Raw genomic sequence first — 71,714 nt, 5'->3', positions numbered from 1 at the left:
GGGAATGGTTAAGTAAACCAAATGGTTCAACTTATGGATATAAAAGGTGATCTGGATCTTTGTAGTGCAGTCAGCAATCCTTTCTGTGACTTGATAATCAAAACCAGAGCTTGTATGTACACTTTGTACTGCTCAGCAGAATGAAAAAGTTTAGTTAATCTGAGCTGGGATGTGAAGGTGGGTCTGGGCCTATCCCAACTACTTAAATTTTACTTTGTTTCCCCTCTCTTTCTAGGAAACATAAAACATCAGCATTCATGTGTTTGCTGTTCTACTAGTTATTTCTGATTAAGGATCAGCTATGCTCTCCCTTGAAGCTGTGCTTTTTGTGCTGATCAGATTTTTTAAGTCTTCACTTGAGTAGCTTTCATTTCATAATTTGGTATGGCTTGAAATAGTGGTTTTTCAAGCTTTATTATGACCTCTGTAACTTGTATTCTTATTTATTTTGCTGTATGACTTGCAGTGAAAAGTTTGCCTTCTTCACCAGAATCGTCCTTGTCACCAGCTCCATCCACACAGACACAGCTCACAGAAGGATCACATTTCATGTGTGTATAGTTACAGACAAGTACGTTCTTCTTTTTCCCACCTTTCCTGTTCCTAATATTCAGCTAATATTCCTAATATTCAGGTATTTGTGTGCTGTTATTTTTGTGAGAAACCTCTGTAGCTGATACTCAGCAAGACAGAGTTTCCTACGGTGTTGAATATAAATTAGCCAGAAAACAAACAAATTCGTGTATCGATTTGCTTGCAAGGAGTTCATTCCCAAGGCAGCTACAAGGAGAAAGGGCTAATTGGTTTATCAGGCATGTTTTCCACAGCTGGCAGGGTAATAGCCCTTGGAATGACACGGGAGGCCTGAGCTGTTACAAAATGGAGTTAAGGCTGAGCATCACTGCACAGGTGCAAATGAGTCTTGATGCTTCAGCCGTGGCCGTGGGCAAAATGGGCAACCAGAGCTCAGACTTGGTGGTGCACAGGAGGGATGGGCTAGTGGCCTGTAGAATTTATGGCTTAAAACATAGAAGCAACAATTTTAAAACTTTTTTTTATTATTATTTATTTCCATAGACAGCTGCTATATTTCTCTATATTTATTTCTCTACACAGCTGCTCTTTCCTGACAGAGTGGGTGACTGCTCCTAGGAATCAAGTTAGGAGGCATGAGTTAGGCTGGATTTACATGTTCCTACCTGTGCTGTTTCCCACTTAATGAATGGCAATGGAAATACAAAGTGTGTGTTTGTTTAGGCAAGTGTTTAACAAAATTAGTAGGATAACAGTGTGAATGCTTCAGCACTTTACCAGCATTTAAATCAATCCACAATTCTTTGCTGTCAGGAAGTGTCTGTTTAAATAAGCTTTCTGCTGAAAGAATGAGCTTTGTTTCAATGGCAATGTTAAATGCCATAGCTGATGTAACTTAAGAAAGCTTTAAAATCAATAACAATTTAAAATTGAGATATTTTCAGTCATTTAGCATGAAGAGATCTGAAAATGCATTTTTTTAAAATTTACTGTCCCGGTCTCAATTGCCAAAGTCTAATTTTAGCAAAATTAGACTTACTAGTCATCACAGAGACCTTTCTAATATTAACTAAGGGCAAGAAACTATTTATACTCCTTAAAAAAAGAAAAAATAAAAAGGAAAATTATTAAAGTATTTTCTCCTTTTGAGAAAGTGGAAAATGCCACCTTCACATTCAGTCCTGACACTGCTCCTGCCTTCCTGATGGGTGTGGTGTTCCATGATTAGATTTAGCTTGAATTTTTGTACTTTTATTCAAAATGTTTATTACGGAACTATTTAAAAAAATGAGTTAGACTTTCCTTGTGGAAATACTGATTTGCTTTTCAGGTCCAGTGTATAAATACACATTTATGGTGCATCTGCTTTTGAAATAGGACAAACATTCCCTCATCAGCTGGGTTTTGGGTCAGTAATGAAAGTGAAACTGCAGTGCTGGATTCTGTCTGTCTGTCAGGAACAGGGGAGCAACCAGAAATCTATCACCAATTGCATTAAGCTGCTTTCAGCTCAGATCAGCAAATTCATTTTCTTTAGGGTTTATGCTAAATAAAATAGAAATGAATAGGAAAAGGCTTGGCTCCCCCTTGGTGAGGTGTATCCCCACAGCCAGTTCTGCAGGTGAAGCATTTCTGTGTCCAGGACAATTCTACCCTCCAAAGCCTCTAAAGAGGCTTTAATTGCTTATGACAGAATGGTCCATCTGGAATGGCACTTGTCAGTCTGATTCCCTGCTTGCACATGCCTCATGTGCTGGAAAAAGGATTCCAGAACTTCAAACACATTTGTTGTGGCTGTTCAGTGTTTGGATTGAGTTGGGGAAAGCTCTTAACTATGTGCATATACATTCCACATTGCTGCATTTGATGCCTCTCTTGGTTGTTTCCTTGGAGTTCCAAAACAAATTTGTGTCATGAGCTGGACTTAGCATACAAGAGGAGATGGATGGAGCACAATGCTTGCCTGCAATATTTATTGCCCTTTACCTTCTGGGGCTGTGGTTCCAATATTCCAGTGCTTTGCTGAGAGATTTTTGACACATCTTTTAACATACAGGAATTCAGCATCCCTCATTTTCAAAAAGTCTTATGTGGCAAAGGGAAATTCCAAACTGTAGGATCAGCCCTGGTCACATGCAGCCAAATTTTTCAGGCAGCATCTGGAAAATGCATAGTAGATTTCAGGGAATGAAGAGGTAATACCTATATTTGGCTTTTACAGTCAATTAGAAAAATGATACTCTTGGCACAATGCCAGGGGAATTTGCCATAGGAAATTGGTGTCACAGGATATTGTAGGGCTAAGGAGAAACCCCTTTACACAAGGCTCCTTTCTTGTCACAGCCCTTACTTTGCAGAGACAAATCTCTGTGTGTACCACTAACTAGATTTTAAGCATTGCATTTGCACTGAGTTATGGGGGGGGATAATGAAATTTTATACAGCACCTGGATTCCAAGCTCAGGAACATTTTTACTGATGAACTGTTAAAAGCTAGTTATAGAAGTCCTTGCAGCAATTACCAAAATACAGCAAGCTCTGGGTGGAGCACTTGAACTACTCCCCAGTACAGTGTAGCAACTCAGTAACTCTGCCTCCCTCTTCAAAATGTGCCTGGCATTTCTAAGACTAGTTAGGATCTTTGCTGTTATTACTGGTTTTAGGTGAAGAGCATTTGGAGGTGACCACGTGTAACAAGATAAAACCCTCAGAGCAAACAGGTTTTCATTCAAAGTGGTGTAAATTCGAAAAAAAAAAAAATCTTGGTTTTGCTTCTGTCTGTCAAAATATCTTGACAGCAGTATTATTCATCAGGAAAACAGATTTTGGAAACAACTGATTTCTAAAATATTTTATTATGTTCTACACCTAACATTGCTAGGATGAGATCAGGAATTCCTTGCTGTACTTAATCCCCTGAGTTCTTTAGACAATATTCTGTTGCTAAAATAGAGTAACTTAATCTGTGTCTGTCTTTCAGCACCAACGGCTTCTGTTGAAACAATTCATGCCTGAGATGTATGGACCTGACCTATGAAAATATGAGAAGATATTGTACAGTATATTTTAAATCTATGAAATTCATAGTTCTGATGCTTTTGGCCACAGAGCATCGTTTTATCACTTCCTGGAAAATGTTTATTCCAAGAGAGCTTTAAATGGCCCACACGTACACTCAACAACCTTCAGATTGTTCTCCTGATACCAGCTTGCTGCTACGATTTCTGTGCACATAAAACAAAGGCTCTTCTTTAATGTGCACCCTACAGTCAGAACTTTATTTGCTGTTCTTCAGAATTTAATGCTCTTTTAATGATGGATCATATAAGTTTACTTTTTTTGCTTCTTTTAGATGCATAACTCGGTTAATTTTACATATCACCACTAAACCTTGTTTTACACTTTTTAAACATTACAATTTATTGTTTTAACAATTTATTTGTAAAATTTTTATATATATATATACATATAGATATATTTAAAATGTGCCATTTTTATTATTGCTTAGTAAAAGATGTCCTGTTTCTGCTGTAATGATTTCTTGGTCAGGTTGCAATGTCAGCAGTTACTGCCACACTTCTGTCAACATAGACATTAATGTTAGTGGTTACTTTTTCTTGACTAAAATGGAGTGTAGGTATTTTGAGGTACTGGGCTTTTCCTTCATGGGGTTAGGGTGTGTACAGCAATAAGCAGGTTTTCAATCCAGTACTTAGTTTGTGTACAAATGTAATTATGTTCATTGTGTATATATTATACAATGAGCACATACAATGTAAGTATAAGAAGCCACTTATTATTGTTCAAATACGAATGTTCATATCCCATTTCTTTTATATCATATTAAATAAATGTTGATGTTCTTAAGGACTTGTATGGTTAGTATTTCTTCCAGCAAACAGATGTCACACTGTGTTCCACCTTTTGATGTGGGGAATGCAATTCCTATCCCATTGGCAACATCACCTGTCAACCAGAGTAGCAGTGACAGACTCTTAAGAGATCCCAGTCTTCCTCTTCGGGAGAGAATTAAGGCTGCAACACAGAACAAAACAGACAACGTGAGACTGAGATGCAAGAAATACAGGTTCAGCTCCTGGCTCTCCCAGAGTTGTGTTGTGATACTGGAATAATCACTTAGTCATTCTGCACCTCCGTTCCCTGCCTGTTTACACGGGAGGTAATAGCCTGTCTTAGTGGGGTGTGGTGAGCAGTAATTCAATATTTGCAAACGCTGATTGCCAGGTTCAGTGGGGTTAAGGAGAGATGTGTGATGATTCCTGGAGGCTTTGGCATCTGCATAGAAACTGAAAGAAAACCTGAAATGATCTGTCGAGTGTTGTCACACTACAGATGTTACCAGCTTCGCTGTTCCATCTCACACAGCTGCCTGAATTTGCCTGAGACAAAAGAGGTTTAGAAAATAATTAAGAGAAACAAAAATATTTTGGGGAAAGCTTTTGAATCTAGAATGTAAAGCTAAGGAATCTTTTGCAGGTTCAGGCAACTGCTGTGTGCTTCAGTGCATGTGTGTGCCATAAGTGGTAAGGCAAGTTTCACAGGAAGGCAGCTGCCAGCTCCTGTTGGGCTTTTTTTACCTTACAAATCATATCCTGATCGAGTTAATATTGCTGTTCTAGAAACTATATAATTCATGGTGCTCTTCCATAGAGAAGTGCCTGATACTGTCACACAGTGTGAAATTACTTTACCATTGCCCCTCTCCCCAAGTAGAAGTTTGTGTTTGTCGGATTCTTTTGGCACTCCCAGCTCTGCCAGCAGTTCTCTTCTTCCTGGTGCTCTTTGCCACAAAGATACAGAGTATCTTGTCTGGCTACCTGTTCTCACTTTTTCTCTGAAAAGTAAAAAAATAGGGATCAGAATTCAGCAGCAGAGCCTGGAGGGGTCACAGTGAAAGAGGTGGCTGAAGAAAAGATGAATGATGATGCAGGCAGACAGCATGGAGCTGAAAAGTTATCAAATTGCCCTCTATTTTTGGAACAGCAGCCCCAAATTAGTGCATCCTTCCATCCAAAAGAGCAAAGAGGAATGTGATTTTATTGCTCAACCAACCAAGGCTTAAGTTCAGTGGCATCACTGGAACACCTGAGGCAAAGCAAATAGGACACACCCTGTTCTCTCCCTAACCCTTCTAGAGAGAGCTCTTTGCTGACAAGTTTTGCAATCTCTTTCTGCCCTTGCTGCAGAGAAAAGAATTGCAACCAATAAAGGAAAGAATGACTAAGTGATTTTTGGACATTTATAGATGTTGTCTATGTCTAAAGCAGTTGTTGGTTTGGAATATCTGCAAGGAAAGGGCAGTTCATAATGGAGCTGGGCAAGGGGGGGGAGAATGAGCAAGTTTTGCTGATAGAACTGTTGGCAAAGACAGCAAAGGTGAATGATGCAGGAATGTAATAATGATCATAGACTATAATTTCACTTCCTGTGGGCACTTGCTGCAAATACTTGGAGTTTCATTGGGTGCTCTATTTTTCTGTCTTATGGGAAAAAAATAATAAATGTATGGCTTTGTGTTATCACAGAGCATCTACTCTCTTACCTCATCAGAATAACTCATCCCAGTGATCGTACTCCTGAGATATAGAAATATCAGAATACTGATATGGTCAGCCTTCAAACATCTATTTTAAGTTTGTATCTAGGATATTTTTATATTTCTGACTGATTGCTTTATTGGCTATTGCACTGACACTTGTATATATGGAACGTGCTTTTTTTTCAAAAGCGAGGGTCCTTAGGAATAATGCAACACATTCTCTACAGATGTTCATGCTTTTCAGAACCAATTACATCTATTTTTGTCTTTTGTTCACCATTTGCATTGTTCCAAGGCTACTAGAGAATGTGATTCTTTTAAATCCCTTAATAAAGTGACATTACTCAAAAAGTTATAGTTGGTGTCTTGGCAGTTTTTGTATGTTGTGGGCTGGCTCAGAGGGAGAGACCTCACCAGGCAGCTGAAACCCAAACCTTGTTTATGTTATCACTGAGGTGGAAAAAGTAATCTTGAGTTAACATTTCCTCAGAAGTATGCATCATAAAATGACTCCAATGAGGTTCTATTTTCAGGAAATAAAAAACTAAAATAAAGATGCACATTTCAATCTAAATCACATTAATTGGACAGTCTGTGACAGAATTCTTATCCACCCTATTGGATCCACAAGATGTACAGGAGTGCATACATGAAAAACATTAATGAATTACACTGTCAGTAATAGATTTATTAAATTCTCTAGGACTTAGACTAGTGGCTTAAGTTGTACCCAGGGTGAGCTAAGCAGCAGAGTAGAAGACTTTTAATCAGTGGGGCAGTTGGATAAGTCTTACCTCCAACTTTTCATTGTATTTTAAAGATGAGATGGAGGGGTTTTATTTTCCCCTGTTCTAATAACCATAAGTAGTACTCACTCAGATTTCAGAAATGGCTCATCACATCTTTTCTACACAATACTATTTTGTCCCTGTGATCCTGGATTGTGCTATAATTATTTTCTGAAGTTATTCTAGGGTAGTTTAATCTTATTTCAGTTGGAATCCTAAGTTAAAATGTTATTTACTGTCCTTTAGAAAGTTGACATTTAAACGGCCGATAAACAAATTGCCTGTACCTGGCATTAATAATATATCTGAAACAACTTAATCTAACTTCTTTAGGGATGCACATGGAGATAAGAAAGCAACATCTGGCCTTCATTTCTTCTAAAGAACATTATATATTCTTGCTGGTATATCCTAGGAGCTGTCTGGCTTGTCCATATGGGAACACTGAAGAAGCTGCTACAAAAATAAAATTGAATATGCTGGTGGCTGCAAACAAATGCCTGACCCAAAATGACGGCTAAAAGCAGCTGCTTTCTGAACTTGACATGGACAACTTGTTACCCAGCTGTTCCAGATGTGTCAGCATTCAAATGTTACTTGTGGAATGAAGATTCTGGTTGGGTTTTTGTTTTGTTGTTGTGTTTCTTCTTTCTGTGGTATGCCAAGGAAAATGTTTTTAAGGTCTGTCTAAATATTATCTGGCTGCTGTGGTGAAACTGCAAGCAACTGTTAATTGCAGCTCTGGGGATGTGACATCAGCAGAGAGGTTGTTAATTGCCTCATGTGGCAGGCTGGCTAGGGATGTGTTTAAAAACACTTATTTAGGCTGGATTGGGTTCTGTTTGGGATAAAAGTAAAACTATAAGCAAACGGTGCTGTTTTCAGTGGGCTGCTGTAGAAGTATATCTGGACAAAACCAGATGTGGGATCATTAACTTCTTTATTACTGAAACCAAAAGGAAAATAAGGAATTAATTTTTTATTTTTGTCAAATTCTATCCAGATCCCTGCTCTATGAAACGGGAATACTTCAAAGTATTTCAGACTAAAAATGGAAACACCCTCTTGCTCTTTTGAAGGTTAAATGAGTACTGTTCAAAAAAAAATAAAAATGCAGACTCTGCATGTTTAACTTTATATGTAGAGCAAGGAAGATTTACTTACAGCCTTGTGGTTTGGTCAGTGAAAACTTTCAGGAAAATACCTCATCCTCATCAGTTGTTGTCTGTGTCACAGTGAAGTGACTGGTGCTGTACTGGACTCTGCATCTTTAAATCCATTACAGCCCAATGTGTAAAATCTTCTGCGTTCCTTATGTGGAGCAAAACTGCCTTATCCATCCCCCAGCTGTCTGTCCCTACATGAGCAGCTGAATCTGGGCAGTTTCTTGCTTGGAGTGGCAAAAATCTGCAGGTGCTTTTCATCCTGAACGATTGAGTCAAAGCATACCATGAGAGATGCCCAACATTTCCAAATAACTTGCATGTGAATCTCCTTTATTTTCAGCAATGGATTCTGTTTAGGGGGGGAAAAAAAACCTATGTAATAGTCACCTTACTAGAAATAAAATAATTAGTAAGTACAAACAAGTACATAGGAATTTATTTGAGAAAATTGTTGTTAATTGACAGTAAATTCAAAGCAATTGGGGGGAAAAAAGACTTCAGAATTCAGCAACTCAACTAATAAATCACCTCTTTACAATACGAATTTCTGGTGAGTCTTGACACTGATTACACATGTAGTTGAGTGCTTCATACTGTGCAACTTTCTTCTTGGAAAATTCCCAAGTCAGCAAGAACATGGAGACTGCTTCAGATGTTTTAGCTTTAAAGAGAAGGAATTTTTTTTTTTTTTTGTATGCTTATTGTCTTGGTTTGAAAAGACAGGTGTTTGTTCAGGAAGCCAGGAGCCTCTCTTGAAATGGGAAATGTAAACTCCCTCTTTCTGAATTACTACAATTTTGAAATTAAGGGGCACTTAGGTAGAGATACGGGATTAGGAATAACAGTTCTTTAATAGTATGTATAAATAAAAACACCCTACAACTTAATAGGAAAACTAAAATAGAATGCAGCAGCACAAAACCACTGACAGAGTCAGAGTACAACCTGACACCCTGTCAGTCAGGGTGTTGATTACTGCCAAAATAAATGGTGGCTGCAGTCCTCCTGAAGTGACAGATGTGGCTCCGTTGAAGAGGTGATCCTGCAGCAGGGTGTAGTTCTCCTCTGAAGGTCCAGTGGTGTAGATGGGTCCTGTCTTCCTCTGGGAATCCAGTGGAAAAGGCTGCTGTGCTGTTCCAAAGCTCAGATTATATCCATGTAGAAAAGCTTGGCTCCTCCCCCTGGGTGCAGCATCTCCCAATGGGATGATGGAATTTTATCAGTCATGCAGTGAGACTCAATGGCCCATTAACAGAAGATATCTTCCTGGAGGGAGGATGGGTGGTGGGAGAGATAAAGAACACTGCCCCACCTGGTTTTAACAGCTGGTAATAGAATACATCCTTTTGGTTACATCTTGCACTGCAACCTAAGACACTCACCCACCAGCCTAGGAAACAGCTGTTAATGGTGGTTGGTTTTACTCCTTTTATACACTGAAATGGTCGTGTCTAGACAGAGGGGGAAAAAAGACAGCTGAACTCTATGAGGAGCATTCCTGATGCTATTTTGTGCTTGGGTTTTGGCTACCTGGAGGATGTCTCAGAGAATTTGCACATGCAAGAGCTGGTACTGCAAGGAAGCCAGCTTGTAGGAGTCAGGTCTAGCTGAAGGTGTCATTTTGTGAGCAAGGAAATTGCCTGGAAACCAAAATCACCTTTGAATAACATTCCTGGCTTTTTTCTTAGCTTGTGTTAACAGACCCATAATATTCTGTAACTACTGCCTCTAGTATATTGTGTCTACAAATAATAAATATTTTTAATAAAGACAAAGTGCCTGGATAATGTGTGAAATCCTGACCACTATTTACAAGGTAGCAAGTACAAATTAACCAACCAGCCTCAGCCATTTAGGTTGCCTTAGTAAAGAGGAATTGGTTAATACTCATGGACTACAACACTGGGAAAAACCACACTTGCTTATGTAAAGTGATTGGGGGGGATAACTAGCCTGACCTCACAGCTTTTTATTTTAAAACTTCTATTTCATGACCTTAAAGCTATTCCATTCTGTGTGATCAGCTAAATATAACCTAGCTAAGCTCCACTTCATTTCCATCATCCAGGTTTTAGGATGAGGGAGAACAGAGGTCATGACATTTTGATCATTTTTGCCTCATTAAAATCTCTTGGACCCCAAGGAGCACAGCTGGGTCATGTTTGTAAAAGGTGGGACTCTAAAGCCTTGCTTTGAGCCATGCCTGTTTCACACAAGTGCTCCAGACGGATTTCCATCCATCCTCCCCTGGCTGGCTGTTTCCAGGCTGCAGCACTGCAGTTATTTCACCTGTGAACACAATCCCTAACTTTTACAACACTTTCAGGCAGTGAATCATAGGCGGTATGTGAAGTCTAAGATCTCTACAGCTGATGGCTCCAAAGCGTTAAGAGGATGACAGGATAGGGGAGTGAATCCTAGTTAAAGCTTTAGCACTGCAGACTCTCCGGGCAATTCCCAAGCCCTTGGGCGCTGTAACTGCATCTTTGAACGCAGCAAACCGGATTTCTGCTCACTTGAACGGATGTCCTCCTCCAACAACTGCTGGAGGAGCTGTAGATTTGAAGGATGGATTCGTGTTTTGGAAAACACGCTGGATTCGTGTTTTGGAAAGCTCTGCTGGCCATCGGTATCCCTGCAAGAGGAGGCTTTCCCTCCCCCAGCCCCGCAGCCCTCCCTTTCTCCCGCAGCTGGCACGGGCTCGCTGGCTTGGGCTGGAATAACACTGTTATTACCTGGTGGCCTTGATGCAGGAGCAGCCAAGTTTCCTTCCAGTGCCTGCCCTGGGCAGATAAGCTGTGTTAGGAGGGGAAGCAGGACATGAAGGGCACGGATGTCCAAGTTCAAGTGCTCACCCAGAAGGAGCCGGGGAGAACAAAGTTAGCCCGGCTGCAGCTGCTGCTGCTGCTTTCCCACTGCAGCTTCCCTCCTTTTCCCTCTCTGCCCGGCCCTTTGTCCTCACGGCGTGGTTGCCATTGTATGGGAGTTTTAAGGGATGAAAGCGAGCGATCGCTGATGGGTGACATGATAGTGCTTTAAATGGGAATGCAGATTGCTCCCAATACCACGCGATGGAGCAACGCGGACAAAGCAAGTGGCGGCGGCACAATAGGCTTAGGATGATGGCCATGGCCAGAAGTGACTGACAAAAGGAACAAATACCAAGATGAGTTTAAAAAAAAAGTAAAAATGTCCAGGACTGTCAAAGACCCTGTGGTCTGAGAAGCTCTGTAGCCGTGCAAGCTGTCCAGATGTGGCGGGCTGCAGCTGACCTGTCATCTCAGTAATATTTAGTATCCCTTTCTCTTCCTTCTGGGAATCTGGGTGCTGAGCACGCGCAGGAAATCGGGGATTACAAACTTGTCTGAACTTTTCACTGCCAGACATTAACATGCGGATGCAGCAGCCTGTATGTAAATGATGTTATCTGAGCTGTTTTATGCATGTGTTTCCAGGATAAGAAAGGAGATTATTTCATTGTGTGAACTAATTACCTGTGAAGAAAAAATTTAGAGCCTTTTTAATGTTAATGCCAGGCTGTATTTTTATTAACCTTCCTTACTCAATGATGCAGTGTTGTGTGTTTATTGTGTATTTTCAAATGTTAAGGACTTGATCCTTTAACCTAAATGAAAGAAGTTCTTGATAGGACTTTGCATAAACAGGTTTCTTTGCAAGGTTGCAGCCACATCTCAGAGCCTTCCTTTGCCCATAAAATGGGGTTGCTTCACCAAATGGAAAAACAAAGTGACTTTTAAGTATCGTGATATTGCTGCTTAATGCTGCACAGCAACAATTAAAGATAAAAAGGGGACAATCATATTTCACTGGAACTGCGAGACAAATTACTGCAAAACAGAGAAAATGTGTTCTTGGCCTAACCTGCAGTTGCACATAACCAGGGCAGCAGAATTTGTGTTAATGCAGCAGATCTGAGCCCAGATGGGAACAGCCCTTTTTGGTTTCAGGTGGACAGATTGCATGATTTAAAAAGTTAAACACGCTCACACTGCGAACATCATGATACAGGAGAGAATTGGTGTGAAAATCTGATCTCTTGTGGTTCCTACATCTCAGATGAAATTCTGCATGTTGCTTATTAATAGTGTAATTAGATAAGGGAGGAGGGGAGTAACTTTCAAATGCTTCGTGTTTCAATATTTATATGGCTTTTAAACCAGCATTTTTTTTTTTATTTATTTTGTCATACTTTGTTAAGCATGATATAAACTGAGTTGTTGAGGTTTTGCTGTAGAACATAAGCTGGTGAGAATATGTTGCATGTAACGAAAAGGAATATGCATGCAATATGCCAAAAGGAGTTACCATAGTGCAGTGCAGGTGATGGGCTGAGATCACTTCCTGCAATATAAGAAAGTCCCAAAATCTGATTGTATTAATATGCAAAAGACCTCCAAAATATGTACTGTGATAAAAAAAGCTGAAATATGAGTGGCACATGGACATTGGTCCAGCACTTAATTTATCTTTTATTGAGGATGGTGAGGAGAATGTTTGGGGTCTTTTTTCTGTGAAGTCCCATTTTAATTTGGCTGCTTTGCTTCCTCTCTACATGAAACTTGAGGTTGAGAAACTGGGATGTGAACGTGTCTGAGGCACTTTTGTGTAAGATCAGGTCCTCAAGATAGCAGGGAGAACAGAAACCATGGCCTGAAGTGGTGCCAAAGGATTTTCCTTGGAAGAAACAAGGCAGAAGTAGGTCATCGCTCTCTACAGAGCTGATACCTTAATGCTTTCGGTGCCTGAATTGCACTTCTATAATACATCCCTCTTTGTTGTACCTCTTATGCACTAGCACAACCTCAATCAAATACCTTCCTCAATTAAGAAACCCAGTTTTATGTGAAGACATGTAATCATGGACTATAAGAGTCACCACATTTTAAATCAGCTATTTTTCCCCTTGCTGTGAAAAGTTTTCTGTATTTTCCAGGCTTTAAATAGCCAAATCCACTTTTCACCAAGATAAAACAAATGCTTAGCATTGCCAAACCCAGACAGAAATTCAACTGCAAAGATGATGGTTCTGATAAATTATCCAGTGAAATGCAATATAAAGCCAAACTGCTGCTGACACTATGCCTCTATAGCAACAGCTTGCCAAGAATATATAGTGCCCCTTTTCCTACTATAACTTCGGTATTATATGAGGTTGTTTTGGGGCACTGATCTGCCTAGCAAAACTACTGGATAGTATTTGTTTCTTGAATGCAGTTTGCATGTGTCACTAGGCAAAAGTCATCAAGTACATAATGTTCACCTTGACTGAAAAAATAAACCAGTTTTAAAAGACTGACTAGACTCAAAAGCATTGTGTCATTAAAAGTCAGGCCCATCCCTGTTGAGAACACTCCATGTGTGGGTTTAACAGCAGCTTTCACTGGAAGGCTTCAAAGACAATTACACCTCAGAGCAGTCCTGGGAAAGAGACTCTCAAGCATATCCTAACCATGCATAAATTTCTGTGTAACAAGATGCTAAAATGCTTTGCTCGCCCCTATGCAGTCAGCTGTTTGGAGAATCTGGGAGCAACTGAGCTGGGAACAGAATTCAGGGGAGGGGAATGGCTGCTTTGTCTATTACAGGACATGCAGTGTACCCATAGGGCACATCACTGGGGCATTGAGCTAATTTAGGACCTGCATATCCCAATTCTGCCATGTATTCCAGGCTTCCTGAGAGAGTGGACCTCTGAACTATTGACATCCTGACTGATGGAGGGTGAAATTCTGAATCTAGTGCAACTTAGACTCTCCTGTGCAGTAGTGGCCAAGTTCACCTCTCCTAGCAGCCATCAATAATATCAGGATATCAAGATTTGCTGTGAGTTCCTCAAAACTCCTTAGTTCCCCAGCTCTCAGGCTGAGTTTGATAGTCTGGCCCCACTGAGGTCAATTTTGCAATCAATACCAGAGACGCCAAAGTTTCAGACAAAGCCTGTAAAATCCCTCTGAGATCACATATCTCTGACCATTTAGTTTGCAATAAAGGTGGCTGTTGCAAGATTGGGTGTAAAGCACTCAATCTCAGTTTTCATTCCATCAGTGATAACCAGTGGGGGCATAACATAAGTTTCCAAATGTTCTCATTTCCCACTGCCTCAAATAAACAGCACCAGAACTCGATCAATATGTGCACAGCCAAAAATACCTTACTTTCTCTTTCCTTGTCTAAATTATGAGGATCTGACCTATGCAGCAAACGTTTTCAGTCATTTCTGTAAAATGAGACTTCACTGGGATTGGAACAGTCTCATAGTTCTCCCAAAACTGGTGCTTGTGGTGATTACAGTGAGCACAGACAGCAGGCTGCCTAACTCAGTGTGAAAGACGATGCTTTGACTTGAGCTGGAGTGGCCAGAGCTGACCAGGTAACATTCCACCCCTGTCAAGGGTATGACCCCAAGGAGCAGATCCTGCCACAGAAATCCTCAGCCTCTTGCCCCAGAGCTTCCAGGAACCCCAGAGCATACAGACACGCTGGTCCCTCACACTGAGGTTGCAGGAGTGGCAGTCATTACCTCGATGGAACTGGACTGCAGAATGTGCTGGCATTTGATTAGGGTTTTTACAGGCCACTGCTGCCTTCAGCATGGCATTTTTGTGGCAAAAGGGTGTGCAAGAAGGCTGGGTGCTGCCCTTGTTAAACCAGAGAGAGAAACAGAAAGTGTGGGGACTATTGAAGGGGAAGCAGGGGGGCAGGAGAGATCCATTTTTGCCAGATTGCAACTATACTCCAGCTTCAGAGGCCGGGAGTGGGGAAGTTTGCAGAGTAAAACCACGGAGGTTTGACAAGCAGGCATTCCCCTGGCTCTGTTGTCAGCATGCAGACAGGCAGCACAGCTCCTTTGGCACAGAATTGCTGCAGTGAGCTGATGAAGATCTTTTCAGTCCCTGGGCTTCCCAGTGCTGTCATGACAACAGCTACTTTCTCGGTCCTGCTGAAACCCCTTTTCACATTCAGTGAATGCCACGCACAGAAAAGTAGGTTGTTCTCATCAGTCTCCCTCTCTCTCTCTCTCTCAGATTTGATTGATTGAGAATAGGGAGGGGTGCTGTACTTCTACAAGCTTGGCTTATTTTCCATGAACATGATGGATCTTTCATCTTACAGGAAAGGTTTGAGGAGTTATGAATAGCAAAAGGTGTTTTAATAGCTCAGCAGACAAATACACTATCTGTAATAAACATTTGTCATTAGTGGCAAACAACAATGAAGTCATTTGAAGTACAAAACCTGCTGCTTTTGTAATTGTTAAATTAGTTTTGATTAATTGGAGTATGACTTCTCTGTTCAGCGAATGCCCTAATAATGGCAATTCATGTCTTTGGATGCAGTTCTGAACTTCTCTGAAATTCGTGTGTTTGCTTGTGCCCAAGCCTACCAAATAATAAATTCTTATTTAAGTAAACTAATTCTGTAGATCTCTAGCTTGATAAACTTCCCATGACCCGAATTTTTCTTATAACATTAGCGGAGCAGTGGGGAGAGAAGATGAATCCTCCATCTGTTAAGGTTTTGGGAAATCAGGACTTTGACACCTTCTCCAAGACAGCATGTTGCCCAAAGCTGGCTAGAGGGTGAGATAAATTCCTCTTTTAAGGATAACCTCTCTCCCGTAAGTCTCTAGCCTGCCAAGATCTGGCAATCACGGAAAAAACATAATCTCACTTGCTTGTCATTTCTAATCTCATGGGATGTAGCAGGACCCTAAATTTGTCATCTGTGCTGTTGTGGGAATTCTGAATGGAGCCATCAGTCTTTCTGGCTGCATCCAAACCTTCCTGCAGGGACTCAGGGCTCAGTCCCAGTCACACAGCTCAACTCAGCTGTTGTGGCTCCCAACCAGGACCACCTTCTCATCTTTATAAAGCAAGGCAGGAGTGGTGTCAATCTGATTTTCAACCCCACATCAGGCTGGGGCAAAGCCAGGGTATATGGTGATATTTGGGAACCCTGAAAAATATTTATTGGCTTTGCAGATTTCACAAAGCTTGTGTCTTTGTGTAACATGGGAATAATATCTCAGTTTTACAGAATCACAGAAAAGTTAAGGTTAGGAAGCACCTCAGGAGATCATAGAATCCAAGCCCCCTGCTCCAAGCAGCAACAGCTGGAACAGGCTGCTCAGGACCATTTCCAGATGTGGTTTGAATAACGTCACAAACAGTGATGCCACAACTTCTCTGGGCAATCTTTTCCACTGCTTGAAAGCAAAAAAAGTTTCTTCTTATGTTTAAATAGGATTAATTTTCTGCATCTCAGTCTGTGACCACTGACTCTTCCCCTTACCAGATATCACTAAGTCTGGCTCCATTTTCTTTACTTCCCCTTCTCAGATATTTCTACCTTGATAAGATCCCCCTGAGCCTTCACTTTTTGGGGCTGGACAGTCCCAGCTCTCTCACCCTCTCCTCATCTGACATGCTCCACTCCCTTAATTATCTTCAGGGCCCCTTGCTGGGCCCACCACAGCATGTTCTGGGAAGCTGAGAACTTTGTTTGGAAGGACATGTGTTCCTTGATCTTGGAAGGATAGGTGATTTGTTCAAGAAAAGAGAAAAAAAAAAAAGCACACAAACTTTAGATTTCTGCAAGAGGATTTTTGTTTAAATTTTACAAAATATTAATTTAAAGAAATCTAAAACCATTCCATGGAAAAACCATATTCTATTTACCACCACAAACTGAAGAAGGGGAGTTTTAAAGTAATCCTAGAACACAGAAAAGCTGTTGTAAACTTGTACTCCTTCCAAGCTGTGATTTGTATTTAATTAGCATTCAATTAATTATGTGTTTCTGTTTGGTTGTAATGGTTACACACCGGTTTTGCAACATGCAAGATCTTGATTACTTTTATGGCTGTTGAAAATAATTTCCATGTCTGCAAAAAAGCCTCTGCTCCTGACTTCACATCTATATTTTTAGGGAAAAAATGGGATTTACTGCCTAGTGTGCTTGTGCAAAATTGCCCCTCAGTTGGGATGACCTCCCCTGGTTTTACTGTGGGGTTCTGCAGCAAGTGACCTGCAGAAAATAAATGGACATACTGGTGACAGCCCTCTACATGTGCTCAGGCACACACCTTCATTTAAAGCTGGAATCCAGCTCTGTTTTGCATAAGAATGTTGAGAAAACCAATTCCCCAAATTAACAATATGTAAAGACTCTATAATCTGGAAGCAAATATTTTAATTATCTCTGGCTAAAATGAATCTAAATTACAGCATTTAAGGATGTTGATTCTTCCAAGACTGAAGAATTTTGGCTGCCTTTACTGAAAAAGAGCAAACTGTGCCAAAAAGAAAATGTACACAAGGAGATTTAGGACACTTTGGGAGGAAAAGAAAGTATTTCTGATAATTTATGTAGGTTTTTTTAGTCATGAATAAAAATATTGACAATACTGATGACAGAGAAAAGATGTTCTATTTGCTTGTGCAGTCCCACATATATTACTGTTTTACCTGCTCATATTGCATCAGTTATTTAAATCTTCTGATGTGGCATTTGAAAAACTTTCCCAACAGTTTCAAAGAGAAGCACAATGCATTTTTAGAATACACTTATGCAAGTCCCTGGAAGTCACAAAAACTGAGAGATATGGGGTGACAGGATTAATATTCAGTGATACCAGTGCAAATGTACTGCAAGTAGCTTTTGTTTCTGAACAAATTCCGAGTTCATTCTCAGTATCTATAATAACTAAGAGGATATCACAGCTGAATAGTACTTGCTTGAAATTCTGTGCTTATATTTCACATTTTGCAGCAACCTGTAGAGCACTTCAATGAACAACAATCAATATTACAAGGCCTCCTAATGCCTTGAAGTCACAGCTTATCTTTCATTTACAAGAAATTTTCAGGCTTTATTATTTTGCATTTCCCATTTTCCTTCAATATAATTTGACAACAAATTGAGCATCAATTAGTGTGCATTTTAGAGGTTTCATCTATTTGTAAGGTATCTGATTCCTATAAATTACATCAGAATATCTATGGAACATGGCCTTCCTGTCACTGTGTTTATAGATGGCTTAAAGCACAGATGCCCTCAACTCCACTGAGCTGGCAAAAATGCAAATGGAATGAATGTTAGGACGTGCTTTTGGATATCCTCCAGAATGACAGAATGGGGGTTTTCCGTTCCTGAAGTAACTCCTGGTCCTTTGTGTCACTTAGCAAATTTTAAACTTTGTTCTCTCTTCCCCATACCCAGAGTGTTATATTTGACTGAGTTGTCTGGAGCTCTCTGAAGCTTCATGACCTAACAGGAACAGAATGCCTTTTTTTTTTCCCTCCTAGTTACTACTAAAAGCAGTTCCCTGGTCTAGACCATGGCAGGAATTTCAGGGACAGCTGTGCTGGCACCAGAGAAGAGGCAGCAGATCAGCGTGACACAAAGCAGGGGCAGGGCAGAGGGGGAAGAAGGTCCCTAGCAGTATCAAGATTTCATTTTGCTGCAAAGTGTTTTTCAAAGCCAGTTACAATCCCAGACAGGGCTCAACACTCCATCCAGGGGAGAGAAGAGGGACCTTTTCCCAACATGTATTCCCTGCAGCTTTCTTCTGGTTGGCCCAACCTAAGCATGACTTGGTGTTTCTTACAGTCACGGTTTCTAAGCAGACAGTACAAAGATTAAAGGCAGCTTTAAAAAGAAAAGAGGATGGAAACTGAGTTTAAAGGGAGAATTAACTGGGTGCTGCAGGAGAGGGCGGGGTGAGAATTGCATCATGAGGCAATTTCAGCCCAGTTTGAAGGGAAGGGTGAGAACCCAGCGCCGGGTGCTCACTTAAAGCAATGAGAGATGGCAGCCTTTTCCTCCAGACCTTGAATTTGGATAGGGAAGGGTGGGGCAGAAAGAAGGGAAGGGTGCAGTTTCCAGAGGCTGCTGAGTAGGCAGAATACTGAGCAAGGTGAGTCATGAGGTGCAGGCAGCAGGAATTTCCTGCACTGCTTAAGACATGCATGGGGAGACAGGGGTTGGAGAAGGGAGCTCAGGCATCAAATGCTTGGCTTTACAGAATCTCTCCTGATATCCTAGCAAGTGTAAGACTGGATGTTATCTTTCCTGTACTTCAGGCCTATTTAATTTTTCTTCTCTCTTTATAGGCCTTTCTTGCTGTTTTGAAGGGTTTTGCTTATATACTGTGTATCATAGTACTATAATGCTGATCAAAGTTAGGGAGGAAACCTCAAGAAACCTGCCTTACACATATCTTCTGGTGATCTCACCTAAGTGTCCTTCAAGAGAACCCCATAAAACAGCAAAACTGCTGTGATTCAAGAAAAGAAGAAACTACTTCTTTGGAGTGTGCTTGTCTCTGACCCTGCTGTCAGTGTGAATGCCCTGCACCCTGGTGTTCCTGAGGTAAGAGAATAAAAATCTTCATTCCTTCTCCCTGCTCTGCTGTGTCTACAAGCTGTTTGCTCTTGAACTAATGGTCCTGCTTGGAATCTTCACCAGTGAACAGGCTTTTCCTGGTTTATCTACCGGCTTTTTAAAATTTATATTTATTATTTTGTACTTTGTTGATTCCTCAACACAAACGTCCGAGCTTTAAAGCATCGTTGTAAGGTGATCATACCAAGCTAGACTGAGCATAATAGAAACCTTTGGTGTGAATGACACAGCAACATCCACCTGCAAAGCCCAAGTGAATGATGTGTTTTTTCCCCAAAAGATTTCCTAACAGGAAACTCTTTTTTCCTAACTCCTCCTTTGAGCTTTAATCACAGCATTCAAATGTAAATGATTTAGATGCTTTTGCAAGTTGTAGAATCACCTGTTCTCCCGACAGATCTCTTTCAAGAGGTTTGAAAAGTAAAAAAACCTTGTAGGAAAAGGAAATCTAGCTTCAGTAAGCTGTGTGGGTTTGTACAGAGAAAGCTCAGTGAGCAATAATCGTTGCTACTTGCAGTTGATTAGGACTTTATTACTCAAGGGCCGAGCCTGGACGCAGAATTTTGTGCGTTTGAAAACCTGGGAGCAGGACACCAAGAGATGCTCAGAGTTTTTCTTTGAAGACTGCCTGCTGCAGTAGTGACCCCCTTGGTACGGAGCACTTGCTTAAATGCCAAGTGATTTCCATTAGGCAATAGAAACGTCCTGAGGTTTCCTTCCCTGACACTCTTTGAATACACAAATTACCTAATGAGCTGGCGTCTCTACCGCCCTACTCATCTCCCTGCTCGCTTTCAGCACCAAACACAAGGGGCCTTTGCGTGAACACACCCCGAGAAACCCAGAGAGACCTGGGGGAAAAAAAAAGACATTGATTGCCTTGAGCACACAGGGGAGCCGATCAGGACAATTTACGTTAGGGTTCATAGAGTTCTTTGTGATAACTTTCCTCCCCTTTATCTCATATTCACAGTTTTTGAAAGGTGTCTTTTACCGAAGTCCTTTGTATACTTTTGTTTTCTCATGACAGTTCTCATGAGATTCTGTCCCTTGCTACAGCACAGAACTGCAGAAGGGCATCAGTGGGTAGTAGAGACATAGGAATTATTTCAGCTACTGCCGTTTCTGGACTGAATCAAAGGGTGGCTTGTTTTTGAAACGTCACGCTTAGTGTTTGATTAGACCCGTGACTGCAACACCCACCAGGGAGCCCCACGCCTTCCTCTGCGGAGAGCAAAGCACAGCACACTGTTAGCAGAAGGAAAGGAAGAAACAGGGTGTAGAAACAGTTTGGTGTCTGTTTTGGTGGTTAGGAGACCTGCAATACACATCTTGCACAGATGAGAAACAGCATTGCAGCTGTTCTTGTCTTTTTTTTCCCCTCTGGATTTTTTTAAAGCATTCTTAGCATTTCCACTTTCTAGCTGAGGCTTCTAGAAATCTGAGGAACTATCATCACCTTTTCACTGTTGTTGGTTTCCAAAATTTGCTTATGCTCCTCTGCAGGCTAAATATGTTATTGGTTTGTTTTCAATGATTAATCCAGTGTTGAGTCCCCAACCCCCCGTTGCTGTTTCAGTGCTGTGGCTCTCTGTTTTGATGCTGCCACACCACAGCTTGTTCTCGTTGCTGCTCCCAACTACATCGGGTGATGGGCTGGGAGCCATCTCCAGCTATGCAAATGGAGTTTTTTGGAGCACCTTCTCCAGATTTCAATCCTACGCAGTTAACTCCTCCTGGAATCCAGGATCTCTGTGGACATGCCAGATATGCCTGCTGTAACTTGAGTTGGTGATGTTCTTCCTCATGTGCAGGAGGCACAATGCTTTTCTGGAATGAGTTGTGGTTCTGTGTTTTGCAGTTTAAGTTTGTTTTTAAACTTAACTATCGCGGCTTCATGATTTTTGTTTTAAATGTGGCAAGCTCTGTAAGCATTGGCTAAAGGCTGACAGATGTAAGATAATTAAAATTCACATGGAATAACATTTTATTACCTTTATTTACCTTTGATTGAATAGCTTTCAATTACCCTTCTCATTTTTCCAATAATTTGTCAAACTACCTGATTTTATCTCTGTGTTCAGATTCTACCTTTCTGTTCTACTCCAAATCCCCATTCTGTGCACTTTATAGGAAACTTTATCCCCTTTCACATGATCATTAAACGACCTTAACTTTCAAACTGTCTTCTGAAGGCCTCTATACAATTGACAGTCATCCTTGTTGGGATTTCACCTTTCCCTTTTTATACACCCAGAGGTTTAGACTGGGTATTAGGAAGAAATACTTCCCTGTGAGGGTGGTGAGGCCCTGGCACAGAGAAGCTCCCCCATCCCTGGAAGTGTCCAATGCCAGGCTGGACGGGGTTTAGAAGAACCTGCTCTGGTGGAAGGTGTCCAGGTGCCCAGGGCAGGGGTTTGGGATGAGATGATCTTTTGGGTTCCTGCCCATCCAAGCCACTCCGTGATTCTGTCATATTTCACAATCCCCTTTGGTCACACAGCTTTCCCCCGGGAGCCAGGAAGCCTCTTCCCTGCCAATGGAGGTTTAAGGCCAGTTTGTTCTGGTTTATTCTCTCACCTCGCTTCACAGCGCGGCCGCTTTTTGCACTCGTTTTTGTCAGCGGCGCCGCAGCCCTTTCCCTGTCTCCTTTCAGCCTCTGCCGAGCCGTGCTGTGGCACTCCTGCCCGGGTGGTTCCACGGCGGGAGCCGCGCCCTTCCCGAGGAGCCCCGGTTCCCCCTTCCCGCTCGCTCCGCTTTCCCACCTCGGTGCCGTGAGGGGACCCGCCGCCACCGGGGCTCTCCCGGCCCCGCCCGAGCCACCCTGCTCCCGGCAGTGCCGGCCGGCAATGGGAACGTCCGTGCCCCGCTGTGGGACACCGGTGCCGCCGGGATTTGTCCTGGAGCGAGGCGGGGAACCGGGAGCGCTTCGTTCCCGGCTCCCGGCGCGTCCCGCGGCACTCCCCGCTATCCGTGGACCGAGGGCGGGGATCCCCGGGGGATTCAAGGCGAGATCTTGGAGAATTCCAGCCGGGATCCCCGGGGAATTCAAGGTGGGATCCCCACCAGACTCAAACCGGGATACCGTCGCTGGCCCGCCACCGCCCCTTCGCGCCGGGGGCGGTGGCTGCCGCCGCTCCGCCCTCCCCGCCTAGTTTGTCCCCGGGCGCGCTCCGTAGCGCGTGCGGCGGCGGCGGCACGAGCCGGGCCCCGCCCCGCCGGTGCGGGTGCGCGAGGAGGGCGAAGGAAGAAGGGGGGGCGGCGGGAGCGCGCACCGGCCGCACGGGCCGCGCGCGCACGCCCCCGCCGTGCGCACGCCCGCGGCCGGCCCCGCGCGCGCGGCAGCGACTCGCAGGCGCCATGGCGGCCGCTCGCTGCAGCGACATGGCGGAGCCCCAGCGGCGCCTTCCCGGGCAGGCGGCGCCCGCCGAGGAGGAGGAGGAGGCGGAGGTGGCGGCGGCGGAGGTGGCGGCCGCCGGTGGGGCTGGATCCTCCTCGTCGTCGCCGCCGCCGCCGCCTTCGTCCTCGGCCGCGGCGGAGCCGGAGCCGCTGCTGCTGCTGAACGGCGAGGCGGAGAGCATGTCGGAGCCGAGCCCGGAGAGCGCCAGCCAGGCCGGGGACGGGGAGGACGAGGACGAGGAGGAGGAAGAGGAGGAGGAGGAGGGCGGTGAGGAGGAGGAGAGCAGCCTGGTGGGCAGCAGCAGCAGCAGCACGAGCAGCGGCTGCTGCAGCGACGAGACCCGCTCGCCGAGCCCCGGCGGCGGCAGCGAGGCCGACGCCAAGGAGGAGCCCAAGGGCCCCCGGGGCAGTCAGGAGGACGGGCCGGGCCGCGGCGGCGGCGGGGGCGGCAGCAGCTCCAGCAGCGTGTCCAGCGGCGGCGACGAGGGATACGGCACCGGCCCCGGCACGGGCGGCGGCAGCAGCTGCGGCAGCGCCACGTCGGGGGGCCGGCGGGGCAGCCTGGAGATGTCCTCGGACGGGGAGCCCCTCAGCCGCATGGACTCGGAGGACAGGTCAGTGTCCGGCGCCCTTTCCCGGGCAGAGCGGCGCGTCCCCGTCTCGGCAGCCCCCGCTCCCCGGGCGCCGCCCCGCTCCCGGCCGCGGGGGTGTCACGGCAGCCACAGGTTTCTCCGGCCAACTTGTGCCGGGCCCCCGCCCCTGCTCCTCGGGCCCCCGGCTGCCCGGCCCTGGCTGGGGAGGAGGGGGCGCTCCCCGGCCATCGCCGATCCGTGAGAGCCCCGAGCGGCCCCGCCGGGCGCTGCCTCCTTCTCCGGGGCCTCTTTCCTCGGAAGCTGCGGATTTTTCTCAGGTGGTGCTTTCGGGGTTCTTCAGGGCTGTGCCTTGCGCCAAGGCGCAGCGGGGTGTACTGAAGCTTCAGGACGGGAAATGCATCTCTGGATGCGGTTTTACCTGCGCCCGCAACAGGGTCTCTGCTCTAGAGGGAGAAAACCGAGTGAAAACCTCTTAAAACATCAGGGGGAAAATATCGAGTTGACTGAAATAAAAAGGAGACCAGCCTTTCGTGCATTACGTGTGCACAAGTAACAGTCAAGCACAGTATGAAAGGAGGCTCAGTATTTGGAGGCTCAGAGTCATCTTTGAATGAGTTCTGTAATCGTGAATTACAGAATCTGTGAAGATGAGTTCTTGAGCTTTTGTATGTTAACGCTACACATTTCGTTTTACCAAGACTGTAGCTCTGTTCTGTTGAAGAAGCACAAGCAAATTCTCACACATGGTTGAATTCTACCATTCAGGTCTGTTTCAGCCTACTAAGTCAAGCATTTCAAAGAACATGGCTCATGTCGTAGCTCTCTTGGATGTTGTATGCAACAGTTTACTTGAAAAACTAAAAATAAGATAAAAAAGGGACGTAAAAACAGTGTGAAAGTGCTGTGTGCCCCTTACTAATTAGTCCTTTTAAATAGTTTAAGAAACTTGTACAGTTTTTCTATATGTTTAGCAGAAAAAGTGTCAGACTTCTCTGCTAGAGTTACAGTTAAGTAACAAGTAGAATTTTATTTGTATTTTATTAAGATAATTTCACTGTTAAGTATGAGAATTATGTGGTTTGGTCCAGAAATGTACTGTGAATATATGTTAGATCAAAATCTTTGTAGCTATACAAATACCCTTATTTCAGAATGAAAATGGGGTGTGACTAGACCTAACCTCGAAGATTAAAATCAGCCCAGCAACCCCCTCGTGAGTCAGTTCCCAAAACCATGTAATTGGCCTAAAAGTCTTAAGAAGACAGAAAAAAAATTCAGGTCTTTAGTTTCCATCAGACTTTTGAGACTCACGGAAGTCACATTTTCTTTTTTCTAAACTTATGCAAGTGGAAAGGGGGGGTGTGGATGTTTGGGTTTATTTGTAGGTTTTGTTTGTTTTTTGTCTTTTTCAAAAGTTGAGATTTTATGTGAAATTGAGTACGTATAGGAGTAGACTTCTGGAAAAACACCAGGTACATAAAGGAGCTTTAAGATAACAGTTTCTTGTTTTTCATAGAATGAAAGTGTAAATCTAATCCTGATTTTATCCAAGTGCATGTCTGGGTTGAGGAAATAACAGAAATAGCTTTCAGGGGTTTTCTGGAAGTAGCGTCATTATGCCTAGCTCTGTGCACTCCAGAGCTGGTTGCTACTTTCTTTCTCTGTCATTGTTCTCGTGTTCCTCTTGCTTTACTTCGCTTAAATCCACGTGTGTGGGTTCTTGCTCCTTCTCTCTACCAGCGGTATGGGCTCTCTTGCAGGAGTGGGACTCTCTGTGTTTAGTGGTTTAAATAAGGACCGTGCCTTGTTTTTAATCCTTGCAAAGTTTTGTCTTGATCTGCCAGGATGAAAGAAGACTTGGGGTGTTGAGAGTGCATTTTGTGCTCTAATTCCAGGGCCTGTTTGTTGAGTTGGTGGGAAAAGAGCAATGCCACCAAGAGTGCCATTTGTTATTCCTGGCGTTGGAAAATTTTGTTTGGTGTGCGCTCTTTGCTGCAGTGTGTTAGAATGCTTTATTATTTTTGTCACATGTAGTCCAGCAAGTTGCTTGCTTGACATTGTGATCCAGATGATTGCTGCTGCTTGGAAGGCAGCCACAACAGAATGCTGTGCATTTCAGATGATCACACAGACAAGCAGAGTGTTGCAAAAGGTAGGGGATGTGCTGAAGAGTGCGTAAACTGGAAACTGGAATAGTGAAATACCAAGGAAGAGCTGGAAACAGCTTAGACTTAAGGGTGGAGGTACAGGTATATAATAATATATTGAAATCCTGAAAGAATTAATCATTCATTGATTTGGTCACCTCTGAATTAAAATGTGAGTTCTGTGACTATTAGAGAATGATATTTTATCTATTAAGTGTTGTTTTATATGGGATAGTCTGTTGTACACCATGACCTTTGCTAACTCCTTGTGTCTCCGAAGTGCTGAGGCACTTGGTGTCTGACTCCTCAATGTGTTGTAAAGTAAGGTTCCCTGGGGAGGGAATAGAGAGAAAAGGGAAGAGATGGAACTAACAGGCTTGACTTTACAGACCCTGGGTTTAGCTAGAGGAAACTGGTAGGAGAATGTACTTGGTAAAGACTCTCCTGCTGTCAGCAGGTTTGGTAGCATTCAGATCATGCCCCTGGGCTTGGGATTTTTTTTCTTGTTTCCTCTTTAGAAAATTTGAATGAATAAAAGGGTGTGGTAAGAGGGCCTGAATTCCATGAGTGATCAAATTCCCATTTCCTTGTGCATGTTCTTTATCATTCTCCACATTGTGTTATCTCTGATTTTTCCTTCAGTGATAGCAAATACAAGTGAAGCAGATGAAGAGGAAAATCTTGCATGTGGTCAGAATAGAGCTACTGTTCAGCAACTTCTGTTTTTAACATTTTGTTGTATTTTGAGAGTACCTGCTGACAGAAAAAAAATATTTGTAGGAAACTTGTCAGTATTTATAATAACAGGAAAAACAAATACAGAGGTGCCTATCAATGCCCTGAAAAATAGGGGGAATTTTAACCTTCCATTTCCATGCACACAGATAGACTTTGTACTTTGTTACACCATGCTTATCTTCCATCCCAAAAAAACCCAGAAAGGAAAAAGCAAACCCCAGACTGATACCTGGGATAAATAACCAAGGTGGCATTTTTAGCTCAGCAGTGGAGTCCAGTGCAGTAACTCTAGGACTGACAGGTATATAGTTGATCCATTTTTTCCCTGGAAATTGTGCTGAGTTCCCAGTGCTGTGCAGGAGTTTGTGTGTGACTTTGTGAGCAAGCTCAGATCAGCTGGCTGAGTTATAATAGTCTGCATTCAAGCCTAGTGATCCTCTGGATTTACAGTTGGAACAAAGACTATTATCAGCACGTGAATGCTGCTCATTTTCTTGTGCTTTCCCTAACTGGAGACCTGTGCTGGAAGGATGGATGTGCTCCTCCAGAGTCCTCTGGAGCTGCTAGTCTTGCTGCAGTGCTGAGAAACATTTGACAAGACTTGGAAAGAAAGAATAATGATCCAGTGAGCTATAAACACTGGACCTAAGCAAATGCATGGATTTGGGTGTAAACCAGCTGAGCTGAGTGTGATGGAGATGCATCTGCAGCTCTCCGGTGTTGTTATTGCTGAATTATGATATTTTCTTACAAACACTTAGTTTACTGAAATAATTTAAATATTGTTTACTGGAACATTTGTTATGGAAATACATTTAAATCTGAAATAGTTTCATCATTGGATTTTGTTTGATTTAGAAAGCAGTGGTAGGTCTTGCAGTTTTAAGAAGTTGTTGAGCAGAAATTTGAGTAGTAAATCTGTATGAAGAACTTTTTTGTTCACCCTTGTGAATTTGTGTTGTATCTTTGTTTTGTCACCTAGATGTTACCCCTGGTTTATTGTTCTTATATTATTTTTACTCCTCTTAGCAGTTTATCCTTTGCTCCTTCCTCCTCCTTACTGGGCAAGGAGCATGAAAAAGGTGCATTTAAGCTGCAGGATCAGCTGTTCTGCTGAGTGATCTGTGAGTGCTGATTGATGTGCTGGTAGGCCAAGGGTAACAGGTTGTCTTTGGACCTGTGTAGTAATCTTTCCCTTAGGCACAGCACTAAATAATGTCCATCTTACAGACAAATTTCATGGAACTTGTGAGGCTTTATTTTCATTTTTTTGTTGTTGTTTGTTTGTTTTTGTTGTGTTTTTTTTTTTTTTTTTTCATTTTTTTGTTGTTGTTTGTTTGTTTTTGTTGTGTTTTTTTTTTTTTTTTGGGAATGGGGGATAACCTGTTCATGTTTTTTGTTATCCATCAACAAGTCAGTTATTGAGAGACCCTGACTCAAGGAATACTCAATAATACTCAGTGACAATTTGTGTTCTTAACCACATAAGACTTGCAAAATACTTCTAGAAATGTTATTATTCTGTTCCTATTTAATAGATGAGCAGTTTTGAAAACACATTTCCGATAAGTTTTTCAGTAGTAAACTTCTTTGTGCTTCATATTGTGAAGTTTTTTTCCTTTTACTGAGTGAAATGACAGTGTGGAACTAATAGTTTGAAAGATAAGAGGTTTAGACATGAAAATTCCAGGCTCCAGTCAGAGTTTTTTTGAATCTTATGTAAAATGAAGGCCTTGTCAACCTTTAAGATGTATGCTGATTTAAAAATATTAGTTTTAATTATAGTCTTTATTTTGTCTATCTTTTAAAATCTTAAAAGTGAAGAAGTTTCAAGACTGGCTTGGCAGTGGCACGTAAATTGTATGAGTGACATCTATGAAAGCAGAATAGTAAATCTGAAATGTAATCCAGAGGACATGTGGTACTAGTAGGTGTGTTTCGTGGATCCATGTGACCAGATTAAAAAGTACTTCAGGCCTCTCTTCACTGCACAATCTCACTTGTTCCTATGCAGGAAGTGAAGAATCATTCATTAGCACTTATGGCAAGGTGGTTAAGTTGTTAATTTTTTTTTTTGTGAGTGTGTGTAATATTGCCATGTCACAGTGAGCTATACAGAAGTTTACCCGAGTTTCAGAAATTCTGCTGAAAATCGTATTTGCAGTATTTCTAACTGCATTTATTGTTGCTGTAGTTATTAGCTTTCAAATTGCAAAATAAACCCCTTGTTTCTGTAATGGTTATGTTCAGGCCTTTCTGGCACGGGAGAAAATAGCTTTTGATGGGAAGACAAAACAGCCCAGATATTTTGTATGGTGAGTATCTTTATTACTAAAGCTGTTGGTTGGTATAATTGAGTGGTTAACATGAGGTCTTTTTGTGAACTAGATGAAAGAGCTTGGTATAATGAGCTGTTATAGTTATTGTAGTAAGATGTAAATATACTTCATAGAATTTGAGAAAAACATTTTCCTATTCAGTGTAAGACAGAAATAGTTTTGCTTTTATGTAGGATTTGAACATCCACACCAGTCTGTGTGCATTTTGTGTATGTTTGTGACATCATCAAGTCTGGTAACTTCTAAATGCAAGGTTTAATAGGTGGGTTTTTTCAGGGAATTTCCTAGGCAGTAATGGAAAAACCTGTCTTGGTTTTTCCCTTTTTCCACCCCCCCCTTTTTTTTTTAATTTCTCCTTTCCCTGTTTCACTTTCCAGTGAAGTTAAACAGGGTGTTACATGCAGCCTGAGCAGCAGTTTGGCAGAGATTTGACATCACATTTCTGGAGCTGGTCACAGATAAAACCCAGCTCTCTTGGATGATGCAGTGGAAATGTTCTACCATACCACTCTCGCTCAGATCTTTCCACAGCTTTCTAGTACCTTTCATATATTTAGGTATTTTTTCAAAACCCCTGCCCAGCTGGAAAAGAACAGAGGGGGAATGAGCAGCGTGGAGAGCTGGTGTGGAAGTCAGCAGTGTGGAAATGCACCTAGAACCCATTGCCTTGGGGTGGTTGTAGAGCAGTCTGGGAAAGTGGTGCACGGCATAGAAGGGAGATGAAAAGCAGATGGAGCTTTCGAGACAGGAATAGAGGTTTCTGGCACAGGGATAATGTGAGATACACACAGAAAACTTCTGGGATGATAGGGAATGAGATATGTCTAATAGCCTGAGGGGAAAAAAAAAACTTAACCCAAAGAAAGTGAAAAATTGGTCTCTGCTGTAAAGTAGCCAAGTAGTTGCAGGCAGTCCTTGAAACAGGTGGGGATGTCATCTCCAGTTACGTTGTGCAGGAGACGGGAACAGAAGAGGGTAAGGAACTTCTTTGTATGAACAGTGAATTTTATCCACTCTCCCCATTACTGTTAAAAAAATAAGATGGCATGACTTGCAAAAGTACAAAGTTGTAATTTTGTAGGATTCAGTGAGGTAGAGATATCTTTGGTTATCTATCCATGTAACTGATTCTTTTTTATAACTTAATATGCTTTCTGTCCAGGGTCATTCATTTCAATATGAGTGTGTTCAGAAAGAATTGTTTTAGAAAATGAAATATAAATATTCCATGTTGTGCTTGTTTTTTATCATTGGTTTTGTGATATGCAAAGATAGTGATTACAGTTGTGGTTTTGCATCTTTCAAAACCAACAAAGAACTGGGGAAAAATTTTGAAGCCTTTTGAGATGCTGTAGTATTTTTTTTTCCCCTTAACAAAGGTAAAATGCAAGGCAGGAAAGACCTGGGATTTCTTTTCCCATATCTAATTTTCTTCTCCATACTAGAATTTACATTCTTAAATAAATTTTGCTGAACTTCTGTTGCTAATGTCTAATGAATACTTTTTTTTTGAAAGAGGTTACTTAAGGTGTATGCCGAGATATTTGATAGAGAAAAGCAAAAGATTTTTTTTATGATTTTGAAAGTCTTGTTGTCATCCTGCACCACAGAGGAGTGCTGTAATTCAAACAGCTTGTGTAATGTCAGAGGGAGAAAACTGCATCTTGGTGGTTTGAGTTGAGACTTGTGGAAAACTTACTGTTGGCTCATACAGTGGCATTATAATTTATTAAATATGCCTAAATAAGAACCTAGCATAAAGAATTTCCACTTACTATTAATGTCATTCCATGTAGCCTTTTGTATAAATTACTAGCTCCCCTGTAAAATTGCAGTAAAGTCCTTATTTTAATCATTTTAGTTTATTGTGCTGTAGTAATGACTTAGATTCCAAATGAAAAAAAAAGAAACCTTTAAAGTGCAAAGAAAATATTTTTGATCTATGCAAACAGAAATGTAAATATTTTTTTTTCTTTTGAAATAATACTCCTTTTGGCATGTCTTTAAGTACACTTCCTTAGGCTGACTTGAATGCTAAGTTGTAGCTTAGACAATCAGTACAAGTAGAAGTTAATTCAGTGTCCCGCAGAACAGGAGTCAAACCTTAATTTAAGACCTTTTTATGATTAATTATGTCAGGTAGTGGAGTTGTACTTTGTTGGTTTCTTTGCTTTTGATGCCTGGTTAATACTTGAAGGAGCAAGTATTCACTGAGGTAGAAATAAGCAAGACTGCTACTTTATACAATGCTATCCTAACTGTATATTATTTTCTGTATTAAGTTGAATTTGACATGATGATAACTGAAACTGGAAGGATTTTTTAGGTGTACTCTGTGAGTTTGCATCTTTCTTTGGTTGTTTTCTGTTCCATTTGTTTCGTGTTCTGGGCTGAGGGGAGGTATCCTGAGGTCGGGAGAATGGGAGGGTAATACCTACAGCAGATGAAATTTCCTTGACACCACGCCTGAAGGCTGTTATCTTCCAGTGCTGATGAGATAACTTCATAGTGATTATGGTTCTCAAAGTGGGAAGCACTGTTAAAAAAATAAATTAGTTTTGGTGGTTCTTTAGTGAGTGTTTTTCTTCTTTGCTTCTCCTAAGCTGTGCTAGTAAACACACTCCTTTATCAGTAAGGACTGAAAATTGTGAACCACTTGTTGCTGTTCTCTAACTTTTCAGGGAGATTATTAAGTTGAAGATAACATGGTTCCCAGAAATGAAAGGCAGTTTTATTTGTATCTGTAAGGCAGAATCGAGTACAGTTTCTTGATTTGTGTAATCCTTTTGCAGATTGTCATCTTTGTGCTGTCATATCACAAGGCACATATGTTTAACCTGCTCTATTTTTGCATAGCTCCTTGGATATTTTGGCATTCCAAGCTTCCACATTGTGTTTCCAGTTGCTCTGTATGCTACAAATCCTGTGATGACCTGAGTTTGTGTTATGCAAGTATTATGAGCCCAAATATTATAGGGGCTAACAATCTAAATAATCAAATTTAAGTGATCCAAGAGAGTGGAAACAGCTCTGGAGGTGGTGAATCATAACACACTTTCTCAGACTTGTTTTGTTTCCTGTGCATGTTTGTTATTTTAAGTTCCTTCAATTTCTCCATCTCAAAGATCTTCCCTATCTTCCCTGGTTTTATATTATCTGGCTGAAGTGTTTGCAGTGTTGTTCCATTTTCTAGGTGTTTATACCTTATCTAGATGCAGATTTACTCTAAAATAAGCTGCTGCTTCAAAAGGAATTTAAAAACAAGTTTTTAATGTTACCACTTGCCATGCCATATAAAATTCTCTCCCTTGACTGTTTTATTTTCCCCTGTGTTGTTTGCTTAGTAGTCATAAAACTATACATACATTTAATAAAGAATTTTGCAGACTTGTTTTTAAGATTGATTTATGAGCACATTTTGAATCTGTTAATTTTGAGAAGTTTTTGTTAGAATAACATACTCAGTGTGAAGCATGGATTTGATAAGAAAAATGCTTACGTGATTCAGAAGCACAAGTGCTTCCAAATGAGTGGGTGCTTTCTTCAGTCATGCAGTCCTGGAAATGATGGTCTTTTTTTTCTTTATGTTGTCTTAATGTTGCTTTTACTTATTTTTGCCTATCCTGCTTTGCCTCCCTGGCCTCTGAAGAGCTGTGGGGTCACTTGTTTTGTCTGTGTGCCAGGGGATCTTTGTGGATGTAACGTACCAGAGCAGTCGTGAACAGAAGCTGCTGCCTTCAAACACTAAAAGTGGTGGACTCTCACTTCATGTAGTCCTGGCTTATTTTTTTTATCCAGGTATTCTGGTTTCTTGCTGCTGTGTGAGTAATCTTTCTCTTTGGCAGCCATTTAGTGTTCTGCATTCTCTCTTTGCTCTTTTTTTTCATGGTGGTTTATCCACGTACAGTATATTTTTCTTACTGGTGGTCGGTTTTCCTGAACTCAGAAAATGATCATTATCAGTCATGACATTATTTTGGATACTTGCTATTTAAAGGTTTAAAATTAAATTGTTTTCTCTGCAAAATCAGCCAAAAACCCCCCTTAGATATGCAGATATAATAACTTAGCTGAAGTTGCTTTCTGTCTCCTTTGAAGATTGTCTCTGGGCTGGTTGCAGGTTTGATGAAAACGAACTATAAGAGCTCTAAAGCATAATGGTGTTTTCATGCCACAGTCAAACTTCATCCATTAAAGAAAGGCAGACTGTTTTGCTTGTGAAACATTAGTGTTTGATTTAGGGAATTAAATTGATAAATTACTGAAATTTAGTAGGAGTTTATCTGTTACCAATCTAGATGCATCATAAAATACCAAATTTACCAAAGATGGGTGAGGAACAAAAAAAATCCGGCAAATCTCAAACTTTTCTGCTTTGTTGCTGGCTCATGGTGATTGTTCATGTTTTGTGAGCTCTGTTTTTCTTAGGACCTGTTTTAAATTGGCATGATGATTTGGAGAACATAAAGCAGAATGATGAACTGCAATCTCCTTGGCCAACTGTGTGTAGTTGTCTTGAGCCCAGCATTTTATTGGGTACTGATACCCCCCTGCAGATGTTCTGATAGTGACTGCAGAAAGATGTTGGCATTAAAGTTTGCTTAGTACTCATTGAATATCAGCAAAAATTAAATCTTAGTACAAAAACATAGGAATTTATTTTTCCTCTGCTTTTATTTAGGAGCCAGTGGAAATTCTGTTACTAATCTGTTTTAACTGTAGGTCTTTGGAGTTGGAGATATTTTGAAATAGGACAGGTGGAAGATCCTTCTCTCTATGATGGGAGCGGTGGATTAATAATTTGATCATTTTGAAGTTTTGTGAGGATTTATCTTCACTCAATCTTTGATTGCATTAGGAAGTAGAGAGCGCAAATTGCTTTTAATTTGGTTATGTTGAAAAGCTGTTGTTTTTGTGGAACTTGTCCATTGGCCAGAGCTGTACCCCACAATTTTCCTCCTCTTATCATGGAAAGTAATAGGAGTAGTGGGGAAAATAGTGAAATTTTTTGTTTTCTCTGTCGAATTTTCTTAGTGAAATGAAAATAATGAGGTGCTGGGGGATGACACTAAGTATGTCATTATTATTTTCTTTCAGTGTTTCTATTTTGACTTGGTGTTTGTAATTGAATGATTGCAGTGGGTGCTGTTTGTTTTCTTTTGGGATTAGTACCTCATTGTGGCTTAATCTTCCAGGTGGTAAAAGCTTTTCTGTTGATTTCTAGGTTTTAACCCTTGAAGTTGATGTGAGATGTTACTGACTCACTCACAGTGTTCCCATTATTCTGGGGTCGTTTTATCTGACTGTATCAGTTCAGTTTTCTTTCTTAAGCTTCCCTCGTGGATTAGAACAATGTAGCTGCAGCTGTAGGGAGAAATGACAGAGTATTTCACTGACTAGTAAAAGAGAGAGAACCTAGCCGGATATTTATTTTTGTTCGGTTTGTTTGTTTGTTTTTTTAATCCTTAACCTGTTTATTTACTTCAAGTAAGGTTTGTAGCATTTGGTTTCGGAGGCAATCTGCTGATTTGATGGTTTATGGCTGGATTATCAGTGTGTATTTGAGAAGAAACTCAAAGCTTGGAGTAGTGTAGTGTGCAGCTTGATGGCTGCTCGGTAGCGTTGGTTTCAGCGACCCTGCAGTGCGTGCTCGCTGAAATCGCTGTTCATTTTTAATTTGATGCTAAGATGATGTTTTTTCCATATAGGATCTGTCAGGATCATTTGGTGTCAGCTGAATTCAGCTGGGTCCTTTGGTTACCGCACGGAGCATGTGGGCTCTGGAGCTCTCGGTGGAGGTGCTGTGAGGAGCTCCTGTTGATCGGGCTCTAGGGCTGCTTGTTGACCCTCCGGGGCACGGTGTAAGGCCCATCTGTTAGGGCTGCATTTTGCCGGAGGGAAGGTTACTTCAGTTAAGGTCTACAGGGAGTATGTTTAGCAGACATTAAAAGTATAATAGCAAATTGATTGGGCTTTTGTGCATGTGTTCAGTGCCTGGCTCTGCTCTCACTTCAAGTGGACGGTTGCTAATGGGACTTGGTGGAAACTAAAAATGAAATTATTTTGCTTTTCTTTCAGGTTTTTTGGTGATATTTTTTCTCGACTCTTGCTCTCTGTTGTTCTGAAAGATTAATAAAATCAGGGAAAGAATAAATTTTGGGCATTTCATTCATTAAATTGAATAGAAGATATTACTGGCAGTAGTGAGGAAAACAATCTCCTTGGAGAGCCAAGTGTGTGTCAGCAGTGATGTGCAGTATACCATTTTATTTAAAGCATTAAATCATAGTCTCATTATAGTTTCATTCACATTTAAATGTACACAAAAGTTAGGGCCCAGGTGTATAGTATGTAGTTTAAAATTTGTGCATTTTAAATTGTGAATAATTTAGATTTCGTTTTTTCCCTATAGAAAATATCCATATTTACAGAACTTCAGCAGTGGCTTAATTTTGCTCAGATCCTTAAAGGAGCAGAATAATACAGAATTTAAAGTGCTTGAAAAATGCTTTTTATTTTCTATGAAGTGAAAATGACTGGCAGCTTCTTACAAGGTTTTATTATTTTTTGTTTCAGGATTGTTTTTAGAGTTTGAACTAAATTAACAACCTAGATGCATTTGATTATGCAAGCACTAACCTTTTAACATGAAAGTGCTGCTAAAAATACCTTAATGTTCTTGATAATGAAGATTGTGTTATTTCTAGCCACAGGTAAAATAAGTACAGGTAAAAATAAGACGTGAAAAAAATGCCTTTGAGGTAATGATTCTTCTATTTAAACTTGCATGGTTTTGCTTAATGAGCACATTTTAAATGTCAGTATTGTGTTGAAGCTGTTGATCTCTTGGTAGAGGGAAAATTTGTAGGAGGAGAGAAAAATTTCTGACCCCTCTGAGAAGAGTCTGTGTTTTCAGTCCTACCTTGCTGCATTTGGCAGACACTGCCAGTGTTTGCAGACTTGGTGAAATGATGTGTGGGTTTAGTAAGGCATTTCAGAAAAGCATTCTGTTCTTGCCTCTAGACCTGTGATTTTTATGTCAAGTTGATTCAGGTGGTTGATTAGGTTGAAAATAGGGACAACAACCTTGAAGATCATGTTGTGCTTGCTGTAACAGTTCTAAATTTTAGTAATTAGTCAGTCTTTTGAATGGTGCTTCTTAAAAACTGCTATTGTGTATGCAGGCTCTCTCCAGCAGTGACTGTTTTTGATGCTCTATTGTTTGGGATGACCCCTGTGCTGAACTCTCTGAAACTCAAATGTCTAATGTTCTTCATCAGGCCATGGTCTATAGATCCATTACAATGGAGCTGGAGCCTGCCTACAGCTTGGGAGCAAACCCAGACCTGTCTGTCACTGGCAAGAGGGGAATGCCACAAGCGCTTCAGTTCTGCTTGTGTCATTCTGCTTTGATTGTGGCAGGCAGGCTTTAAACAGATCTCCTGCCTGCGAGAAGGAGACTTAGCAAAAGGCAGAAAAACTTGCTTTAACTTAGCTAGCTAAAAATCTGTTTTGGTGTCTCTGTTCTATTACCAGGATGTCTGTGTTTTGCTTACTTTGTTTTCCTCTCCTATGGACATTATTATTTTCCTACTTGTAGGCTTTGTGGATTTGGGGTGAGAAAGCAGACAGATGTAATTTCTGTCACTACCTTCCCTTTGTTAAGGAACCTTTCCTTCTGTCAGATCATCCCAAGCAGATAGAAAATTATATTGGATTGAAAAGCCCCATTCATAGACTGAAGATATAAACACACTTTTTCTGTAGTCCAGCCCATCTTGGGCTGAGTGTTTGTGCACACAGCTTATTTGCTTGTGTGTCCTGTCCTCACACCCTTTCTGAAATTCTGAGAAACAAAAAGTGGTGAATTGGCAACTCTAACAGACAGTGTTGCAGTTAAGTCTTCACAGACTTAGTAGCAGCCACAACTCTGACTGTAAAACTTATCTTTCTGCTTCATCTCAAAATGGGCAGGTCAAGAGACCGCCCAAGTCAGTGTCTTTGATGTTACATACACTGCAGAGTATTCTCTGAAAAGCTTCCTGATATTTTCTCAGTGTATGAAGGACAAGAAACAACTCCACACACTCGAGCTGTACTGGGAACTGGTCTTTCACAGATTCTCTTTGCAGCCTTTACTTCTTTAGTGAGGGACTTGCTAAGTGAGACAGAGACTAATTCTGGATTTCTTAGTACTGGGAGGCACCTGATCACCTGAAAATACGTTGGTTCTGGAGGCACAGAAGAGGAAACAAAATATGTATGTTGCATTTTTATTTACTAGATTGTTACTAGAGAAGGAATGTGCCAGGGCAGTGAGTTTTTTGCCTTAGAATCTATCAAGGAAGTCCATCCAAACCTAGTGATCTCTGGTTGTGTAACTCCTGGTCATTTTGTTTTATAGACAATTGAGTTATTTCTCTAGTTGGTTCTGTTACAGCAATATTTGTCTGTGCTCTTTAATGTCGTACTCAAAGTTCTACAAACTAGAAGGAGGGAGGGCAGTTTGTCTTAATTATTGAGCTGTTACTGCTCAACTGGATTTGAGCTATGTTTTTTCCCATTTTTCAACAGGATTTTGAGTAGCTTATAGAGTCATAGTCCAATATGTCCAAGTCCAAGTAGCACTTCATTCTCCATTTCCAAATTCCATATGCTACTGCTTGGTTTAAGTGCTATGGGCAGTCTTTTTTTATTCCAGTTCCTCTGATACAAAAATTTTGATACCATGTTAATCTGTTAGCCCTTAGCAAACACTTAGGCTATTAAACCTGAACCCAGCAAACGTTTAAATAATAGTAGCTAAATTAGCTTGTTACTGGTTTCTTATGTCATTAATAACCCTACTTGTCACGATAGCTTTTGCTGGGATCAGTTGACTTTCACATATTTTTCTCCAGAGGAAGGTAGGATAGCTTATTAAAAAACCCACAAAGTCTATGCATTTGCATTCCTTAGGCTGTAAAATTAGAGACCTGGGATTTTGTGTGAAGCTATATTGCACTGCTCTGGCAATGTGAACTAAACTCTCATGCTTTGGGTTGATGATTTGATAGGTTTTTTTTATCTCTTCTTAGAGGAATTTAGCAGATTTCATGCCTGTGGAACAGAAACCACACACACACACACCTGTGTGAGGGTGCACTTCTCTCCTGCCCCAAAATGCTTTCACAGAACTTGTTCAGGGTTATGTTTTCTCACTGCTTTCCCACTTAGGACCAGACTGTAAAGCCAGGGGGCTGCGTTGAATTCCCCTCACACTCTGTCCTGTGTCACCAGCACCGCACATCCTCAGTCAGAAGTCTGCTTGTAGTGTTTGTGGGGTGTCTGAGAAGGGACCTAGTGCTGTGTGTGTAGAAACTTGTACTGACTGCAAATAGCTTTGAACTCCTCCTTGAAAGTATTTGGGAAGCAGTTTCCTTTAGTCCTTTTCAGCTGTGGGAAAGGCAGGGTTATTTATTGAGCTGAGCTGGTGTGAGGCAGCTGTTGCACGAGTGTTCTGTGTGCAGTGCTTTGCCACCCTTGGCTAAGCAGCTTCCTGTCAGGACCACTGATCCGTGTAACAGCACTGTCTGTGGCAGAAGTGGTTGGGCTTTGTGCCATTCTGTGTGTCCAAACCTACTTCCAAGTGTGATTTTGAGAAAGCTGTATTTGGGTAACTTCAACTGGGGGGGGGAGGTGGGGTGGTGGTGCAATTAACTATAGTTAAATATTCAACTTTTCTATCATCATGGGTGAATTTTGCTTTCACAATGTAGTTTTACAGACTTTATTTTTGGCGATAATTTTTGGTGTAGGCATCAGTTCAGGAAGGAGACGTCAGTCCCATAATTGCATCTATTGTGAGCCTAGCACAGTGGAAAAAATAGGATTAGTTGCAACAGATAACAAACAACTTTTGCAGATAAAGCTTCTGACAATTTCCTACAGGAATCCTAAAATGCTGTTACAGTGTTTGTAGTTAGTGGCTGTTAATGCTGTTGGGGCTGGGAGCTTCAGCTCAGGGCCAGTGGAATATTTTTTGACTTGCTAGTGACAGATTGGGAGGTTGTATGTCATAAAAGGAGTCAAGATTACTGGGGAGGGACCATGGAAAGCTCTGTGTATTCAGGGTGTAGAAAAGGGAAGGAAATAAAAATAATGGATACATGGAAATTTGCTGTGTAGCAGCAAATAGCCTGTGTGACTTCCATGGATAGGAACTATGCCTTCTGAATTGTTAGACCTTGTTTGAAATGGGGAGGGGGGTGGGAGAAAGGCATGTGGTGTTTATGTAGCATTTAGGAACTATGTATTTGGTATACCTTCATTAATGTAAAAAGGTGTTGAAAAGGTACCTGAAACTTTCTTATTAACTTGGAAGACAAAGGCCTAAAAAGACTTGGTGAGTTTTAATCACAGATGGAGGCAAATGAGTTGGAAGATGATTTTTAAGGGTTCAGTAGTCAGGATATGTTATATTGGTGACTCTTGAGATAAGAGCTTGTTCATGAAACCAAATTACTCAGGGTAGTTAAAACTAAAGCTTATAACTGGGAGCATTGCTAAAGGGAATCTGTTATTTAGACCAAGGCAAGTCACTTTTCATTGATAAATGCAGTGGAATCTATGTGGTGGGTGAGAATGGGAAATCTAAACAAAGCAAATATCTGATTATTTCAAAACCTGTCACAGAAAAAACCTGCTACCACAGTAATGATTCAAAAAGATACAGATAATGTGAGAAATCACTAGTAGAGAGTCTTAGAGCAGAAGAGCAAACATGCTAATGGTGTCTTCAGATTTTGACTAATGGTGTTTGTTCTTTCATTCATCTCAGTGTGTTATAATAGAACAATTCTGGGCATGTAAACAGTGGTGGTAAAAATAAGGATAATAGTAATAACAGCACCTGTACCTTAAAAGCAGAATGGTTTAACATATCCCAGTTATACACATACTGGAGAGGATCTGGTGGAGGCTCTCCAAGGTGGTTAGGGTGCTGAAGCAAATCCAGTTTGGAGAGGCTGAGTGTGTGTGTGTGTTCCTTCTGTTCTGGGAGGAGGAGGGCAGGGTTTTTCTGTGTTTAGTGATCTACTAGGGAGGTTTAACAATGGAGGAGGCAGAGTCATCTCAACTCTGCAGCTGCCAAGGATGAGAGAGGAGACAGAAGTTGTAGCACTGGAAATTCTGATGAGATGTTGGGAAACTTCCCCCCTCCCCCACAAGATTAGTCAGCCATTGAGAAAATTGTTCAGAAAGGTAGGAGAAATCCCAGCCTTTGAACACACCCATTAACAACTCCACTGGACAAGACCACAGACAATCTGATCTCATTTCTCTTGGAGCAAATTTGACCACCTGGTCTTTGAGGTTCTGTCAAAGATGAGTTGTTCTGTAATGCTGTGGCTTTGTGGAAGAAAAATCTTAAAGGTCCTCATGGCAACTGAGCAGGTTAACAAGATAAAAGAGGTAAATAAGTAGCTATTTAATGAGGAAGAACATCCATCTCCATACTTTATGCTCTTTCTATATATAAGCAAACTCTTTGCAAGTTTTTTTCTGATCCATTTGATGCTTGTTTCTGTATTTGTATGTATGCCAAGGTACAGAACAGAAAGGCTGATGAAGGTGACCCCTGCTGGCCACAGATTTCCTCTTCTGATTCTGGCTTCTCTGGAAACATATTGCAAAACCAGAACAAACAGCATTAGTTTTAGACCAAGACATTGTGCTGGGGCCATGTGGGAGCACCTTAAACCCTATGTAGTAGAACTGAAGTGCCGTGTTCTTTTTATGTCTCAAGTGTTGGCAGGGGATACTGGGCTCAATATATTGAGGATTTTCCATTGCTCCCTTTTGTTCCCAGTGCCCAGAAGTTGTTACGCTGTTGGGTAATAGTACCTATTTCCTAACTCTACATTTATTAATAATGTGATTAACCACAATAATGAAATTTGTGCAAGGTTTTCTTTTTAACCTGTCTAAATATACCTGAAAGAAAAGAGCTACAGTTTTGATTTGCTCTGTTAACATGCAACGAATACAAACTTTGATTTAGTTTTGTGTTTTGTTTTTTTTTGTCTTGCAGCATAAGCAGCACTATCATGGACGTAGACAGCACAATTTCCAGTGGGCGTTCCACGCCAGTCATGATGAATGGACAGGGAGTTCCTGCCTCCTCTGCCAAAAGCATTGCCTATAACTGTTGTTGGGATCACTGCCACGCCTGCTTCAGCTCCAGCCCGGATTTGGCGGATCACATTCGCTCCATACACGTGGATGGTCAGCGAGGAGGGGTTGGTGTTACTTTTGGGTTTTCCTTCTTTCTTATTTGCCAGTATTTTGCTCTTGAATGATAGTAGCAAATTTTCTGTTGCAAAATTCCAGTTTTGTAACTAGTGGCAGCAATAGTAACTGACTTGAAGAATGTAGTCTGTTTTTTCAATAAATTATTTGAGATACCAGGGTTTTGATAGTGTGTTGACTTCTCAACATTCTGAAGCTGGTGTGTCTTTTAAGTGCTTACACTGGGAATTAATTTTCTTAAAACCCTTGGTGTACGTGTTCCTGCATGTGAACTCAGGTGAAGTCACATCTTAATTACTGTTACCAAAGGAGTCTCACTACAGGTAAAATCTATCCAGAATGTGTAATAGGGAAGATGTAAGTCTGACTCAAGAGTACAGAGTCTTAACAAAACAGCTCTGTGTGTAATACTGATGGCAAGTTTACCTTCTATATAATTGCATCTAATTTTTTTTTTTTAATTAAGTTGAATATATAAGCATGTAAATTCCAGTCTAATCCCTGGTCAAATGATAATTGGTCTCAATTTTAATGTTTAAAAACATCTTCTAGTAGAGTAATTTCAACTTTGTACTTAACTACCTCCCATCTTCAAGCTCCCAAATTACCTCTGATGCCTGGAATATATCATGTAAACTACCTTTACATCCAGCACAAGCAATCTGCCTGTTCTAGGCACTGTGTGTTACAGCTCTTCAATTTCTGGGAGATATAATACCAGTTTTTGAAGTGGAATAGTTGTTATCTTTTGACTTTTCATCCTGTCATTTCTTCAGAAGGAAAATGTTAAGCTATTGCACTTTTATCTTCAGTGAATAAGAAACTCAACTAAAAATGCTAATTTGCATTACTTTAAATAATTTATTATGTAAATGTATCACTGAGACAGCTGTGACTCTGGCTGTATTTAGATAATATTTTTTGGCATGATTGAACTTTTCAGCTTTATATTTGATGGCTTTTTTCAGTCCAGTATCTAAGCAGAATCATCCATCCAGTGTAGTGGCTTTTTAACCACTGATGAGATGATTTCTGAGTTCTGTGCACAGGTGTATAAAAGTGTTACATGAAACCATGAAATTAATAAGGTGTGTTTGGATCTTTGTTGCCCCATCCATGACTCCTTTAAGTTTCTAAAAAAAGGGGCTGAAAATTTTTGCAGATTTTGGTTTGGGTGGGGTTTTTTTTCTGTATTTTATTTCTTGTCACATTTCATGTGACATGATTTGTGGATATTTTTATTTAGAAGATGTTGGACTGTATTTATATATTTGAAAGAGGAGGTTGTAACTGTTGCATTCAGTTTTGAATCCCCCTACTGGAGTTCCTTTTTTGCGGAGTTTCCAGGGTGGTGCTGTGGAAGGGGGATGTATCCTGGTGGGTTTGTTTCAGGGATTTGTCTGCCACCTGCCGGTGAGGTGTTCAAGTGTGATGGAAATTGTGATGTGCTTCTGATGGGATTTCGGGTCTTACCTAACTGCAGCGGCTCTAAGTTTTAAGAAAATTGGGGGTTAAGTTGTTGTTTATTGAGAATGGAAAGGAATAGGATCTTTGCACGGTAAAATGTATTTTTTCCAGCTAATGCCAAGGTCATGGCTGCAGTCCAAACCAGATAAGTCCATGAAGAGCCTGGGAAACTTTTTGACAAAACAGTAGTGCTTACGAAAGATGTTATTTCAGAAATATTTTGGGTTCAGCTTTTTGACAGGGATTCCCAAGAAGCCTTGTCTAGACTTCTGGCATGTGGTTGCAAACCCAAGTCCTTGTATTTCCCCTGTCTGTAACTTGACAGTAACACACCTCTGCCAGCGCCCTGCAGTTGCTGATGGAAATGCCAGCACACTTATGGAGCTGGTGCAGAGCCAGAAATCTCAGAAATTCCAATTCTGTGGCTTTGAGGGGATCTCAAAACTGAGGAGTGCCAGACCCCAAAGGTTTAGGGGCTTGGGCCTTGTGTCAGTAGGTCTGAATCAGTCCCACAGACACTGAGGGGTTTCCAGCTTTGTCTGGGTAAAGCTGGGTAATGTATCTATTATACAGCAAGAACGTAGAACTCCCGTGGCTGCTTTTTCATTTTGAAAATCAAATCTTTTGAAGATTGAGGGGTTTTATTCTTCAAAAGAGAACAAGAAACTGAAATCCAATTAGTTTCCTGCATTTCTGAAAACCTATGTTATGAACAGTGCTGTTCCTGGGAACTTTCTTTTACTGCAACAAATTAGGGCTTTACCTCCCTTCACCCACAGACCTGTTGAGGAAATTCTAATGAAAGGCAAGTTCATTGAGCTTTTTTATTCCCTCAGTTACAGATAAACACAATGAGAGGAGAGAGAAAAGCAGCATGAGTAAGTTCTGCTCTCCTTAATGCACTATTGTGCATGTGATTGTTCTGTACACTGGAATCACAAAACACCCATAGATTTTGAATCCTATGAGAAATGGTAGCTTCCTTCATCAGGAATTGAATATAAGGCCCTAACTAGAGGTATCTGCTATTACAGAATACAAGACTCTAGTATATAAACTGCACTTCAATTGAGAGTTTTTACTTGTTCATGCTCAAAAAATAAAATTAATTGCTTATGAGAGTAAATTACTTCATAACTACTACCCAGAAAATGCAAATTTTTCATTTAAAAATGTTCTGCCTCCATATCTGGTGGATACAGATACTGAGTGCAAACACAAATACAGCAGATCCTGTTGCTCTTGATTGTGTTTATCTGCAGGAGCATCTGTCTGTTGGTATTTTCTTCCAGTGACCTGTTTTTATTGAATACTTGGGGTTGTAATTACTTTTTCCTTGGTGAGATATGAGATGTGTGTTTCAAAATAAATGGTTATTGTTCAGAATTCTTTGAAGTGTTGTGAAATGTAGAAACAGCCTCGTTTGCTAATGTGATTTTTTTTATTTATTGTTCCCTCTGACTTGTGTAAACTTACCGTGTTTTTACTCTATTAGGTGTTTGTTTGCTTGTGGAAAGGTTGCAAAGTATATAATACACCTTCAACAAGTCAAAGTTGGTTGCAGAGGCATATGCTGACACACAGTGGGGACAAACCTTTCAAGGTAAGGCTCATTGTAGCACACATGATCTCTTATTATTAGAGAAATTCTCTTTATTTTTACAAATATGTCAATCGAAAAATACCATCACTGGAGGATTTCTTAAAAAGTGAGCTGAGCCTTTTTCTTTGCAGTAATAGTGCCCAAAGGTCCTGTTCTTTTACAAAATCAGGTGAAGAAACTGTTATTGCTTCTCTGTCCCTGTTTCTTTTAATCTACAAATGGCAGGGAGTGTAAAACTAAATAGTGCTGAACTTCAGGGGGTTTGTGCATTTTGCAGTTGAGCTGCTTACACTGTAGCTGTGAGATATTTTCTCTCATATTTTACACTTCCACATTGAGTTTTGGATCATGGCTGATGGTGCTCATTCTGTGCTTGAGTAGGAGCTGCTTTTGTTAAATTCACCAGAAGCACTGGCAGTGACTATTAGTGGTTCACTTCTCTGAAAAGAATAAAGAAGTCAGGAATGCAGGGCCATTGAGCTGGCTGTATTTCCTGCACAGTATTTTCTAACTTTCTCTTTCTTTCTCCCCTTAATCTGTACCTGAATTCTAGGTATAGTAGTGTTTCTCATTCCCATATCCACCAATCCGTTATTAATGAGTTGCTTCATCCTCTTATGGATACAGTTGGGGCAGTTCATAGCTGTCAGTCCTGGATCACTTGATGGTAAGTCCCACCCACACTACTTCAGACTGAAGTTCTTCCATGTAGGATATGAAAATGAAACAGGATTTGGGGTTTTTTTGAGTTTAGGTAGCATTTTATGCCTCCTTCTCCCCTACCCCCAACCCCACCAAGTTTTAGTTCCCTGTCTTCCATCTCTTCTCTTTCTCCTCAGGTAATATTTTCCACTTTCTAAAAATTTTATTTTAAGCCAGCTTTATTACTAAAAACACTTTTCTGTTACAGGGGTGTCTTTCCGTAGTTACGTTTTCTGTGTAGGTTTTAATAATAGTTACAGCAGAAAACAAAACTAAATTAAACTCAAAACCAAAAGAGTAAAAATAGTGCATTGCATGTGAAAAAGATTGTTTTTAATAAACAGATTTTTTCCATACTGAACTGTGCAGTTTAGACTGAAAATTTCTGACTCAGAAAGTAACCACAGAAAAATGAGTTTGAAGGTTATCATAACCTGGGTTTGGAGGAATGAGTTTAGCATGCTCTTGGAAGGATATAATGTAAGGATTGTAGATCCCTACAAGTTTGCAGATATGGTTGTTCCAGGAACTGATAGCATTTTAAATCCTAATCTCTGATTATTATTAATAATAATAGTAGTAGTAGTAGCAGAGAAGGCAATCACCAGTTACCAGAGGAAACTTTTACCTTAGGTTTTCTCTATTTTGGAATTAAATATTTTGTCTACCTCAAAGTATAATGACAAGTTTTGTTCTTGGATGAAAGTCTTTTAATAGCTAAATCTGTGTTCTTATTTGGTCTAGGTCAAAGAAACTCAATTTTAGAGACACAGGGTTGAAGAGGTGGGCATAGCTCAGAAACACCAGTAGTACTTTTGAGTCTGTCAGGCTTACCTATCAAAGGCAGTTTAAATTGCTATCCTATTTTTTTTTGGCTAGGCTGGTTACAGCTAGAGCCCTAAAATTGTCAACAGTTGTTTCTGATAATAATCATCTTGTGTTCAATATCTGTTGTTTCACCAGCTGATTTTCTGTACTTTCTGGTCCTGCTGAGGGAGAGAACAAAACATCCAAGGGTTGCAGTAGTTAATCATCCTGGCTCAATGTGTGTCACTGCATTTTTTCATACTGCTGTCTTGAGTCCCTCTGTTTGTTTTTTATCCCTGTATTTCTCAATCTGTTCCTGGGAGCTTTGAATGGAGGATAATTGTGGTCTGAGTAGAATTTTGTAACATCTTTTGTTCCCCTGTCATTTATGCTGAAATAGGCTTCAGGGCTCACATGAGCTAGCTAAGTATGTGAGCGTCTGTGATGGCAATCCATTATTTAACTGGCTCCTTTCCTTCACTTGCTGCCTCTTTTTTTTCTGCTAACTTTAGAAATCTACTCTGAGACAAAAAACACTTGAAGTGTTGGATATTAGTCTTGACCAGTCCAAGAACAGCCTTTTATTAATTGTTTTGTGGCAGTCAGTCAGAAGTAGAGCCAGTGTGTCCATTTTGTGCTTTTAGCTTCTCTTATAAATCTTAATTGCTCACCTTTCAGGGAAAGCCAGATTTTTTGAAGTCAGAATTGGTTTAAAGACCTGTTCTTGATAATTGCTGCAGACAAAATATCTCCCAAAACCTAAATTGTAAATAAAACTTCACTTGCCACATGAAATTATACTCGAATCCTAACACAAAAGGAAACAATCTGTAATTTTAGAAAACTTGCAGAAAGTAGTCATTCAGTCATTTTTGGCTAAAAAATGATGTTGGGATTTTTGAGGAAAGCTGTAAGAAGCAGTAATGGAAATAATACAGCTTTAAGCTGTTGTCTGAAGAACTGCTTTGTTTTAAAGAAAAACAAAGAATCTTAGATAGGAAACTGACAACTAAAAGCATGGAAATCTTACTTTTATAAAGGTAAAAGAACACTACAATCATACAGTGACCAGAAGAGAGTAATAAGTATATCACAGATTCATATATTCTTGTATTTCTAGTGAAGAGAAGAGAGAAACTTATTTTCTTAAATTGAAAAGCATTGGGGACTGTCTCAAACAGAATTCTCTTTTGCATTGAATGATATATCCCTGCCCAGTTCTCCTTTTGCTTGCAAATGGACTCATTTTATGTAGTTGCACATTTTGGGTTTAATTATCTCTTTTTGTGATACACATGGAGTTGTCCTTTGACTAAAAGCTCCATTCAGCTCTAAATGAACTGTTCTGCTTTCCTATTGAAAGGTCTTTGTGGGTTTAACCTGCTCTTTCCATTCATTCTATCAACCATGTGACTGTGCAGTTCATTTGTCACAGAAATGAACCCACTTTTTAAATTGCAAAGGCAAAATGGTTCATGTTTTCATAAGTTTATCCTATTTTTTCCTGGTTGTGTGGCTTAGTGTGTCCCTCTCATCATGAACATTGCAGTACCTGTGTCACAGAAAAGGTGGATTTCCTTATGGATACCTATTTTTGAGACAGTTGTTATTCTAGCTCCTTTTTTCTGTGGGGCAGTCTCTTGGCAGTGTACATCCAGCTCCTGAATCATTTCCTCTACAGTCTGATTTTAGCCAGTCCTTTTCATATTTTTTTTTGTCATTTTAGACATTCATTGAATATAGGTATTTCCTCCAAAGACATTTAGTATGTTTATCTTTGTGTGTGATTTTACAGAGTGAATTGAGAGAGAAAGCCCTCAACATTATTCTTTATTAGTTCTCCTATTGCACAATTTTGCAGCTTCTTAGAAACCAGTAGAATATTGTGGAGTATTGTCAGCATGCAGGGCTGCTCCTGTTGAGGGTTCAGCAACTTGGCTTTCAGACCTTATAAACAGGACATAGAGGAATAATCTGCTGAGTTAGAAAGCATCCTGCTTTCAACAAACTGTCCTTGGCAAATTGAAAATAAGAGAATGAAGATACTCCATGTTTCTTGTCCTAAACTTGGCTGTTACTTGCTAAGTATTGGAATAGTTAAAGGAGTTGTGACAACCTGTGTTTTCCAGCACAGCTTCTGGTGTGCAGGGGCAAAAATAAATTAATCAAGTATTACTTGACATTGAAAGTTACTTGTAGACACACCAAATGAGCTCTTACATGTTGAGCACAATGAAAGGACAAATGGTAGATGAGCACAAAATAGTGGGAGATTTTATGCAAAATAATTGCATAAAATAATAAATAAAAAGAATAAAAAATAAAATAATAGTTGCATATAGCATAAGGATTGGGGCTGATGATCTTGAAGGTCTCTTCCAACTGAAATGTTTCTATAAGGGTGCATGTGGGAATGCTAGCAGCTGCTTTCACCCATGGATTCCAGTGGATATGCTCTTCATGTTCAAGAGCAGTCATGCAAGGTTTGCTCCTGTGGGGTAAATGTTTTTAGTGGTAATGAATGGTAGTGCACAGGTTCATTGCAGGCTTCTCCTTAAAATGGGGAAGAAAGTAGCATTAGAAATGAAGTTTGGTGCTCCTTGTAACTTCCAGAATTCATGGAGGGGTGACTGCATTTGATACAACTCTCACTAGAGTAATGCTTGATAAAATGTAGAAAACACAGTCCAGCAGCTTCAGTCTTCATTGGGAATTCATGTCTGTTACTCTCTTGGCAGAATATTTTCTATCCATTAGAGCACTGAAGATGTAAAATGTAAAGGTGCTCTGCCCAAACACACAGATGCTGGGACAATAAGATAGTTTATCCAGATATCAAAACTATTACTGTTAGATTTACTAGAAGAAACTAGATGTTGAATAACTCAAATAGGAGATTTTATTTTTTTTTTTTGAATTTAGAACAAAAACCTGCATGGCTAGATACTTTTATATCCTGTTTGTTAGTAATTGGTCATTACTGCCCATTAGTAATGGTGGGTATGGGTACACTGGAGAAATTAAACTTCTTACATGTTTACTTACTTTCTCTTGAAGTAACATATCCACCAATCCGGACCCAATCTGTTGTATTTCAAATTCAATGCAAAATATTGAGATTTAGGTTTTGGGGGAAAAAATGAAAAGATTGGTTTAAAGTTGTGCATAATAGTTGAGTTTGACTTATTAGAAGCCCTCTAGAGCTATATAATTATCTGGTGGGAAGCTGATTTGGTGTGACTTACCGTCCAGAGATCCTGAAGTGACAGCCTGAACTGCTCCTTTATCTTTGGAGAGAAGAGACTTTACCCATTAGTAACGGATTGCTGGATATATTATTTTAGAGAAAAAAAAGAACAAACAGGTAAGATTTTTTCATTCTCCTCTTCTACTATTTCCTGTCTACTACAAAGGCATTCTCTGTCATCTTTGATCTGTCAGCTGTTGATTATTTGAAGATGTGTTCAGGTAGTCTTAAAATAAACAAAATCTGAATGTAATAATTTCTGTAGATAATTGTACTGTGCCTGTAGATTATAAATATGCTTTCTGGAAAAAGACAATTTCTTGTTGCAGATATTGAGGATCTAAGGATGTTGGTTTGGGGATTTTGAAAGTAAAATTTGGGTAGAGCAAGAAAAGTTAGCAGTAGCTTCTGTAGATAATTGATACAGAATATTTCTAATTGTTTGCTCTGTACGTGATAAGAAAAAAGTTATGACATCATGAGTCAACCTGCAGTTTGTCATAAAATAATGTTTCCTGCAAAGAATAATGCATCTGAAAAGAAATGCAGTTGTGGTTTGAAAAGATTTAGAAAAGTTGCTGACACGTAGTTTGTGCTTTTTTCACAAAGGAAAAGAAATACTGTACTTTGATACTATATTTCACTTGGAATATGGTAATGCATGCATTGTACCAAGGCTTCAGGTTGTTTTTGACCTCTAGAAAGCATTGGTAAAACTAAAATTTTCTCAGTGTGACTGAATTTCAGGACATGGGCTTTTTTGGAGCTTTTTTTTTTTTTCTGACAGTGTCTGTATGATGAGAAAGAGGTGGAATCTGAAGTCAGGTGCATATTAGTGAAAGTTAATCCTAAATTTAGATTTGGTGGTTTAGTTTAATGAAGCTGCTTGTATGGACAAGACAACTATTTCAAGGATAAAAAAAGGAGAGCAAAAAATGTTTATAATAACACACACATGCATTGTGCACGTATCTGTTGATTGTGAGTTAAATCATCTTTCATAAAAATAAATACCAACCTGATCTTGAATTTTGAATTCAAGATCAGGTTGGTAGGGCTAGCAATATAATTTAGTAGATGCTGGCCTTACCCACAGCAGGGGGCTTGGAACTGAATGACTTTTAAAGCACCCTTCCAACCCAAACCATCCTGTGATTCTGTAAGTGTAAATTCTAATGTTCAGTATGAATTTAAAGTAAGGAAAATTGTGTTGGAGTTGCTGCAGTGTAAATGAGATCAGCATCCAGAGTGTGTTGGGATTCACAGGTGTGCTGGGATTTCTTCCATTGTAAGTCACTACAGTCTGAGTAGACAATATTGCTGTTTGTCTGAACATGGGAAATCTTAGGGCAAGGTAAAAATAAGGTAAAAAAAAAAGAGACAATTTTGGTAGAAATCTTCACAGTTCTTAAGATGCTTTTTAGTGCAGGAGGCAGAGAGGAACAAATAGAGTGTGAAGGTTCTTCAAGCTTTTTGTCAGGGAATTTAATGTTTGAGTTCTTTCAGTACTTAGAGAACTTTCTCTAACTCCCTCTAAGAATTCTTCCCTTTCAAAAAACACAAGCACAGACAAAAAAAAAACTGGAAAAATGCTTTGATTTTTTGCCTTTTACTGCCTTGAAATCTATGTACATATTTTTAGTCCTACAGCAAGTATCAAGCTATTGGGGACAACACAGTTTTTTCTCTTTGTGGACTGTATTTTACTACTGATCATGGAAAACTGTTTGCTGAGTCTGAGACAGAAATAGACTTTCCAGTTCTGTAACCACTGTTAGAAAACAACACAGTTGGGGTTTAGGGGCAAAAAGTGGGACAGATGGAGTTCTAAAGCTATTTTCTTGTTTTCCAAGCAAATTCCCAGGCATGGGGCAGGTTACTGTAAGCTTGGAAATTCATCCTTAGCCTTCAAAATGATATAGTAGCACTATGGCCATAATTGCAGCAGCATTCCTTATTCCCAGTCTCCTGTTGGAGCTGCTTCATTTGTTTGCTGTGAAGGGAAGTGTTAGGAAAAGAGGCAGGTGAAAGGGCTGAGTGAGAAACAGGGGAAGGAAAGGAAGAGCCAAGCAGATGTGGAAGGAGGAGAACTTCCCAGTGGTTTGGGCTGGTGATAGGTTTTTTGCTGCTGGCTGATCCACTCATTTTTCCTACTGCTATTGTCTAGATCCAAATCAAAATCAATCATATGGATACACAGCTAATTGCAGCCAGTGATAAAATGCATAATCTAAAATCACTTTTCTATTACCCATGTAAGCTCAGAGCACAATAGGAAAGGGTTGTGCTTCCCTCTCCAATGGTATCGTTTAAACACTTATTTTGCAAATGAAATAAATAATTGTAAATATGAACCAGATAGTTATAAAAATAACAACAATTGTAGCCAGTACAAGCTTAGCTGCTGCTGTCATTCAGTTTGTTCGTGCTTGGTTATTGTTGGATTTTCGTTGAGTGAGGACATTTCCTCTAAATGAGAGAATTACCTTAAATGTTCCTGAAGTAACAGCAGCATCCCAAACTGAATGTATAAATAATTGTTACTACTACTTTACTGAAGTTATAGACAGAGCTGTAAGGCAGCTGTCACTGACTTTTTACAGTGTTTACAAAGAGCATTAAGCTGTTTGAAATTTAATGTGTGAGGATGTCTTTGTTATTTCAGCCTTGTCACAAAAAAGGAGGGTGTTAGAGAGTGTTACTGTTAGCAAAGGCAGAGCATTGGAGAGGTGTTGAGAAACAGTAACACTGCAGTACTTTAGAAGGCAAGGGAATGTTGGTCCATGAAGAGGGAAGTTCTTCAGAAGCCTGTTTTCTGTGGAAAATTTAATTTGCCAGTGCATTGAGATTAATTTTATGCTATGCAAAATAAAATATAGTATGGCATAAAAAAATGTAGTATCATGACATAATTATTGAGAGTTAAAAACTTCAAACAAATGTGTTACAGAATATGTTTTTGTTTTCCTTTTTAAGAATTGCATGGTCATTAAGAATGTGGTTTTGCTTTAGTGTGTTGGAAGCTGAGGCAGAAAAGTAAAGCCAAGGTCTCTGAAGCTCCTGTGCCACACAGCCACTGATGGAGTTGCTCTGTTTTTTCTCACTAGTGTGTAGTTGGTGGGTGCAATGCCAGCTTTGCATCTCAGGGAGGACTTGCCCGTCATGTGCCCACACACTTCAGCCAGCAGAACTCTTCAAAAGTTGCCAGCCAGCCAAAGGCCAAAGAGGAATCTCCATCTAAAGCTGGAATGAATAAAAGAAGAAAATTGAAGAACAAGAGACGACGATCACTACGTAAGTGTTTCAGAGAAGTAGAAGTTCTTGAAAGGTTTGTCTTAGAGTAGAAGTTCCTCCTCACTCTGGTGGTTTCTCTGCATATTTGAGTCTGGTAGGAAAAAAACAATTCCAGATTCTGTTTATGTTCCTTTTCAGGGTAAATCTCTGTGTGTCAAGGAAAAAAGATGGGTTTCCTGTGAGCAACAATTGGAGTTGCAGATTGAAAGAAGCTTTTTTTTTCATTTTAGAGTTGCTTTTTGTTTACTGACTGTATTACTGTTTGAAAGTGTTTTGTTTAGTGCTGATGAGATCTGAAGTTCAGACAGAGATTGCAGATTCATATAAATTAGAGATAAATGCATGTTATATAAGCTCTTTTTTGAGCACAACATTTCATTATGTTAATGACAGTTTTATGAGCATAACCAAGATCTAATTTTGGGCAGAATTGACTTGCTATGTTTTTTTAATCTGTCTCCACATAGTTGATGTTCATTAATTTTATATGAACCAATGTGCTGAGAGGTGTTTTGTCATTTAAAATGAGAACTATTTCCTCTAGCAAGAAATAATCACTTTACCCAGTACTACTCCTAGTCCATTTGGATGTGGTAGTTTGATTCCCAAGTTGTCCTAGCATTAAACTAATGAGACATCAGATTTCTATAGAAATTCTCATCTACAGGAATAGTTAGGAAAGATTAGGCAATTTTTAAAATATTTCACTTTGGCTTATAATTGCTTTGGATGCAACTCTGCAGTACCAAACTGATCATTTCATAATATTAAAATGTTACTCTGACACCTGCATTTTAGAGGAGACATGAAAAAACCTTTTCACATTTTTTTCTGCTGGTATGTCAACAGCTGAAATAAAAATAACATGAATTTTTACTTGTGGTGCAAAATTCATCTTACAGTATTGGAAAATAGCACAAGATATCTTTTTTTTTATGAAGCACTAGACATTTAAAATCTTGTACTGTTCAGTTTTATTTCTCCAAAACTCCCCTGTAGCAGAACATGTAACTGTATCCATCTTTCTCTTCCTGTGAAGAAATACAGTTATCAATTACTCAAATGGTACTGCAACGATGGATTCACATACTAGTGGTTGGAGGTGATTACTCTTTATCACATGATTGTGATTTATTCTTAATACCTCACCTGTGTTTTAAGGAACTTTATGGAAATTTATGAAGCAGTGGTCATGTTCCTGCCTTCCATGCAGACAAGTGTGTCCTGGGAAGTTACATTTCCTCTGGAATTCTGAAAAGGTTCCTGAGCCTCTGGGTATGCCTGGGTATTTTTAAAATATAGATGAACAAATTATATTGTAAAACATGTCTTAAAAGTTAAGATTTCTAATTTTAATTAGATTTCCTCTAATTTTAATTCAGCATTTAAAGAAATTGGAGAACTGTTTCTGTCCTTTTCAGTATTTGATTTTCAAAGAGCTTTCCATTTCTATCTGGAAATCTGTGTAAATGAGAACTTTGCAGTATCTTTTTACATCATAAATGTAATGAGAGAGACATCTTGAGATAATTGCAGGTTCCTCAAGGATCATTGTGATTTGTTGACTATGTTACTCAAAATATAAATGTCAAAGACTGGTCACTTCAAAATTTTCATTTTCAGAGGTTCCTGAGTTGCATGTTAGCTTGCTTCTCCATATTGATTTTGTTAGGTGGCTGATTTAATGGATCTTAATTACTATGCACCCTCACTATATGCAGAAGTTGTTTTTCAGGTTGGCATTTTATTAGTAATTAATAAACATCATCTTATATTATTTAACTTACAAATTACAAATCATAATTAAAATTTCAAATCATCTACTAAGGTGCTGTAGTTGTAGTAAGAATTTACTTCAGAATTTATGAATGAATTTTTGGCAAAAAAATGTAAATAATAAATATTGTGGGAATGTTAAAGACCAGACTGTAGTATTTGAATGGTCTGCTGTCTTGATCAAGTGCTGCACAGGAAGAAAAGTGACAGCTGCTTGAGCAATTTCTTATCTTCTTGCCTCTCGAGACAAATGCAATGCTGGCTGTAGACTTTTGCCTTAAGGCAGAAATCATCTCTAACTGAATTGGGAACTGACTACTGTAATGTATTTCTCCAGAGGGTATGTGACCCAGAAATGTATCCAAAGTTGATGGCATTTTCTGAAAATGCTAAGTATTGGCAGCTTTCCTTTCCAACTTTGTGTGGATTATTGTTGGTGAGGTGAACGTGACAAAGGGCTGATGCAGTTTTACTTGTCTTTCTGTTTCATAGCTTAAAGAATTTAACTAAAGTTTGTATGGTTTGTTTTTGAATGGGGGAAGGCAAAACCTCTATATAAGAAGCCAAAATAACACAATTAACATCATTAAGTGTTTTCAGTCTAGAGTGTATAAAGCTAAGAACCTGGATTTATAATTCGGTATTTTTAAGTGCCCAGAAGGAGAGGTGTTTAACACATGTACCAGGTTCTCTGCAAGTAGGGTTACAAGGACTTAATGACATGGATGTAAAGCAAAATGCCATTTGGTAGTGGACAATCTATTTAAATCACTTGCAGATAATAATTTGACAAAAGATAGCAGTTTTTCAGCACAAAACAATTTGTCTCTGGAAAAAAACACTGTCAGCTCGTTCTTTCTACCTCATGATTTTATTAGACCCTCCTTTTTTAATGGTGTAAATGCATTACTAAATATTTATTGACAATTAATGGCCAATATATGCTGTTACTGAAGCACCCTCCTGTGTAAATTCTAGTAGTTTAAGTACAGCAAATTTATACATTTGCTTCCTCTGTTTTATATCTGAAGGTAACGCCCTTCTGTGAGAGAATGTATAATGACAAAGGAGATTTCACTGTGGGTATATGTGATGAGAATACAATCTTCTAACTTAGATTATAAAGAGAATTTTTGCTGTTACTTAATTGGTTTTTAACATCTTGCCATTTTAAACTGTTTTACTTTTCTTTTGTCCCATGAACAAGGCATGTTCTTCTAAGTTTGAAAATCAGCTTTTATCATAACAGCTTGTTTTACAGGCATCACCCTTTTAGCTGGTTACATTCATGGTGCTATAGAGATCTTACTTGTCTTAAAAATTTTGATTTAGAATAATTCAGGATTAGAGTCTGGGCTTGTTTTCTCTTCTGGATGGCCTTTTACATGTTCCCTCATTCATACAGAGTGGCATTTAGAACCAAATATATTGAAAGTGTGTACCTCTAAAATAGTCACAGTATTGCTATTCTGAAGCTACCTTGAAAACAATATTGTCACTTGCTTTTTCATTGCAAATATGACAGTCTATTAACTAGCATGATAACTGAGTGCACAGGAGGAATGTAAGAGATAAGGAAGTTCATGAACACTGTTCATGAAATTTACAGCAAGACTGTTACTTAGGTAGGGCTTGGATTTTCATTTGCTGGGTTACTGATGTGATGATGTAATATATTTGACTTAAGGAACTGATGTGTACTTGAAACTTGTATTATTAAGCAGGAAGGAAGATACTTAAAGCCATTTCCTCAAAATCATTTTCAGGGTAAAGATGCATAGAAAATACAACACCAACACTTAAGAATAAATTAAATAATTTATACACTTTTGAAAAATAGTACCCTTTCTTCTCAGTCTGCTGAATGTTTTCCACTGTAAATCCTGGAGAAATTTGCTGCATGAAACTGAAAACAAAAATTTGGTTTTGGTGTTTTTTTTTTTTTTTTTTACCCTTCTTTCCACTCTCCCTCCTTTCCTCCCTCATATTTATTTATCAAATATTTATATGCTTGCATCACTGACCACCTGCAGCACGAGCTGTGGTCCTGCATTGCCACTTAGAGCGAGAAAACATTGCAGTGAGATGATTGCCTAATTGGCAGTGTCCAGCTGAGATGGAGCAGGGACAGAACAGAGTGTACAGATGAATGCTTACCAACAATCAGCCCCAGGAGTGCAGCAAATGCGAGCTTCAAGTGGAATTTGTAGTTCACTTTGAAATAATGGATGCAGAAGCTGTATTAAGTGAAGACAGCAGAAGTTTGAATCACTGTTTGTGCAGATTTCAGGGTAATACATAGTTGATAATGTAATACTAGTTCCTATTCTTACTTTTAATTTCAGTGTGTTATTTAATAAATTGCTACTTTCAAGCAAGGCTTAAAAATGTGAATATTTTCATTCAGACTTCTTTGCTAATGTAATGTTATTACAGTTTTATATGGTGTATTTTAAAACTTTATTGTGAAATATTTCTAATACCATGCAAATATGTTCTTAATAGCAATTACTTTTTAGTTTAAGTACTTTTAGTGTGGAATTGATTTATTTTACACCCTAAATGAAAAATTCAACAATCTTCCTATGGTTCAAGAAGCATTTAACTGTAAAAATCCTTTTCTAAAAGAAAGAGGTCTTTATAATGCCTGCTGGTTTTATACTGGTTGTAAAATGTCAGATGGGTGTTAGTTGTGCTTTTCTCATTATAAATTGAAGAGTGATATGGGATGCATGCAGTTGGTGCTTCTTGGGCAGAAAATGTTTAGTAATAGTCCAAGAACACTGAATAACGACTTGTACATAGAGAGAAATGTGTAGTACTGTGGAGTTTTTCACCTGAATATTCAACATTATTGAAACTGAAATGAGTGGATGTGGTTACATTTTTGGAAATAGCTGTTTCATCCACAGGGAGTGTGTTTTGACCAAACTTGAACTGTGCTTCTCGAGGAATAATTTCTCCCTCTCAGTGAAATGAATGTTTGCAGCTCTCTGACAAGGTAGTGCTAGTGACATAATGAGAAATGATTTACTAATGACACTTCAGACCTATTTACGTGTTTGAATGCTTTCAACGTGTTGAACACTAAGGATCTCTTTTCCTTTTTTCCAGCAAGACCTCATGACTTTTTTGATGCACAAACACTGGATGCTATAAGACATCGAGCCATCTGCTTTAATCTCTCAGCACATATAGAAAGTTTAGGAAAAGGCCACAGTGTTGTATTTCATAGTACTGTAAGTATATATATGATGCATTCTATTTGTTTACCTTTGTGTGTGAAAAATCTAATCTTTCAGAAAGATTTCTGTAGACTCAGAAAGATTGCTGTAGAAATTTAATCAGAAATAAGCAATAATGGCTCTTTTATATTGTTGAGTTGTCCACTGCTATTAGTAAATGTACTTTTAAGTATTGGTGGTAGTTGTTCTAGCTCACAGATTGAATGGATTGCAGCATTTCCTGTCTGATCCAGTTGGGGAATATGTAACAACAACTTTGTGTTGCAGAGGAAAATTGGTTCTATCTTCTAAATAAGAACACAGTTCAGATTGCATTTCCATGTCCTGAAGTGACAGTGCTAATTTATCACAAATATTCTTGGTGTATAATTGAGTATGTAAAGATGCTGGTTTGAAATATGTGTTTATTCCCATTTTTTTCTTCAGTTTAAAAGATATAATTCTGAATAAATGTATTCCTTTCATTTCCCCATTTTTTTTTAATAAACTTACCACCAAAATATTTTCTGAATGAAAATATTGGTGAATTGCTGGAAGGAGGCAAGAACCAAGTGGGGAACTTGTGTTTGGATAAAAAAGACATCAGTATTAATTTAGAAGAGTTCAAAGCAGGGATAAAGTACTGAATTGGGGTAGAAGGATAGAGGAAGTTAAAAAAGTTGAATAACCTCAGGCTTTCTTAGGCATATTGGGAGATGAGGGCATGTAAAAGGTGGAGACTTGGCTGAAGAAAAGATGTAAGAGATGGCACAAAATGAGAAGGGATGTCTCTGAATTGGTAGAATAGTCCAAACAAGGACTGCTGGCTAACATGTCTTCAGCTACATCTTAATCTTACTAAGGGATTCAAGCTCTTGAACTATCAGTCCTTTCCATTAATAAAAGGTGATTTTGTATGCATGAAGCTTATTTCACCTTGTCTTGCAAGACTGATGATTGTTCTAAATACCTGTGGCATGTATTGGAAATATTTTCCAAAATATTTCTGCTGAACTTTATGTACATTGTGCACCAGCTGCAAGTGGAGATTGCAATGGTTTAGCTGTAACTGTATTTAAATGTCATTCTAGTTTCCCTGGCCAATGTTAATTTTATAATGCTGTGAGAAGAGCAGATTTTACTCTAATTCACAGATTCCTTTAATCTGAAAGGTTATCCAGGCAGTCTACTCAGTTGTGGAAGAACAGCTCTGGCTATTGGAATAATTCATAAGGAAGTGGAATTAGAGGAATCTGCTCTAAAACTGCTTCACATTAACTTGAAGGAAGTGATGAAAATCCTTTTAGCTCATCCGTGCATGTATGACTCGAGATGGTAGGAGGTTGATTAGATGTGAAATTGCTTAGACCTCAGTTGTGGGAGAGATTGTGCCAGTGGGAGAACTGCTCTAGGATTCCAGCCCCATGCTGTGCTTGGCTGCTGTATTTGGGTGTGCTGGACATCAGCTTTGGTGATGATGCTCAACCTAAAATCAGCTTTAAAAAGAAAAGATAGGCCAGGAGCTGTTTTGTGGACATGCACCATTTCACTGAGCTAACAATACCTCAGATGCAAACACTCATTTTGCATCACTTAAAAGCACTAGGACATGGGATTTGAATGGTGACTGGCTAAATGGCATAATAAGTCTGTGTGGTCCACCTTCAGATGAAGAAAAAAATGTGTAATTATCAGAGACATTAATTTGAAAAGTGGAAACCAGGAAGATGAAGTTGTGTGAAAACAGACATAAATGATGTGGCTTTATTGTTTTATGCAGCACAGGAGTGTGAGCACAATGCAGTATAGTTCAGGGCAGATATTCTAATATAAAAAATTTCTAAGCAGTCACTATAGTATCTTTCATGTTCTCTGTAAAGGCACATCCTTTCATTTATATATACTTTTTTAAATACAACCTTTTCTTTGTAGATATGGAAAGATTTAGAATGCAGTTATTAATAAAACCTTTTTGAAAGTATGTTTGCCATCCAGAATACACCTTTGACTTGATTACGATTTTTTTTCTGCTGGCTTTTTTTTGAGGCAAATTCTTTGTATTTTAATTATTTGAATTGCTAGATGGAAAAAGCCAAGCATGTGTAGTTAAACTAAGGAAATGCAACTTAGAAGTTGCCCTGTCATGCCACCTCCAAGATTTGAAGTGGCTTGAATTAATTCTGTAAAACATTTGAACACTAAACTGTTCTCTGGTCCAGCTTTTTCAGGTGTTTCAGTTCAGTGGCCACATGTATTTTAACTAGTTACATTGTTTCAGTATATTGAAACCTTGTGAGACAGTAAATGAATACAGTGAGATGCATACCAATTTACAGTATGAAATTGTTTTCTTTTTCCAGAAGAGGTCAGCAAAACTCCATGTCTGATTTGAGACAACTTTGATGCACATTTCCTTTGAATTTCCATTTTGTTTCTGGGACAGTGCAGGATATGTAGAGAGTATAGTAAGAATATTTCCAAATAAAGCTGTATTAAGTGTAATCTCCTGGCTGAATTGTGGTTTTCACTTAAAAACTTAAAAGGACTTAAGTTCTTTGCAAAACAAGTTTAAGTCTTCAGAGCATATTTATTGCAGGCACTCAACTTGCAAGGGGTACAATAGTTTGATTTCTGTGAATGTCTGGTAGGACATGAGGAACAACAACTTCTGAGTAAAAAAATCTGTCATTTTGGTTTTAAGTATGATTTTGTAATTATTATAGGTAATAGCTAAAAGAAAAGAAGATTCTGGCAAAATAAAACTCTTGCTTCATTGGACACCAGAGGACATGTGAGTATATTGATATGATTGATATATTGATTGAATGAGGACATGTGAGGTAGTGATATGTTTTCAATGGGGGAGGATTTACAGTGGGATCAATGAATTGTTACTAAATTATTTTGTGCCTTTGAATATTTGAGTTAAAGTTAATATTTTAAAACTGCTTTTCAAAAAGTAATTTAGAAGTTGAGAAATTAATAAACAATGAATTTGATTTTCACTTTGACTTTCAAATTTTTGGGCTGTAATACCAGTTCAGTTAAATTTGCATCTGTATTTTTAATGCATTTTGTCACAAGTTTCAATTCATCATGACAGACAACAGCTAAAATATTCTTATAAAATAGGCAGTTTTTTGATTCCTTTTGGGACAGATGGTAGTACTATATCTAACAGCATTCTGAAATTATTATTTTTAAAATGTTACAGATGAAGACAATTTTATTTTGAGCTAAGCATTAAGAAGTATGCAACACTGGGAAGATGAAAAATAGAGTAATATTTTTGTAATACAGAGTCAAATGAGTTTTTTGCTCATGCAGATGAATTCAGTATTAGAACCTCTGCAGTGGAGAAGGCAGGTTGTTCAGTAATGTCAAGGCATTCCCTGTTGAGATGAAAAACGAGGGATGGGACCACTTTGCTTTGAGATGATTTATTGCTCAAGTAGCCAGATAAGATGTCAGTCTGAAGGGGTGAGATTTAGAGAGGAGCAACAAGTCAGCCATAGCTCAAGGTAGTCACGGGTTTCTTCTTCACACAGCAATATAGAACATTTTGGTCCACTAGACAGTTAACATGGAACTAGTTTTTATTTAATAACCTATCACCTTTGCTTCATATTGCCTCACTGTGTCTGTCTCTTAGCCAATAAGCTGACAGGTCATGTACTCATACAAACACCTCTGGTACAGCTTCTAAATCCTGAACCTCCTCTATAAATCACATTATTACAGCTCAAACCTCCAACTATTTTACTTAATATAATTTCTTACTTACTCAAAACATATTCTTACTTATCACTATAGGGACATACATTTTAAATTTTTTTATCTAATGTTTCTGTACCTTTATCATTACATTAACCTAAGCTCTTTCCAAGGCTGCAGATTAAACCCTTCAGCATCTGTAGAATTTTCTATTTTTCCATTTCCACAATTCCCAGTGGAATTTAGATTTGCTTGGTCAGATCAGAGGAGTAATGTGTTTTATATTGCAGTTTGTTGCATCTTGGTTTGGTTAGATAGGTTAGATAGAGTGTGCATTTCAGGCCCTGAATGATGTAGTTTTGAATCACTGAGTATTCAGTTCATCTTGATGATTCCATGAGAGCAGAGGAGATGCCAAGGTGTCCTGGCACACGCCATCAGTCTGTTTTACACTGTCAGGGTACTCACCTTCAGGAAGTGAAATGCACTCATGGTGATGCCTTTCCACTCCACTGAGCTGTTCATCAGCCTTCCCCATGGAGCTGGCAGTAATGATTTAGCTTCTACAGAATCCTCTTGAGAAACTGTACAAGTTGTCCAGGATATCCATATGTTTAGGGTTTTAGTCATGAAAAATAGATACAAGTCTTTAAGTTGTTTCCTCTACAAGAGGAAAATAACTTCTTGTGGGCTAGGAGGGTGGGGGGGTATTTTGTTGGTTTTGGTTTTTGTTAAGAGCAGGAATTTATTTTTGGTGTCAGTAAATCAGATTGCTAAGTTGTTTCTGTATATTTCAAATCTCTGCATGTGGAAAGTTTTCTTTTTTGTTGTTTGTATCTTGAGCATACAGTTGCTACTGGAAATGTCTTCCCAATGTTGGTTGTTCAAAAAGTGATTTTTGGCTTTATTTAAAAAACTTCTGTGTTGTTTTTCCACCTTTCATGATTCATGAGACTTAGTGAATAAATGGATTGCCTGCTGGGTCGTTCTCCCTCCCCTTCTGCCCTGTTGTTTCTTTTTTTTTCTTCCTCCTTCATCTGAAAGGATTAATTGGAGAAACTCCTTTTCCTGCTGGGTTAGAGGTTCTGGATTTCATTTCATATTTTGAATAGTTTACCCAAAAAATTGAATTTGAGTTGCAGCTAACTTTCACACCAAGTGAAATCTGCAAAATACAGATTTGGTGAAATAATTTGCTAAAGTCTGTGAAATACGGCTTTTCAGAGAAGGAGCCATCACATTTAGTTTTAACTGCTGGGCTTCTCAATTTGAAACCTGTTTCAAAGACTTAGGCACCTTAATTACAAACTCCTCCCCCAACCTGAAGTTAATCTTTGGCTTCTGGGACACATAAAAAAATTTTAAAACCCCACCAAAAACCCAAAGAAGAGGATAACAATTATCTTCAGCAAAGTTGGAGCATTTTGTCTTTGAAGCTTTTTGAGCTAGGAGGAAGCAAATTAGTGTAAAAAAGCTCGGTGCCTGCAATATATTCTCTCATTTAATTGAACAGAATCAAAGAATTTCTTCTTAGTAAAATAAATGATTTTAAAAGGTCTGGTTGTTTTTTCACATTAAAGTTTTAGAGTGGAGAATATAGTGCCATTATCATTGTACACTTGGAATATGTTTCTGGAATAATCTAAATTCTGTTCAGTGTCTTCTTTTCAAACTGAGAACCTGAAAAACTTCAAAGTATAATGTGTAAAGATTGGCTGCCTTTCCTCACTTTGGTGAAGATGCTTTTTCAACCAGGGAAATGTGAAAATTGCTTCATGTGTACTAGTTTGCTACATAATTTTATGGTAAGAAAAATAGTTGATCTTTTTTGAATATTTTTATTTTATTTATTTATTCATAGTCTGCCTGATGTGTGGGTAAATGAAAGTGAGCGACATCAGTTAAAAACTAAAGTAGTTCACTTATCAAAACTACCAAAAGATACTGCCTTGCTTCTGGACCCAAACATTTACAGGTAATATCTTAATTTTGAAACTTTCTTTACTTGAATGTTATCTTAAGCCTCACTTAACTTTTTGACGTTGGAAAATCAGGATTGCTAATGTATTATACACCAGATCAAGGAGCCTTGGTACTGTAAACGTCCAGGAGTTAAGTTCTGAGGTCTTAAGTTATTTCAGAATTACTTCTTGAACTAAACTCTAGTGACTGAGAAACGGGGAATGTGTGTATTTACCAAGTGTATTTTACTTTTTTGTGCTTGGTGTACAGAAATTCTAGTAAAGGAAGTACATACAGTGGAATCCTGAAAGATCACTTCTGTTAAGATCACATACTGGTTTGTATACCAATTTTTTTAAAGTCCAAATTTATCTTTCCATATTATATTCAGCTGTAATACATGCAGTATTACCTTGAAACTTGTACTTGTATTCAAGTACTGTTACTTTTTTATTACAAGATTCTTTATAGGGGGACAAAAGGGAACAATCCATGTTACTTGTCTTTAAGCTACTTTCATATTTCTGTTTTTAGGCCCCTCAGATTGGCTTCTAATCCATCTGGTTTCTAATAATTTCCTGATTCTCCCCCCCCACCTCTTTATTACTGCTCTCCCATGATTGTCAGTACCCACAGTTCTGTGTGTACAGTTTTTAAAGGTAATCTGAAATGCTTCATTCATTCCGAAATTTTGAGCATACATAGAAACATTTATGTGATTATATTAAAAATCCATGAAAATGGGTTGTGGAAAGAAAGTTTATCATAACAGAAGTTCAGTGTTCCGATGTTTCTTCCTTAACATCCAGTGACCAAGAGTCTCAAGGAGTAAATAAAACACTAATCTGAGGCCTTTCAATGCAATAAGCCTTTCAGTTCACCTTTAATATTCAGTGTATTTCACTAATCAAATTAATGAAAACTTGCTTTACAATATGAAAACCGATCCTACTGTATTTGCTATCTTTGTAAATGTGTTTTAAATACTTGCCTTAGTCTATGAATCATTGCTTTAAATGGTAAAATCATAAAAATGTTATGGCAAGATTGGATTGTGTGTTTTAAAACTGCTTAACACAGTGACTTTTATAATCTAACTGAGGTGTTAATAATTTTGTATTGATTACCTTTACTGAGCTTGACAGATTAGTTTGCTTTGAAAAGAAAAAAGTTACCTTTTAAAATAAAAATTTAATGATTTCTGGCTTAAGTCCTTGGAGAAAAATTAGCAAACCTTTCTATCTCTCACAAATAAAATTAAGGTCCCTGCATGTGATGCTGTACTCTATTTTTAGCAGTATGGATCAGTCTGTGATTGAAATGAGCTTTTGGGACCAGCTGAGGGAGCTTAATGATATAAATTTAAAAACCAAAACTTTGCAAGAGGAAAAGGTAGTTAAAGGAATTCAGTGGCAGCTATTAATTTCATGCTAAAATGTCATGCTTTAATAGAAAGTTTGAAATAATTATCTGAAATGTACACTTTCATGAGATCATCTGAAATAGCTCTTGGTTTTAATAAAATGAAAGTAGATTTTGTATAGTCATGACTTCATAATGCATTCAGCTGACTGATACATACATCACCAGGTCTTAATGTAAAGCTGTACCATCTTCTTTTACAGAACAATGCCCCAGAAGAGATTGAAGAGGTAAAACCAAGCAAGTGGGGACACCTGCAGTCTTAGTCACTGACAATGGATTTAGAAATAAAGTTGCACATTAGTCAAATCCCATCTTTTTTTTTTTTTTTTCTTCTTTTTTTTTCTTTTTTTTTTCGTTTTTTTGTTTGTTGTTTTTTTTGTTAGAGAAATATTTATGCTTAGTGTAAACATTCTGTGAATGAAGTTGATGCTTCCGTGGAATATATTAATATATTACTGTATATCCACATTTTCATGGAATGGTACAGTGGGAGACTGAGCAAACACTCTTCTGGCAACTTAGTGGAACAACTAAAAGGCTTTGCATGCTTGCTTCTTTAAGCTGCTTTTTTCTTTAGTGAATACAGTAGTCTATATTTGATGGAAAGAAAAAGTAACCATCACCATTTCCTCTCGATTCCCAGGAGAACTGTTAACAAGCTATTGGGCTTCCTGTCAATGTTAACTAAATCTAACACATGCCAGACAATAGAACAGCTACCAAGGGATGATCCTGTTGCCCTTTGAGTATGGTGGATAATAATCATTCGTCATTTGTAATCTTGTGTCCTTTTGCAGATCCCTAAAATATGTTGGATTATGATGTTGAAACAAATGTTGATGGAATGCTTGTCTTTTCCAGTCAACTCTGAGTACATATAGTACGGTTGCAAGATGTTCAGAGTGTTGCAGTCTGTCTGACCCCTTTGCAGGAGTAGTGTAGTGTGTTAATCAGATCTGCTTTGATGTGATCCGTATCAATGGACGGGTTTGGAAAACCTCTTTGTAAGCAGTCAGTGTTATTGGTGATTTATTTTGCTTTTTTGACCCTCTAGGATCCCCATTCACTTGTAAAGTATACTTTATTTGGCCTAATGTTTTCTAGATGTAAAGAAAATGGTATTTTTTAAAAAAAAAAAAATTAATCTAGAAATTCAATCCTTTATGCACCAAAGTTGGCTTTGAAAAGGAAAGTAAAATCATTTTCTTGCTTAATAAGCAAGGAGCCGTGGATTTTTTTTAACTGACAAATAGAGATGCGTCTAACCTGTTAGTCTTTGTATGGAGACAAAAATGTTGCATATAGATAATAGGACATTGCTTGTAAATATTTCAGCAGATTTGTAATATATTTTTATATTATGAAATGTACTGTAGATGTTTTTCTAGAGGCATGAAAGTTAAAATGTATATATTACGGTAGAAATAATATTGAAGGATATTGTAATTCACTAGTGCTGCCAGAAGAATTGTTTAAAAAAAGCACCTTCCTTAACAGTAAAAAAAAACCTTCTTTTACATACCTAAGGGACTATATACTACTGTTAGTATCTGTTGTAAGAACAAAAATGCATTGAACATCCTTCCCAGAAATCTTAGAGGGATGAATAGTACCCATAATTAATTCATGGCACTCCTTTCTAATAGTGAACGCAGAATTAGTTTTTTCCTTACTGTCGGAAGGAACTAATATGTAAAATTTGTATGGATATATGCAGTCAAACTGCAGAGTTAGTCCTCCTTGTTGGGGAGGAATTTACTACAGTGAAACTAATAACCAGCAGTTTTTACACTAAATTTTTATTAAATAGATTAAGACTTAAAGTAACCCTTTGGTTGCAGAAGTGAGCATATCCTAATGTAATACAAATGCATTCTGCATTGGTACTGACATGATGAGTCTTGCTTAGCTCCAGTGGGTTAAAAATGTTACTTATATACACAAAAAAGTAATCTTATCAACGATATGAAGTGCAGATTAAAAGCACCACTAATATAAGATGTTCTGGAATGGTTGTTTAATAAGGGTATTATTCATAAAATCTGTAGTGATGTGACTTTATTTTTGGAAAAAATGCAGTGTTTTGTTTTTTTATTTTTTTTTTTGCTTGAGCACTTCACCTACTGCTTTTTCTGTACCTATAAAGTAATCCGTAATCCTTGTTTCTTTTTTTTTTTTTTAATTTGTTATAAAATTGCCAAATAGAAGTGTTTCAGATATAGTTTGTATTTGTATTTTTTTAATTTTATTGCTTCATGAATTTCTTGTAAGTCATTTATAATTGACAGATGATTGTAGACCTTGCCTGAGTATTTTTTCTAATAAAACAAAGCAAACAAACCTCATAAGCTTCAGAATTGTAAGATTTCAATGGAGATTTCAAAAACAAGCATAAAAAACCCACTGTTTCCTCTGTAAGTTGTAACACACACCATTACAGAAGGGGGAATTCATGGAGTCAGGTAATGTGGTGGTCATGTAAAATGTGACTTTTCTTGGGTTTGAGAAAATTATTATCTGGTGTTCTCATGGCAGTTTCTGCTTTGGAAGGAAAACTCAGTTTAAATAACAAACATGTGTGAAGAAATGGTTTTATTGGAATTAATTAAACTTTCCAGTCAGAAGGTAAGTGGACATTTGGCTGCTTTTTACCTTGTAGTTACTGAAGTGAATTGCTAAGTTCTGTTATGTTTGAGCTGTGCTTGAAAGTTGTTTTCATTCTGCAAATTTTGGAGTTACTTGGTGGTGTTTTCTTTGAAATGGCAGTCCTGTTCTCTAAATCTCTGCTGTAGTTTTTGTGTGTGCCCCTGGGTAGGTTTCACCTTTATCAGAATACCAGGTACGTGGAGCTGCCACAGTGTGCTGGGGGTACTGATCACTTTGTTCTGAAAATAATCTTACTCTTACTCTTGAGAAGCATTTCTGAAATAATTTGCCTCTCCCCTTTTAAGTAATTCCATGTGCTTTGTTTTGGGATGTTTGGGATGTAACATTTAAAGGTTTGTCCCTGTCTTTCTCAACAACATTTTTTTTCATGTTAGGTTTTCCAGCCATCTACAGATTGCATTCCCTCCCAGCTTGAGTGTTTATTTTCTTTGTAGAGAAATGTCAGCTCCTTGAAAGTCACACTTTCCAGGAGTTGCAGTGCACACAAATATCTGTGTTCAGAATCCCATTCTTTTGGAATGTGTTGGCTTGAATTGTACAGTTTTCTAAAATGGAATAACAGGATTTTTGAGTGAGGACTTGTGTTCTGGTCTTGAAGACCAGCTCTGCCTGTTGCTTAAGTGGATGGAAATTCTTGTATGGGGAAAACTTGCTGGCATTTGGACATAGCATATAGCTGATTGTTTGATAATAGATCTTACTCTGTTTGCTAAATTACCTTAAGAATCTGTTTATTAAAGACAGAGCAGAAACAAATTGGTATAGTATATTTCCTCAAATTACTGTTGGTCTTTCAGATTTTGGCCAAAACGTGCGATAGGTTGCACTGTGTTTTCCCTCTATAGTCCATGAAGTAATTATATCAGCCATTTCAAATTGAATTGCACATTAATTATGGACTAGCTTCAGTCAGAACAAACAGGTGAATTGTGTTCAAACATGCATTGTTTTTAATAATCGGAATTCAAGTGGTTGATTTCTGTTCCCTTCAGCTTTTCACTCCTGTGTATGAATTAATTAGTGCAAAGCCTGGTCTTGTTCAATACTTCAGTCAGAAATTCAGGACTTATTCTCACTTAATGCTTTCTTGCCTTGATATTTTAAATTTGTGAGTGAACTTTTCATAACTATTCCTCTTGTCCTATTAATGTATGACAAGTACAGAAGAAAAAAATTGTGTAGTAGGAAAGTTGGCTTTTAAAAAAGCATCTGAATCTATGGCAGCTTTCAGCTATTGGTGTTTATTTGTTCCAAGCAAAGAATATTCTGGTTAACTTTGTTGAATCAACTTTTATTAAAAACTCTGTATTATGTTTTGGTGGAGGGGGAGATAAGCACCACCTGCATTAACATTGTGAGCAACACAAAAACTTCTTTTGCATCCTCAAAGTAGTTCAATTTGTAATTTCTGAAATTACTTAAAAATAGATACCAGTTCTGATATATAGCAGCTTACTGTCCTTTTGGGGGTGATAGCAGAATTGGGAGTTACCTGTTGTTATTCACAAGGCTTCAGTGCTGAGCTGTCCTCATGGAGCTGGTGCAGTGACCCAGCCCAGGAGTCGATGTTATCTTGGGTGCAGAAGGGGAAAAGGAGATGCTGCTTTGTGAGTTTGGTGGCTGTTGGAAGGTTGAGGGTTCGTAATACTGTGCTCAGCTCTAGGCTGGCAGGAACTGTGATTTAGAGATCTAGGGCTCATTTCCCCTTCTCTCCCACATACACTCATGCACTTACCTAGAGAGGAGTTAAAATCAGGACACGTCTGATATCGTAATGTAGCTTTACAGTGGAGTGGGGCAGTGTAGTTCTTAAAAGAGAATAAAATTGTGTTGATTACATACAAAAAGTGGGCTGTTGGTTGTCAGCCAGTTGTGGATGAATTCAAGTCCTGCAGTTGTTTGTGAAGATTAATGTGCTGTGATTGATGCTACATTATTTGTTTTTCCTAATTCTAAAACTGGCCCTTTGAACTTTTGTAAATCCTCCTTGGTAGTAAAGCAACAAATACTAAGTAATATGATAAATCTGTTTATTTCTTCTCAAATGAGAGATAATTGCTGATAACATCCCCTTGGCTTGGCTTGTGTACAGGAGATTTGAGTCCTGTCTGTTGGACGCTGTTCAAAAGAATTGTCAGCTTTTAATATCCTTTGGTCTTGGTGCTTTGCCTGTGTTTGTAGCCTCAGTGGAGGATGAGAGATCCCCACACTGATTTACTGTGAAGAACTGCCTCTGATTTGAGGCAGTCAGTAGTCCTTCTCAATCAAGGACTATTGACTGTCTCAAAGGGTGGGACTTGGAGAAAAAGATAAACTTGGAGACCTTGTGAAGTGATAAAAGAGTATCCCTTTGGTCAGTTGGGTCAGGTGCCCTGGTTCTGCCATGGGCACCCCAACCCACTCCCTGGCAGGGCAGCATGAGAAGCTGACAAGCCCTTGACTGAGTATAAGCTCTGCTCAGCAAACAGTAAAAGATCAGTGTGATACCAGCACATTTGTCATGCTAAATCCAAAACAGCACTGTACCAGCTACTAAGAAGAAAATGAACACCTTCCCAGCTGAAATTAGGACATAGTGCTGGAAATGGAATGCCCCATCCAGCCTCTGAGATCTCCTTTTTCTCAGTATCATTGCTCAGTCATGATTTTGGCTCGTTTCATCCATGAAATGTCGTGTCTGCACTCATGTGGCTCAGTGGGATTTGCACAGACATGAGTCTGACCAATGCCTCGTTGACTTTAGGAGGACATGGTTACAGATATCTGACTTGTCTACTGTTCAAATCTGTTGTCTGAAACCCTGGTTGTGAAATCAAGGGGATCGGAACAGGATGTTGCTTGTGATATATTTAAGCCAAAATGGTCAACATGAGCCACTTAAATGTGTCTAGGCACTGAAACAGATGTTTGGATTTACATAATTTCAAGGCCAAAAAATTAGTAAATGTATTGTTTTGGGAGCAAAGCCTTGGAATGTGAGATTCGAGACTGCCCCTAAGCAATAAAAGCATTTTAAACAATTCTAATTTTAAATATTTTGCAGCTTTTACTTACTAGTGAATATGAGTTAGGGGCTTGGACCCTGCTTGCTTTTTCTTTCTTCATGTCATAAATATTCTCTCCTAGAGCATGGAAAATAAGTCAATTACACTTAAAACTGTTTATTGCAGGGCAGATGTGTGCATACAGCAACTGTAGCTGAAAGCCCAAGTATTTAATTAGCAGTTGCCTGCAGCTGGATTCTTTCTTTTTAAACAAGTGAGGAGGTAGGAAAGCAGAAAAGGATGTCATGAGACATTCTGCTGACAGTGAGCAAGTTCATGTGTAATTACTTACCAAAAATTTTCCTCTGCCCTTGGAGCCATCATGTGGTGTTGCTGCCTTTTCATTGTGCTGTGCAGTCATCCATGAATTTCCATGTCCTCGCTGCCCAGACACCTGTGCTGCCTCAGTCAGGTAACATTGGATGGGGTTGTGTGGCTTTGAGAAAGGAGGATCATAGATCTGAAGGTTTCTTAATAATCCTGTGCTCATCTGTTTTTTTGTAACTGTCCCCTCTACAGTTGTTGAGAGTTTGCCATTGATTTGAAGACTGAAGATTTGTTACAGTCTGAGCTCAGAGTGTGGAAAGACTTTGCTCATGGGCAGATTTGCTGCTGGAGGTGTAACAGAGGTTCTATAGGTTAAATCCATAGTGGTGGTAGTTTTGTGTGTTTTATGTCTCATTGACTAGTAACAAATAGCTTTTAAAAAGGGCAGGTGCAGATAAATGTTGCATGTATGTTGTAAAAATTTCAGAGAGCTGGTTTGTGGATAAGAGGTGGCCTCTGTCTTAAACTAAACTGCATTTCTTTTTGTTCAGAAGTGAATTGATGTGGAAGAAAGGTGCAAACAAAAGCTTACCTTGGCTGATGCTTTATCTGGGTAATTACTGCAAGCTGTACAAACTGCTCATAGTAGTTACTGATGTATTTCTCTCCTTGGACCCCTTTTTATTTTACTTCTTGGCTAAAATATTTGTCAATTTTAATCGTAGAAGGTATTTCATAATTTAGTAACTATTGCATGCATTCCAGTGGGAGCTGATTTCAGCAGTAGAGGATTCAAAGCTATTTTAAGCTGGAAGACAGTAAATATCAAGTAAATACCCAGACATGCAGCCACACACTGTGCAGTTTACAGAAAGTACAAATGATGTTCCTGTCCCACCCCAGTGTTCTCCCAGGTGCTCAGATCCCACATGTTAACAGTACATTTTCACTGTGTGTGTGTGTTTTAGGATCAAATCTAATTTCACAATGGTCTGTAACCAAAAGGTGGCAGCAGCCTACCACACTAAACTGTGCAGAAACTCATATATCACTTGGTGCTGAGACTGCTGGAAGTTGCTTTTCTAAACCAGCCTCCTTGTGTGCAGTTTGGGTTGTTGATACAGGATGCAGTTGTGTGTTACCTACAGCTCTGCTCGCTGCTTTTCTGGTCGGTCTGTGTCTCTCAGATGTTGCAGAGGAGAAGAGAAACTGCCTTACCTTTTAATAAAACTGACTCTTAAGACTGAAAATTCTTGAAAGAAGTTGTGTTATTACCCAAATACTGGAAAGATTGAACATTATCACATTTTGTAAAATGTGCCTGGGTAATTATGGTGCTTGAGCACATTCTCTGATTACGTTTCCATTGCCAGTGATGCCCAGGATTGCACATTTGACCACATGTTCACTTCTAAAGTGGCATGGCAGGAATTGTGTATTTTTTGTTCAAGTAGGTTGCATATCAAATGTAATTGTTTAGGTAATCATATTATTGGTGTTTGGGCTTTTTTCCTCTCCCAAAACGAAAAATTGGGT

General features: G+C 39.1%; 2 protein-coding genes across 17 annotated transcripts in view; both read left to right on the top strand.

The window, feature by feature from the left end:
- PLEKHA5 (pleckstrin homology domain containing A5) overlaps nucleotides 1-6,451 on the top strand; it is a 166,657-nt gene extending 160,206 nt beyond the window's left edge. For 7 of the 11 annotated variants that reach the window (XM_019006721.2, XM_019006720.2, XM_019006719.2 and 4 more), the window contains 2 exons: nucleotides 467-551; nucleotides 3,515-6,451. In XM_019006721.2, coding sequence (XP_018862266.1) covers nucleotides 467-551; nucleotides 3,515-3,533 — 104 coding nt within the window. In that variant the 3' untranslated portion in view covers nucleotides 3,534-6,451. Of the gene's footprint in view, nucleotides 1-466; nucleotides 572-3,514 lie in introns of all 11 variants that reach the window. The other 4 variants (XM_015628348.2, XM_015628347.2, XM_015628345.2 and 1 more) reach the window with 1 other exon arrangement.
- Nucleotides 6,452-22,808: 16,357 nt separating this feature from the next.
- On the top strand, nucleotides 22,809-66,545 carry AEBP2 (AE binding protein 2). 6 transcript variants are annotated; one of them, XM_033514379.1, is made up of 10 exons: nucleotides 22,809-23,488; nucleotides 40,762-40,969; nucleotides 43,942-44,049; nucleotides 51,913-52,099; nucleotides 53,261-53,374; nucleotides 56,990-57,114; nucleotides 59,823-59,890; nucleotides 62,675-62,788; nucleotides 63,046-63,112; nucleotides 64,401-66,545. In XM_033514379.1, exons 1-9 carry the CDS (start codon nucleotides 22,836-22,838, stop codon nucleotides 63,098-63,100), a joined length of 1,632 nt encoding a protein of 543 aa, XP_033370270.1. In that variant the 5' UTR covers nucleotides 22,809-22,835; the 3' UTR covers nucleotides 63,101-63,112; nucleotides 64,401-66,545. The 6 variants fall into 6 exon arrangements, 5 of the variants coding, with proteins under 5 accessions (XP_033370270.1, XP_015484316.1, XP_033370272.1 ...); XM_015628830.3 differs by lacking the exon at nucleotides 53,261-53,374; XM_033514381.1 differs by lacking the exon at nucleotides 62,675-62,788.
- Nucleotides 66,546-71,714: the final 5,169 nt, after the last annotated feature.

This window comes from Parus major, chromosome 1A (assembly GCF_001522545.3).
Source record: "Parus major isolate Abel chromosome 1A, Parus_major1.1, whole genome shotgun sequence".
NCBI classification, from domain to species: domain Eukaryota; kingdom Metazoa; phylum Chordata; class Aves; order Passeriformes; family Paridae; genus Parus; species Parus major.
The sequence above is the reverse complement of the archived record's forward strand: the minus strand, read 5'-3'. Positions and strand labels throughout refer to the sequence as shown.

What these genes read in the sequence shown, in the direction of transcription:
- AEBP2 (XM_033514379.1), top strand. Translation starts at nt 22,836, where the DNA reads ATGGCGGCCGCTCGCTGCAGCGACATGGCGGAGCCCCAGCGGCGCCTT. An exon ending in TGGATGGTCAGCGAGGAGGG is followed by an intron (nt 40,970 to 43,941) that starts GTTGGTGTTACT and finishes TTACTCTATTAG; the next exon opens with GTGTTTGTTTGCTTGTGGAA. An exon ending in CATTGGACACCAGAGGACAT is followed by an intron (nt 59,891 to 62,674) that starts GTGAGTATATTG and finishes ATTTATTCATAG; the next exon opens with TCTGCCTGATGTGTGGGTAA.